We start from the raw sequence: 72,089 nt of genomic DNA on the forward strand, positions 1-72,089 counted from the left end.
ACAAGAATATAACTACTGTAATACTGCTCCTATGTACAATAATATAACTACTATAATACTGCCCCTTTGTTCTCGAATATAACTACTATAATACTGCTCCTATGTTCTGGAATATAAGTACTATTATACCGCCTGTATTGTTAAGTCTTTCACAGATGTGTGAATCTTCTTGTAGATGGGAGAAGTCATTCTGGCACCATGAAGTACAAGACAAACTACGGCACATGCGGATAAACCATAGAAAAGTTTATTTGTGTTTGCAGGCAGCTGGAGGCAGATCTCTGTTACTATCGATCGTGTAGAAAGGTTGCATCAATAAAAAACAAACAAAATATATTACAAACAGCCCTTATTTTAGGAAAAAAGTTCTTTACCCCCTCAGCTCCACCAGTCATGAGAAGGTGAGGGAGAAGTGACATCCTCCAGCCATGCTCACCCCACATGCCACAGGTCTGCCCCTCACAACACCAGGCGTCATGCAGCACATCCTTCACCCATCCACAGGTTGCCTCTGCGGGGGGCCATGTGAACCACAACACCACAGCAAGCGCTGGACATACAAAGCACCAAACCATCCGTATCTGATGGGGATGCAGAGGAAATAGATTGCACCAACACATCCAATCTGATGGGAGAGACTTCTCGTAGGGACGAGCACTCTCATGCCGTGAAATCAGAGTGATGTGGGCCATTATATTCTGCCCAGTTGGACAGAGTCATGGAGCTCATCATTCAGACCAGTGTGACAAGAGGCACTATATGATCTATTCCTAGATTTCTCCTGAGAAGCGATAGACACGTATAAGGCCATCATCTCAAGTAATGTTGTCATTGTATGCCTTGTGCTCCTCATCACATCTCATGAAAAACACGGGTCCTACCATGCAGTCCGAGGCACAAGAAAGACTACGAAACCTCACATTCAAGAGGCACAGAGCTCATCCCAGGCAGATGCCCAGAGAACACCTGGAGGAGAGTGGAGCAGTCAGGTTGTCCTAACGCCCAAGACTGAGAAATTAAAGCTGAAATCTCATCTACTACTCCACCATACATCACTCTGGGCACACATCGTGGACCAGGGACCAGCCAGTCTGATTGGGACCATTCTACTGCTACTAAGGCAGTACAAGGGGAGGCACAGGATATAATGACTACCTCTACACTCAGCCTGACAAGAGCAACAGGAAAGCGATCCCATCACAACAAGCAGCCTGACGAGGAACAGGAAAGCAATCCCATAACGACACTCAGCCTGACGAGAGGAACAGGAAAGTGATCCCATAACGACAGTCAGCCTGACGAGAGGAACAGGAAAGCGATCCCATAACGACACTCAGCCTGACGAGAGGAACAGGAAAGTGATCCCATAACGACAGTCAGCCTGACGAGAGGAACAGGAAAGCGATCCCATAACGACAGTCAGCCTGACGAGAGGAACAGGAAAGCGATCCCACAACGACACTGAGCCTGACAAGAAGAACAGGAAAGCGATCCCATAACGACACTGAGCCTGACAAGAAGAACAGGAAAGCGATCCCATAACGACACTGAGCCTGATGAGAGGAACAGGAAAACGATCCCATAACGACACTCAGCCTGACGAGAGGAACAGGAAAGTGATCCCATAACAGTCAGCCTGACGAGAGGAGCAGGAAAGCGATCCCACAACGACACTGAGCCTGACGAGAAGAACAGGAAAGCGATCCCATAACAACACTCAGCCTGACGAAAGGACCAGGAAAGCGATCCCATCACAACAAGCAGCCTGACGAGAGGAACAGAAAAGCAATCCCATAACGACATTGAGCCTGACGAGAGGAACAGGAAAGCGATCCCATAACGACAGTCAGCCTGACGAGAGGAACAGGAAAGCGATCCCATAACAACACGGAGTCTGACAAGAGGAACAGGAAAGCCATCCCATAACGACAGTCAGTCTGACGAGAGGAACAGGAAAGCGATCCCATAACGACACTCAGCCTGACGAGAGGAACAGGAAAGCGATCCCATAACGACACTGAGCCTGACGAGAGGAACAGGAAAGCGATCCCATAACGACACTGAGCCTGACGAGAGGAACAGGAAAGCGATCCCATAATGACACTGAGCCTGACGAGAGGAACAGGAAAGCGATCCCATAACAACACTCAGCCTGACGAAAGGACCAGGAAAGCGATCCCATCACAACAAGCAGCCTGATGAGAGGAACAGGAAAGCGATCCCATAACGACACTGAGCCTGACGAGAGGACCAGGAAAGCGATCCCATAACGACACTCAGCCTGACGAGAGGAACAGGAAAGCGATCCCATAACGACAAGCAGCCTGACGAGAGGAACAGGAAAGCGATCCCATAACGACACTCAGCCTGACGAGAGGAACAGGAAAGTGATCCCATAACGACACTCAGCCTGACGAAAGGACTAGGAAAGCGACCCCATAACAACACTCAGCCTGACGAAAGGACCAGGAAAGCGATCCCATCACAACAAGCAGCCTGACGAGAGGAACAGAAAAGCAATCCCATAACGACATTGAGCCTGACGAGAGGAACAGGAAAGCGATCCCATAACGACAGTCAGCCTGACGAGAGGAACAGGAAAGCGATCCCATAACAACACGGAGTCTGACAAGAGGAACAGGAAAGCCATCCCATAACGACAGTCAGTCTGACGAGAGGAACAGGAAAGCGATCCCATAACGACACTCAGCCTGACGAGAGGAACAGGAAAGCGATCCCATAACGACACTGAGCCTGACGAGAGGAACAGGAAAGCGATCCCATAACGACACTGAGCCTGACGAGAGGAACAGGAAAGCGATCCCATAATGACACTGAGCCTGACGAGAGGAACAGGAAAGCGATCCCATAACAACACTCAGCCTGACGAAAGGACCAGGAAAGCGATCCCATCACAACAAGCAGCCTGATGAGAGGAACAGGAAAGCGATCCCATAACGACACTGAGCCTGACGAGAGGACCAGGAAAGCGATCCCATAACGACACTCAGCCTGACGAGAGGAACAGGAAAGCGATCCCATAACGACAAGCAGCCTGACGAGAGGAACAGGAAAGCGATCCCATAACGACACTCAGCCTGACGAGAGGAACAGGAAAGTGATCCCATAACGACACTCAGCCTGACGAAAGGACTAGGAAAGCGACCCCATAACAACACTCAGCCTGACGAAAGGACCAGGAAAGCGATCCCATCACAACAAGCAGCCTGATGAGCGGAATAGGAAAGCGATCCCATAACGACACTCAGCCTGACGAGAGGACCAGGAAAGCGATCCCATAACGACACTCAGCCTGACGAGAGGACCAGGAAAGCGATCCATCCCATAACGACACTCAGCCTGACGAGAGGACCAGGAAAGCGATCCCATAACGACACTCAGCCTGACGAGAGGACCAGGAAAGCGATCCCATAACGACAAGCAGCCTGACGAGAGGAACAGGAAAGCGATCCCATAACGACACTCAGCCTGACGAGAGGACCAGGAAAGCGATCCCATAACGACACTCAGCCTGACGAGAGGAACAGGAAAGTGATCCCATAACGACACTCAGCCTGACGAGAGGAACAGGAAAGCGATCCCATCACAAGCAGCCAGATGAGAGGAAGAGTCCAACACTTACACAACAATCAGTTTGATTAAATGGAACAGCGTTCCAATATTTCTTTTACAGGTCAAGACCCCCAAAACTTGTGTTAGAGCTTAGCCCTGCTCAAATGGATACCAAACCCATCCCATGGCCAAGAGTGGTGCTACTTACTGAGAAAGGCAGACATTTTGTTTTCATAAACTCCAAGGTGGATCAAACTACCCCCACAATGCGATTGTTAGCACAGAGGTGGTGGGGGTCAGTGACATGCAGTCAGGATACACTAGCTGAGCAGAACTAGCAGACAGTGGACCATACCATTCATACAGTCAACAAAGGGTAGCATGTGAGATTGGTGGAGCTCGAGGGGTTGTTTTAACATCCTAGTCAGGAATACAACAGTGACAGGATACTACTTGTCCAGTTCCCATTGGGTTGGTAAAGGCACAAAGGTTGTGAAGCAGGTTAGTTTTTTTTGCAGGACAGGTTTTGTGCTGTAAACATGTGAGATTAGTCGTGAAGGAAGAGCCTCCCTACATGGCTCCCTTCACGACCAGGAGAAGGACCGTGGCTGCTGTTTTGGCATCTTGAGTGAAGGACTGAGGCAATTAGCATATAAAAGTCCAAACGACAATAATAGAAAAAAGTGTTTCATTTTCCTTCCGTGCTGGGAAGTCAGGCTTCTGGTGAGAGTTGTAGCACTGAGGTCGAAGTTTCCCAATGTGTGTGACAAATAGCGGTCGCAGGAACGGGAGTAAAGGCCGAGGCAACTTCTGAAAAAAATCCCACAGATCAAAGATGGTAAAAAAATAAGTTCACTGAAACGTCTCCATCTGATGTTCACAGCATGCTACAATGACACTGGAGTCAGGCCTCCATCACATGGCTGGAGGCCACAGTTGTGGAATCACTTATCATACACAGGACTGTCTTCTCTGTGCTCCAAGACTGGACCATCCAAAAAATACATGGTAATGGCAGGCTGGACCTCAAAGGAGATGTTCACTGGCTGGAGGTCACCATAGATTAGAATCTGATGTATGACTTTGACTAGCAGAATAAAGGCCGAGCAGTCCAGGAAATCTCTACCCTGTCCATGAGAGTCACTAGTGCATCACGTGACATTCTGGATGTAAGGCTGCACGGGGGAGAAGTAAACATTGTGTCGCCAATCTCCTCCACTTCCCACTAAGACCCCAATACAGAATGTGAGAGCTATCATGAAGGGTGCAGCATCATGAAGACAAGTGGTACAGCATCACGAAGAGGGTGGTAGGGCGTGCGGCATCACAAAGAGGGGTGTACGGCGTGCAGCATCACAAAGAGGGGTGGTATGGCAAGTAGCATCACGATGAGGGGTGGTAAGACGTGCAGCATCATGAAGACGAGCAGTACAGCATCACAAAGAGGGTGGTAGGGCATGCAGCATCACGACGAAGGGTGATACGGCATGTGGCATCACGAAGAGGGGTGGTCCAGCGCGTGGCATCACGAAGAGGGGAGGTACGGTGCGTGGCATCACGAAGAGGGGTGGTACAGCATGCGGCATCATAAAGAAGGATGGCATATGGCATGCCGCATCACAATGAGGGGTGGTACGGCGTGCGGCATCATGAGGAGGGGTGGTATGGCGTGCGGCATCATGACGAGGGGTGGTAAGGCGTGCCGCATCACGAAGAGGGGTGGTAAGGCGTGCCGCATCACGAAGAGGGGTGGTATGGCATCACGACGAGGGGTGGTACAGCATGCACCATTACGACCATCGAAGATATGGTGGGTGGCATCATGACAAAGGGTGGTATGACATGGTGTAATGACAAAGGTACAGCATGAGGCGCTACGCTACATTGTATTTGGATGGGTTAGTGTTCATGTCTAAGGTTTGGAATTTCATTATTTTAGCTATTCCCTCCTGTTCTGTAATATCCTATTATAATGTAATTACCACAATTATTGAGCAACACAGTGCAGATACTGAGTGTGCTCCTGAAACGCCACACTCCAGATCAACCCTCGGCATGACGCCACACACCAGACCACCCCTCTGCGTGACGCTATAGACAGGACCACTGCTTGGTAAAAAGTCATGTACTGTACCACCCGTCATTGTGATACCAGTATACTGTATCACCTGTCATCAAGACACCATAATGTGTGCCTATTCTCATAATCGTGGTACCAGTACAGCACGGTCATCACGTGGCCATTAGTGCCGGACACATCCTGCATTATTACAGCCTTGCCATAAGTCCTAGTGGGGCCTCTGCCCGCACAGCTTGAAATGTAAGACCACACTCATTAATACTGAAATCTCACCATACAAAAAAAACGCCAAGCGAGAAATCAATCTCGCAAGAGTACCATGTACCACAGCAAAACCTCCGGTAATGCTCCGAGGTGCCACCATGAGGCGAACCGAATACATGTAATTCATAAAAGATTCAGGAAATGTGGCACAATCCTAAAGTGCATGCACATGCATGTAACACCGCTGCATACATGCAGTAATGCATGTAATGGGGGAAATGTTCTGACCGTGCCAAGGACGTACATGTGAGGCTGTGTGTGGCATGTAACAAGGGAAAGGAGCCTGTTAAGACCATGTGATGGCTCGTGGCCAGGTCACGGCCCCAGGTCTACCCCATCCTCCACTACTGTATCCCCAATCATGGCTAATACTGACAGTGTAACAGGTGCCATCGCTCCAGGCCCCGCACTCCACCAGGGTGAAGGAAATCGCAACCCAACATCTAGAATCCTGGGCAGATGGTCAGTGGTTAGGATATTACTTGTGGTGTCTCCTGGTTTGGAAATTTCCGAGTTGCTAATATCGTCATGGTCTTGTGTGGTCCATGTAGTGCAACAGCAATTCAGAATAAACAAGCCTCAGAATGACAGGAACACGTTCATCTTCTCCACCATGGAAGGCACAGGAGCAGCTGGCCTCAGGAAACAGATGAAGAGGACGAGGGACGCCAGAAGCACCATTTACTCTTGCTGTGCTGCTTACGGATCATCTCCTCTTCACGCTCGCGCTCCTTCTTACAGCGCAGGTAGCGATCTTCCTCCTTCAGGTACCAAACAGGTGGCCAGCGACAGCGCTCAAAGTGGCTCTTGTTACCTGGTGGGGAGAGCAGAGAAAACGTCATTATAGAGCACCAGATGCCCGAACTATCGCTTCTGTACCGCAGTACAACAGTCACCTGGCGACATGTACTTCATGTCCCGGGGGAACTTCCGGCACACAGCATTGTAGTTGGTGCAGATGTAGTGCAGGCACCAGTCCGTTAGCTGCTTGGCGTTGTGAAACTAGAAAAGAAAAAGACAAGGCAGCCGTGAGTCATCCAGGAATGCCTCCATCCACAAGCAGCCGAGGACGGACAACCAAAACGGTTCACCGAAGAAGACGATCTACCATAGACTGCCTACTGAAGATGACCCACCAAGAAAGATGGCTTACTGAAGACGACCCAACAAGGAACAGCCATCTAAAGAAGACCTTCTAAGGAAGATGGCCCACCATAGATGACCGACCAAGGAAGACAGCCCACGAAAAACAGCCCACTGTAGAAGGCGACCTACCAGAGACGGGCACCTAAGATGACCAACCAAGGGAGACTGCCCACTGAAGAAGACCCATCATAGACGGTTCACCAAAGAAGTTGGCCCATCGAAGAAAACGACGACTCACTGAAAAACGGCCCACCGAAGACGACTCACCTGTGCTATGTCCAGATACACGAGAACTTGTCCATCGATATCTGCTCCCTGCACATAGGATTCCAGGAGCTCGTCCACAGCGTGTTGTTCTAGAACAGGACAAAAGTACGTGACAAGTAAAAGACTGCACAGAATAGACCTCCACCCCAGAGAAATTATACAGGGGGTGTATATGTTATATACATTGTGTCTGTGCATAACATTACATGTGTATTATATAGTGTACGTACCCCCACCACCACCATATTCACATCCGTAGACATTAATATGGAGAAAAGTATGTGCCCCCCATATCCACCTCCGGGGGCTTCTCCGTCTTCATCTACATCCATAAACATTCATATGAAGAAAAGTATGTGCCCCCCACATCCACCTCCGGGGGCTTCTCTCTCTCCTCTACATCCAAAAAGTATGTGCCCCCCACCTCCACGGGCTTCTCTCTCTCCTCTACATCCATGGACATTAATATGGAAAAAAGTATGACCCCTCACATCCAGTCATCCCTCTGCAGATATAATAGCTCTACTGTTCTGGGAAGGATTTTTACAAGATTTTTCAGGCAAAACCAAACAAATGAGTTGGAGCATAATACCGGTATATGTGCAATATGTAAGAGAACATTCACACGGTGTCCATTTCACAGAGAAAACCCAAGAACATTTTTTTTGGGGTGGAGGTGTCTGTGGGAATTTTCACCCGTTCAATCACAAAAGCATTTGTGAGATCGAACCCTGATGTTGGGGGGATGCCAGGCTCACAATCTCTGATCTTGGATGGGACTGGGGTCCGGGGTTCTGTGCAGCTGCTCATGTACTTTTTGAGCGGAGTGAGCGTCTGATGCGCTCCTGTCCCACAAAAGACTGCAGCAGGAACCATGTCTCCTCCTGTGATGTTTATGCCGCAGCTCCATTGTCTTCTCCTGTGATGTGCATACTCCAATCCAGGTTTCTTCTGTTGCAAACTCAGCAGTCTGTGTCTCCTGTGTGACGTATAGACAGCAGTCTTGGTGTCTCCTGTGTGCTGTATAGACAGCAGTCTCAGTGTCTCCTATGTCACATGTATATACAGCAGTCTCGTGTGTCTCCTATGTGGCATATACACAGCAGTCTCGTGTGTCTCCTATGTGGCATATACACAGCAGTCTCGGTGTCTCCTATGTGGCGTATACACAGCAATCTCGGTGTCCTATGTGACGTATATACAGAAGTCTCGGTGTCTCCTATATGACGTATAGACAGCAGTCTCGAGGTCTCCTATGTGACGTATATACAGCAGTCTCGGGGTCTCCTATGTGACGTATACACAGCAGTCTCGGTGTCCTATGTGACGTATATACAGAAGTCTCGGTGTCTCCTATGTGACGTATAGACAGTAGTCTCGAGGTCTCCTATGTGACGTATATACAGCAGTCTCGGGGTCTCCTATGTAACATTTAATCAGCAGTCTCAGGGTTTCCTATGTGACGTATATACAGCAGTCTCGGGGTCTATGTAACATTTATACAGCAGTCTCAGGGTCTCCTATGTAACATATATACAGCAGTCTCGGGGTCTCCAATGTGATGTATATACAGCAGTCTCGGGGTCTCCTATGTGACGTATACACAGCAGTCTTGAGGTCTCCTATGTGACATATATACAGCAGTCTCGGGGTCTCCTATGTGACGTATACACAGCAGTCTTGAGGTCTCCTATGTGACATATATACAGCAGTCTCGGGGTCTCCTATGTAACATTTATACAGCAGTCGCAGGGTCTCCTATGTAACATTTATACAGCAGTCTCAGGGTCTCCTATGTGACGTATATACAGCAGTCTCGGGGTCTCCTATGTGATATATACAGCGGTCTCGGGGTCTCCAATGTGATGTATATACAGCAGTGTCGGGGTCTCCTATGTGACGTATATACAGCAGTCTTGGTGTTTCCTGTGTGACATATATACAGCAGTCTCAGGATCTCCTGTGACGTATTTACAGCAGTCTCGAAGTCTCCTATGTGGCGTATATACAGCAGTCTCGGGTCTCCTATGTGATGTATATACAGCAGTTTCTAAGTCTCCTATGTGATGTATATACAGCAGTCTTGGCATTTCCTATGTGACGTATATACAGCAGTCTCTAGGTCTATGTGACGTATATACAGCAGTCTTGGCGTTTCCTGTGTGACGTATATACAGCAGTCTCGGGTCTCCTATGTGACATATATACAGCAGTCTTGGCTTTTCCTGTGTGACGTGTATACAGCAGTCTCTGTGTTTCTTATGTGGTGTATATTGAAGACCTCCCACTTGTTTTATAAATGTAAAGCGACCAGTGATGAGTTTCCCACTGTGAGGAGACCTCCTGGGTCATATACATGTGTTCGGTACACCTTACGGCTGCGAGTTCATTACAAAACTTATCACAAACAGTTGCCTGTGATCGAGGCCAGCGCAAATCTGGAAAAGCAGCTGTAACATCATCCATACCACCTAACATCATGCCTCACCAAGGAGAAGCAGCTACAGATGTCACATTAGGGGGAGTTAATTAAATGTTTCACCAAATAAAACGGGAATTTTCAACCTGATCGTACGACCCCCAAAGGATGCTCTAAATATCCAAATGGCCTCCTGCAGAAAAAAAGGTTCCCCATGATGGAGACTCATTGTAGAGCATGTGCTGCCAGGATGTTTGCATTGATCGTGATCTCATTCTGGAGGTCACATTGATAATCTATAGAGGACGGGGAGCAGCGCGTCCCTCACATGTCATCCCATGTGAAGAGCAAGGACACGGCTCGGTGCAGATGGGGGAGGAAACTCTGCGCCTGTCCTACACAAGACCTGAGGCTCATCCGACTGATCGCACAGCAGGCTGAGGGCGTTCACCACAACCGGCCCTTACTGTTTTTGGGAATTTGTCTTCTTCATTTTTCTTTCGGCTCACACACAAGGATAGTGTCGCGGGACTCGGGGTGGCCTCGCGGGACACTATTATCACAATTTAGTGTGACCCTCAGTAACTGGTGTGACCCAGTGTGTCTATAGTATGCGAACCCTCTTTTTGTCTTAGTCGTGCATGGTCAAGGGCGGCGTGACTGCTCACCGGTCAGGGCCTGCAGGTGAGGAAGACACAGCCGGTTGCTGAGGATCAGGAGGTCCATACAGTCCAGCTCAGGTTTTGGAGAGAAGTGACCCAGATACAAATACTCCAGGACCGCCCGCAGGCAGGAGGATGATGTGCCCGGCAGAGAGACCTGTGGGAGGACAGAGAGCTCCGTGATTATGTCATGGTGGACACTGCTGAATCAATAAGAGTCCACCTAAGTCTCAGATACAGAAGCCACCAGAAAACTCCCAGTGCCCCACAGAGACCACCGGCCACACTGAGAACGAAGAGCCGATTCATCAGAACTATTACGTCAGCATTCTACTCTAACATCTATAGGTCGCAAAATGTTGGCGCAACGCGAAGTTGTGCAAAACTATGCAACAATTGGTGTTTTCATGGAATTTTCACCCAACACCAACAGGGTGGGCAAAGCTGGGGTGGGACGGGGGCGCACACAGATGAGCATGCGGAGGCATGCAGAGGCACACAGGAGCATGCAGCGGCACACAGAGGAGCACGCAGGAGCACACAGATGAGCACACGGAGGCACACAGAGGAGCACATAGGAGTACGCAGGGGCACACAAGTAGGAGCATGCAGAGGCGCATGCAGAAGCACACAGGGGAGCACGCAGGGGCACACAAAGAAGCACATAGGAGTACGCAGGGGCACACAAGTAGGAGCATGCAGAGGCGCATGCAGAAGCACACAAAGGAGCAAGCAGGAGCACACAGAGGAGCACGCAGAAGCACACAGAGGAGCAAGCAGGGGCACACAGAGAAGCACATAGGAGTACGCAGGGGCACGCATAGGCGCATGCAGAAGCACACAAGAGGAGCACGCAGAAGCACACAGAGGAGCACGCAGAAGCACACAGAGGAGCACGCAGAGGCGCATGCAGAAGCACACAGAGGAGCACGCAGAAGCACACAGGAGCACGCAGAAGCACACAGAGCAAGCAGAAGCACACAGAGGAGTACGCAGGGGCACACAGAGGAGCTCACAGGCACACAGAGGAGCACACGAGGAGCACGCAGGGGCACACAAGGAGGAGCACACAGAGGAGCACACAAGGAGGATCACGCAGAAGCACAAGAGGAGCACGCGGTGGCACACGTAATAAAACTACCGGTCATGAATCTGCAGCAAATCTTTCAGCAGAACTCTGATCTCTGCTGCATGCCGCTCAGCTCTCAGGATATTAAGTCTGACTGTACTTTAGTGCTAGAGTGACCTCAGTGCTAAGGGATAAGACACGATGCAACAGAATAGTGAGTGCAGCTCTGGAGGTGACTGGAGGATGACACATAACAGCAGAATAGTGACAGCCGCTCTAGAGGTGACTGGAGGATAAGACACAATGCAACAGAATAGTGAGTGCAGCTCTGGAGGGGACTGGAAAATAAGACATGATTTAACAGCAGAATAGTGACTGCAGCTCTACAGGTGATTGGAGGATAAGACACTATGTAACAGCAGGAGTGTCTGCAGCTCTAGAGATGACTGGAGGGTAACACATGATGTAACAGCAGAATAGTGAGTGCAGCTCTGGAGGTGATAAGAGGATAAGACACGATGCAACAGCAGAATAGTGACTGCAGCTCTGGGGGTGACTGGAGGGTAAGACACGATGTAACAGCAGTATAATGAGTGCAGCTCTGGGGGTGACTGGAGGATAAGACATGATGTAACAAGAGAATAGTGACTGCAGCTCTGGAGGTGACTGGAGGATAAGACATGATGTAACAGCAGAATAGTGACTGCAGCTCTGGGGGTGACTCAGGATCAGACATGATATAACAGCAGAATAGTGAGTGCAGCTCTGGAGGTGACTGGAGCATAAGACACAATGTAACAAGAGAATAGTGACTGCAGCTCTGGAGGATAAGACAGATGTACCAGCAGAATAGTGACTGCCGCTCTGGGGGGTGACTCAGGATCAGATGTGTCTGTCTTCACTGTGTGGAGCTGCATGAATGAGGAGTCCTGAAGGCTGGAGTCATCATTCACATTACCAGACCCTCCCTCGTCTGACAGCAAACACATATCTTCCTAATAATACACACTAAAAGAACAAGATGTTACCCCTCGGGTGCAGCTCTCCCGGAATGAGCCCCGGAACATGGCCACCATCCAGTCACAGTTTGCAATCAGAAGCGGCTTGTGTGCCGGCACAGGCCCATCGTCCACTGTAAACACCACATCTGATGGGAGGACAGAGTCCTATTTAGTGGAGGAGACGACCGCCCCCCCACCCACAGGATTCAATCCAACGGTTCATTCCCCCGGGAATCCAATCTGCCGATCAACCCAATCCCCCCAGGAATCCAATCCCCCCCCTCTTCCCCCCGGGAATCCGATCTTCCGATACCCCCACCTCCCCCGGAACCCATCCCCTGGAAATCCAATAATGCAATCCACCACACATCCTCCAATCCACCCTTACTCCCAGAATCCAATCTTCTGATCCACCCGACGGGAATCCAATCCTCCGATGCACACCCTACCCCCCCAGGAATCCAATCGTCCCCCAGCAACCCAATTCTCCAATCCTACCTCCTTCACCCTGGACTCCGATCCACCCCACATTCCACCTGGAAATCCACCCCATACTTCCCTCTGGAAATCCAATAATCTAATATTGCGATGCACCTTACCCCCCCAGGAACCCAGTCCTCCAATCCACCCCCAAGAACCCAATCCTCCGATCAACCCATTCCCCCCTAAAAATCCAAATCCTCCAATCTACCCCATTGGAACCCACCTGAAAATCCAAAATCCCCCCTCCCCCGAGACTCCAATCCTCCCAAGCAACCCCCTCGGAACCCAATCTTTCTATCCATCCCCGGGAAATGCAATACTCCCTCGCCCTGGGATTAAATCCTCCAATCCACTCCCCTCTTCCATGATGAAGTCCATACCAGAGAAGAGACCTCGATTCAGACACTCCCGGATCCGGTTCGATCTCCTGACATGAAAGGCTTTTGTGATCTCCTGATTCATGAAGCCTTCTTTATTCAGCAGGTTGGAGACCATCATACGAAGATCAAAGACCTCTAGGGCCTCTGCTATGGTGGCGATCTGCATGAGCTCTGCCCTGCTCTGGTCCAGGTGTCCTGTATACAAGTACTCCAGTACTGCCCGCAGCGGCTGCTCCTGAATCAAAGCATCCATCCGGACAACCATCATTGGCCTCCTGCGATGCGTTAGTGGATCGTCTACAATATCTATCTGTACGCCAATGAAGCCTCTGCCCCAATCTGATAACTTCCTACCCCAACCAAGAGGCGTACTTTCCCCACTGTCCACATCAATACCACTATCATCATCCTTGCCTGGAGTCCTAACAGAAAACAGATGCCCAATTAAGGCCTCATGATTCTCATCCTCAATGATGTTCCTGGTCCATAAAGGTTCAGTCACCCTTGAACTCCGACATGTTGCTGTCACATCAATCATCTCTGCAGGAAGCAATTCCAACGTGAAGAGGTCGTAAAATTTGGAGCAGGCAGTGGCCAGATAAACCTTATGGGCAAAGATCTTCTGTCCACTCAGCAGCAGGAACACCACATCAGCACATAGTGGAGTGGAGAACAAGGCCGCCAGGCCTTGGCCATTACACTGTGGGGTATCTGGGAAGTGAATGATGGGTGGTGGCGGCTTTGGAGGTAAGAACGGGGCTTGGAGCAATGGATGTTGAACTTTCTTCAGATGAGACTTCCAAAACTGCAAGTGTCTTCTGGAAATGAGGGCAGCTCGGATGGCACTGTCGAAGACGTCCTTCACCCCAAACTGTGCCACCACGCTGGTTTCATAGTAGGGAATGCCCAGCTCCTTGGCCACCTCGTGACCCTTCTCTGGAGACAGGATATCAGTCGGCTTTATAGGTCTAAGACAAAACGCACAAGTAAAAAGTGTTAAGATTTGGACAGTGGGTAATGGATGTCAGGTAATGGATGTCAGCCAAATCACTCACTTGGCTAGGGGGCGACGGGCTCTATTCACAGCATCCAAATCAGCATATCTCAGGTCCAGCTGACATCCCACAAGAACCACGGGTGTCCGGGGGCAAAAGTGTTTGATTTCCGGAAGCCACATGCTCTGGACGTGATGCAGAGAATGAGGGTTAGCCAACGAGAAGCAAAGCACCACCACATCTGACCTGCGAGGAGACAACTGACCATCAGGGCAAGAAATGTCCGAGTATCAATGTGAATACCACTCCTCACACGTAAACAAATCTCCATCCATTCCCATCCGCCCTCTCAAATTCACATGTAGCTCATCCACAAGTTCTCCCCGCAAAAGTCTCCCTTTTGTGACCTCCCTGCGCGACAAGACAACCTAAGATATTCAGGCCAAGAAACAACGCCTGAATATCAACGTGTGGAAACCACCCTTCACAAGTCTCCATCTGTACTCAACCATCTTCTCACATGTACCTCCTCCACATGCCTCCCAGTAGGAGATGGTAATATCCTACCATGGCCAATACACAGTATGCAATGCTGTACAGTGGAGTAGTCTGGTTTGTAATCACAACAGTCCTCAATACAGCAGATATCCGCAGAGGAGGCTATGACCCAAGTCAGAATGTGACTGAGAAAGCCACCATGTCATGTGCAGTACAGAAGCCAGGACAGCATTGTGTGGGGCCCATGCAGTATGACGAACCAGAGGTGGCGGTGGCAGGAGCTTTGTACATGGATGGGTCCCGAGAGGAGTCATGTCAGAAAAGCACCTCCTAACAAAAAAACTTCAAGCACTTCACAAAACGTCAGAGCTTTATAGATACTCACAAGAGAGGGTGGATTTTCATGGTGTGAAAAAGTATTTGCCCCCTTCCTGATTTCCTATTCTTTTGCATGTTTGTCACACTTAAATGTTTCCGACCATCAAATGTAAATATTAGACAAAGATAGCACAAGTAATCACAGAATGCAGTTAATAAATGAAGGTCTACAACCAAAATTGGCTCTAAGGGATGTAGACTTTTCCATCACGGAGATCCGGTTACGTAGATATTATTGTGTTCTATTAGAGATCTTCTTGCTCGTCAGTTCATCCTCAGGAATCAATGTTACATTCAGAGACAGTAAGCAGAGGAAGACGAACAGGCTGGATCTTATGTATACCGTACATAAGGCCAAACCCAAGATTAGAAATCAAGGAACTCGATCATTGTTCTTCCAGCCAATAGTCCCATTGTGTGGATAGGGATAGTAGACCCAATGGAACCATCACCACAGGGGGTCTCACATGCAGTCTCAGCTGAGGGGCTTCTGGAATATTCTTCATTCCTTGAGCTAAAAGCAAATGTTTAAGGAGAGGGAGGAAAAGAAGCCACACAGTCAGTTAGGGAGTTGGTGCAGTGACGTTGAGGGGAGATCTAGGCTGAGGTCCTGGAGCTATGGATGGATGGCCTATGGAAATCAGTTGCCGACTGTGCTGGATCCTCCTGCTACGGTTGAGGGATCTGCAGTCTGGTTTTCACAAACGTTAATGATTTTTTTTTCCCCGGGTACATGGAAGTCGGTTCTGTTGTTATCTGGAGGAGCCTGGACTGTGACTACAGACTATACTGGCGAGAGATATGAAATCTGTGGGCCAACCAAAAGTTGGAAGACAGCGAGTATCACCTGGTACGTGGGCAGTGGGACTACCGGCCCTAGGGAGGGGATCTTTTAGACTGGGGACATTGTATTTTGGCCATATACCTGAATTTGTTGTAAAACCATGGAAGTAAAAAAAAAATAAATAAATAAATACACTGATCAAAAAAATAAAGGAAACACTAAAATCCCACATCCTAGATATCACTGAAAGAAATATTCCACTTGTAAATCTTTATTCATTACATAGTGGAATGTGTTGCAAACAATAAAACCTAAAAATGACCAACGTAAATCACAACTAATATCCCACGGATGTCTGGAGTTGGAATGATGCTCAAAATCAAAGTGGAAAGTAGGAATTAGTCCTACCGGTAATAGTGTTTCCAGGAGTCCATCATGACAGCACCACCAGGAGGTTGTCCTTCTTATCCTTGATAGGGAGAGGAAACACAGAAGAGGTTAAATAGCCCCTCCCCACCTCCACCCCTCAGTGATTTTTTTCAAGTACCACACCAGGATGGATGCAACTCTTTTATTGAAATTCCTCTCTACACATGTTTACATCACATATCAGACAGGAACTCAAGGGAGGGTATATAAGGGGTGCTGTCATGATGGACTCCTGGAAACACTATTACCGGTAGGACTAATTTCTACTTTCCAGGACGTCCCTCCTGACAGCACCACCAGGAGAAATACCAAATAACTATTTTTTTAGGGCGGGATTACAGCTTGGAGGACTTTCCTCCCAAATGTAGTTTGTTGGTTTACTGTTACGTCTAACTTATAATGTCTACAAAAGGTATTTGATCTCGACCATGTTGCAGCTTTGCATATTTGGTCCATAGAAGCCCCAGCGCTTTCTGCCCATGAGGCTGAGATTGCTCTCAGCGAATGTGCCTTGAGGCTTTCTGGAGGGGTTCTTCCTGCCGAGATGTAGGCTGCCGTGATGGTAGATTTAATCCATCTTGCTAGAGTAGCTTTGGATGCTTTCTTCCCTTTATTCTTTCCGGCCATCTGGATGAAGAGGTTGGAGTCAATTCTCCAACCATTTGTGATCTCCAAGTAGTGTAGAATTGTCCTTTTTACATCTGGAGCGTGAAGAGAACGCTCTTTGGCATTACTGAAGTTTTGGCAAATTTAGGCAGAACAATTTCTTGACTTCTGTGGAAGTCAGAGACTACTTTAGGAAGGAACCCGGGATCTAGTTTAAGGATGATAGTGTCATCCTGGACCTTTAAGTATGAATCTTTAATAAAGATTGGATCTCACCAATACGTCGCGCTGACGTTATTGCCACTAGGAAGAGAGCTTTAAAAGTTACAGCTCTCAAGTCTGCTTGAGCTAGTGGCTCATATGGTTCCTTACAGAGTTCATTCAAGACCAGGTTTACATCCCAGGGAGGCACTGAACTGCGAATTGTAGGTCTAAAGGTACCTTCACACGAAGCGACGCTGCAGCGATAGCGACAACGATGCCGATCGCTGCAGCGTCGCTGTTTGATCGCTGGAGAGCTGTCACACAGACCGCTCTCCAGCGACCAACGATGCCGAGGTCCCCGGGTAACCAGGGTAAACATCGGGTTGCTAAGCGCAGGGCCGCACTTAGTAACCCGATGTTTACCCTGGTTACCAGCGTAAAAGTAAAAAAAACAAACAGTACATGCTCACCTGCGCGTCCCCCAGCGTCTGCTTCCTGACACTGACTGAGCTCCGGCCCTAACAGCAGAGCGGTGACGTCACCGCTGTGCTTTCACTTTCACTTTAGGGCCGGTGCTCAGTAAGTCTCAGGAAGCAGATGCTGGGGGACGCGCATGTGAGCATGTACTGTTTGTTTTTTTTACTTTTACGCTGGTAACCAGGGTAAACATCGGGTTACTAAGCGCAGCCCTGCGCTTGGTAACCCGATGTTTACCCTGGTTACCAGTGTAAAACATCGCTGGTATCGTTGCTTTTGCTTTCAAACACAACGATACACAGCGATCGGACGACCAAATAAAGTTCTGGACTTTATTCAGCGACCAGCGACATCACAGCAGGATCCTGATCGCTGCTGCGTGTCAAACGAAACGATATCGCTAGCCAGGACGCTGCAACGTCACGGATCGCTAGCGATGTCGTTTCGTGTGAAGGTACCTTAAGTCTCTGAATGGCCTTGACAAACCTCATTATCCATGGATGAGAGGCTAGCTGGAAGTCATAGAAGGAGCTGAGGGCTGAGATCTGTACCTTCAATGTACTAGGCCTTAGTCCTTTATCAAACCCCGACTGGAGAAAGTCTAGAATTTTTGGAATATCTGGACCCTGAGAGACCGATACAGGAACTGTACTCTGAGAGCAGAACTTCTTCCATATCTTCCTGTATATTGCAGCAGTTACAGGTTTCCTACTATTTGGATAGTGGCAATGACTGGCTCCGAGAGGCCTTTTGATCTTAGGATCTCTTTCTCAGGATCCATGCTGTTAGTTGTAGTAGACCCGGGTTTTGATGGACTAGGGGGCCTTGAGATAAAAGGTCCGGTACTGCTGGTAGATGGATTGGATCCTCCAAGGACATCCATTTCAGTAGAGGAAACCAGCTCTTTTGGGCCAGTATGGGACTATCAAGATAACTGATGTCTGGCTCTCCTGAATCTTCCTCAATACCCTTGGTATTAGGGACAACGGAGGAAAGGCGTAAGCCAACTTCATGTCCCAGTTTTGAGCCAGTGCATCTATTCCTGATGGTCTGTCTCGTGGGTTTAGCAAAAAGAATCTTTCTGTCTTTGCATTCTTCCTTGAGGCGAATAAATCTACTTCTGGGAAGCCCCAACGTTGGGTTATTTGGAGGAAGATTTCCTCATTTAAGGACCATTCTGTGGGACATAATCTCTGTCTGCTTAGGAAGTCAGCTACCTGGTTTTTGGTGCCTTTCAGGTGAACTGCCGTTATTGATCTGTCTGTTCTGCCCAGGAGAATATTGTATCTGATAGGTCCTGTAAGTGACGATGTTTTGGATCTCCTTGGTGAAGTAGAAAGGCTACTGTCGAGTTGTCTGAAAAGACACGGATGTGGTCTTTTAATTTTTTCTGGAATGTCCTTAAGGCTTCCCAGACTGCCCTGAGTTCCCTGTAATTTGAAGACCTGCTTTGTATTGATGCAGGCCAAGTCCCCTGAGAGTAGTTCTCTTCTATGTGGGCTCCCCAGCCGCTGCGGCTTGCATCCGTAGTGATGCTTATACACAGAGATGTTCTCCAAGGCCTTCCTTTCTCGAGATTTTTTGTTATGGTCCACCATGACAGTGAACTTTTTGTATCTAGGGATAAGCGCACTTTGTTGTCCAGGGTTACATCCCTGCTGTCCCAAAGTGAGAGAATTTCTTGCTGCAGGGGTCTTGAGTGATATTGACTCCACTGAACGCTGGAAATGCAAGATGTCATTAAGCCCAGTACCCGCATGGCCTTTCTTATGGATGTCCGCTTCTGCTTCTATAATGTTAGGATTTCTTTTTTTAATGATTCCTGCTTGTGATGCGGGAGGTACGTATGTTCCTGGACTGAGTCTAGGATTACTTCGAGAAATAATTTTCTTGTTTCGGGTCTGAGGTTTGACTTCTTGAAGTTTATAAGCCATCCTAGCCTTCCCTCTGTTGTGGAGAGTCTGCTATGAGTAGGATGTCGTCCAGATAAGGGACGATGAGTATCCCTTTTTCTCTCAAGAAAGCCATCACCTCTGCCATAAGTTTGGTGAATATTCTGGGAGCAGACGAGAGGCCGAATGGCAGACACGTGAACTGATAATGTAGAATCTGACCTTGGTTTCTTATGGCAAATCTGAGATACTGTTGGTGTGCGGCAAAGATGGGAACCTGGTAATAGGCACTTATTAGATCTAATGTGCTCATTACTGATCCTCTCTGGATCAGAGGTATTACAGATTTGAGGGATTCCATTTTGAACTGCTTGTAAGCAACTGACAGATTTAAAGGTTTCAAGTTTATAATCGTACGGTATTCTCCGCTTGGTTTTTTTTATGGAGAACAGACTCGAATAGTGTCCTTTGAACCTCTGGGCATGGGGTACTGGAATGATATGTTTTATTTGGATAAGTTCCTGAATATCCTTTAGAAGGTCTCTGATGAACCGATAATGACTGGGTTTGAGTTAGACAAAATCTTTTGGGAGGTGTTTGGCTGAATTCTATTTTGCACCCCCGTTCTATCAAACTTAAGATCCATGAGTTTTGAGTGATGTTTTCCCAACCGTGTAGGAAGTACTGAAGCCTTCCACCCACTAAGTTGGCGTCATTGTTTGTTAGTTCTTGATTTCTGGTCCTGAAAGTTACCCTTGCCTCTACCCCCTTTCAGGTAGCTCCATCTTCCACCTTTCCCTCTATAGTCTTGCCTGGGATGGGATCGAGTCCTACGAAAGGACGGCGTATTCTTTGGTTTTTCTTCAGGAAAACCCTTTTTCTTATCTGCTGCTATTTCAAGCAATTCGTCCAATACTGGACCGAAGACATGAAGGCCAGAGAAGGGTATTGAAGACAGTTTGTTTTTTGACTGCGTATCACCAGACCATGATCTGTGCCATAGAGCTCTTCTTTTCTTCATTAGATAAAGCGTTGTTTCTCGCAGCGAACAGCACCGATTCTGCCGAAGCATCGGCCATAAAGTCTGTTGCCATCCTCAGGAGTGGTAAAGACTTCAGGATTTCCTCTCTGGGAGTTTTATTGTTAATCTGGGTCTCTAATTTTTCTACCCACAGCGACATTGATCTGGCAACTGAGGTGGCCGCAATATTTGTCTTCATGATGGCGGCTGAAGATTCCCAGGCCTTTTTGAGATCTTCTGATCTTTTGTCCATAGGGTCTTTGAGACCCGAGGAATCCTCAAATGGAATGGCGGTCTTTTTTGAGACTTTGGCTACAGGTATATCCACTTTAGGCACGGATTCCCAAACTTTGGTCTCATCTGGATCAAAAGGCAGACGATATTTAAAATCTCTTGGGACTACCAATTACTTTCCTAGAAAACTACTTCCCGAAGGAAAAACGATGTACTCGTCCATTAGTAAAAATTACAAAACTTTATTCAAGATATAAAATTACATGAAAAGATATTCACCAGGTGTTAGTCAGTTATTAATCTATAACAATTTCTTTCCTACATCGCCCCATTCTTCCAAGATCATTTCTTGAATATGGTGATTCACGGGAAACACTCTGTTTCTGCGAGCTCGGAGCCCAACAAACATTTCATCTTGGACCGTAAGGGGTTCCGTGGCCTCTTCTACCTTCATTGTATTTCTGACGGCCTGTAGTAGTGTATCTGTGTGCTCAGAAGAGAATAGATATCTCTTTCTTTCTTCTGGGAGGATATTTGAAGAGCATTCTCCCTCCATGGAGTCAGATACGGAGTAAGCTGAAAGCTCACCCTCTTCTGAAGTAAGATCCTGTTCCCACCTAGGTTTCTTAGGGCGGGGAGATTCGACTGGCATCAATGCTGATACTGTGGACTGTATTTCCTCTCTGATCATAGTTTTTATACTATCCAGTTCTTTAAGCAGTCCTGCCATACAGCCATCACACACTTTCTTCGTATGCCCCTCTGGTAGTCTATTAGAGCATAGAGGGCATTTACTCGTCTTGTGTCTTTGGGCTGTTGCTGGACGCCTCCTTATCCTGAAATAGATACGGAGAAGCCCTATAGCTCGTGTGTGATTTGTAAATGTGAGACAATCCCCTTATGTATAACTTACATGATCAGGGGCGAGCTCTGAGGACTGGATCTGTAGATGATTTGCACCCTCCATCTCTCTAGGACCAGTGTGCTGTCAGATGTGTGAGGTTAAATAGATTATCTTACCTGTCTTCAAATCATCTGACTCGTCCTCCTTCCGAGCTCAGCTGCAGGTGATCACTGCGGGTTCCTGGAACGCCCACTAACTCATGGGCGGGAATCCCATCCCCCGGCTGCATAGCACAGCCCGAGGCTTGTCTCTCGGCGTCCCTGTCGATAGCCGCGAGGTTCAGGCCGCCCAGGAACGCCACCGGAAGTCAGCGCCATAGTTGATGAGGCACGCTTGGTGCAGCGCGCCCGACGCGGCGCACCCGGATGACGCGGCGCACCCCGATGATGCAGCACGCCCCGATGACTCGGTGCGACAGAGGCATTACCCGCAGGGAAACGCGGCGCGCTCACTGGCGCGCTTAGGTACGATCACCGCCAGCATCCAGGTGCAGCTAGAGGCGCAGAGCCCTCTGGAGAGGGATGCACCGAAGACAGGAGCACAGAGCTCAACCAGTGCTGAGGGACCTCCCTCGGTATCAGCGCTATCATGCGGAGTTACCGTTCTCCGCTCACTCAGAGCCCTCAAGAGAGGGATGAGGCCGCTCCGGGAGCCCTGCTCGACCGGCTATTGGAATCTTCAGCACGGTAAGCCGTGCCAACGCTCCTCTGCGTCTGTCTCTGATAGGGACAGGAAAAACACTGAGGGGTGGAGGTGGGGAGGGGCTATTTAACCTCTTCTGTGTTTCCTGTGTTTCAAGGATAAGGACAACCTCCTGGTGGTGCTGTCAGGAGGGACGTCCTGGAAAATGAAGTTACAGGCTGATCCAACTTCAGTGGAAATGCCTCAAGACAAGGAAATGATGCTCAGTAGTGTGTGGCCTCCACGTGCCTGTATGACCTCCCTACAACGCCTGGGCATGCTCCTGATGAGGCGGCGGATGGTTTCCTGAGGGATCTCCTCCCAGACCTGGACTAAAGCATCCAACTCCTGGACAGTGTGGTGCAACGTGACGTTGGTGGATGGTGCGAGACATGATGTCCCAGATGTGCTCAATCGGATTCAGGTCTGGGGAACGGGCGGGCCAGTCCATAGCTTCAATGTCTTCATTGTGCAGGAACTGCTGACACACTCCAACCACATGAGGTCTGGATTTGTCCTGCATTAGGAGGAACCCAGGGCCAACCGCACCAGCATATGGTCTCACAAGGGGTCTGAGGATCTCATTTCGGTACCCAATGGCAGTCAGGCTACCCAAGGCGAGCACATGGAGGGCTGTGTGGCCCTCCAAAGAAATGCCACCCCTCACCATTACTGACCCACTGCCAAACTGGTCATGCTGAAGGATGTTGCAGGCAGCAGATCACTGTGTCACATGTGCTCAGTGTGAACCTGCTTTCATCTGTGAAGAGCACAGGGCGCCAGTGGCAAATTTGCCAATCCTGGTGTTCTGTGGCAAATGCGAAGCATCCTGCACGGTGTTGGGCTGTGAGCACAGGCCCCATCTGTGGATGTCGGGCACTCAGACCATCCTCATGGAGTCAGTTTCTAACCGTTTGTGCAGACACATGCACATTTGTGGCCTGCTGGAGGTCATTTTGCAGGGCTCAGGCAGTGCTCCTCCTGTTCCTCCTTGCACAAAGGCTGAGGTAGCGGTCCTGCTGCTGGGTTGTTGCCCTCCTACGGCCCCCTCCATGTCTCCTGGTGTACTGGCCTGTCTCCTGGTAGTATCTCCAGCCTCTGGACACTACGCTGACAGACACAGCAAACCTTCTTGCCACAGCTCGCATTGATGTGCCATCTTGGATGAGCTGCACTACCTGAGCCACCTGTGTGGGATGTAGAGTCCGTCTCATGCTACCACGAGTGTGAATGCACAACCAACATTCAAAAGTGACAAAAACATAAGCCAGAAAGCATTGGTACTGAGATGTGGTCCCCATCTGCAGAACCACTCCTTTATTGAGGGGATCTTGATAATTGCCAATAATTTCCATGTGTTGTCTATTCCATTTGCACAACAGCATGTGAAATTGATTGTCAATGCTCTATTAATTGGCCTCCCCGTTACTCGACTTTCTCCTCTCCAGTCCATCCTTAATGCAGCAGCCAGGGTTGTCTATATAGCTAATCGTTACTCAGATGCATCCGCTCTTCACCAGTCGTTACACTGGCTGCCCATTCATTACAGGATACAATTCAAAGTACTTGTTCTCACCCACAAAGCTCTCCACAGTGCGGCCCCCCTTACATCTCCTCCCTTATTTCTGTCTATCGGCCTAACCGACCGCTGCGCTCTGCAAATGACTTTGGACTAACCTCGGCATTAATCCGTACCTCCACTCCAAGACTTCTCCCGTGCTGCGCCAATCCTCTGGAATGCCAATCCTCTGGAATGCTCTACCCCAAGATATTAGGACCATCCACAATTTGCATAGTTTTAGGCTCTCCCTCAAAACACATTTGTTCAGAGCTGCCTACCACATTAACTAATCAAGGTCATTTTATGTTTGTGTGTGTGTAGCCCATTCACTATCTCCATCTACCCCCACCCCCTGAAGATGGCTGGACCATCATTGTAAATACACACCTGTACTTTGTATCTCCCCACCTCATTGTAGATTGTAAGCTCTCACGAGCAGGGGCGGCTTAATTTTGCTTTATTATTGTATTGCTAACATTGTTACCTATGATTGTTGTTTGAAACTGTTAAATTGTAATGCGCTGCGGAATATGTTGGCGCTATATAAAGATTATTATTATTGTCAATCAGTGTTGCTTCCTATGTGGACAGTTTGATTTCACAGAAGTTTGATTTACTTGGAGTTATATTCTTAAGTGTTCCCTTTATTTTTTTGAGCAGTGTAGTTGTATCATTAACCTGCCTAGGTGATTATTACAACCCACAACCTCAGATCTTCACATCACCTTTCACAAAGATTTAAGTTCTCAGGCATAGAAAAAGTGTCCTCACAATCAGCATGCCTAACAAATGGCCTCATGAGTCTGAGCTATATCTTAGTTATCTCATAATAGAATGCCTTCATCCAGACCAGAAGACAGCACGACCCTTCTTTCCTCAATATTAGTGATGAGCACGCTCGGGTGGTCTCCGAGTATTTGTAAGTGCTTGGAGATTTAGTGTTCGTTGCCTCAGCTACATGATTTACAGCTGCTAGCCAGCCTGAGTACATGTGGGGTTTGCCTAGTTGCCAGGGAATCTCTACACGTAATCAAGCTGGATAGTAGCTGTAAATCATGCAGCTGAGGCGAAGAAAACTAAATCTCTGAGCAGTTACAAATACTCGGAGATCACCCGAGCAATGAGTACACTCGCTCATCACTACTCAATATCCATCATCCATACTTACACCAGTAACTCACCACCACTCTGATCTCCACATGACCGAACCTTCCAGTAAATATTGGCGCCATGCCTTCATCTAGGTTTACATTATATACGATACGCTTTATTATTATCTAGGGAAATTATGGTACATGGATAGAATATATATATATATATATATATATATATATATATATATATATATATATAAACACACACACACACACACAGTGATTCTAGCCGCAGTTCTTTGCTCCTACAATGTTATTTTGCCTTGATTTTTCTCATTTTCTGATCTTGCTCTTTATTACTTTTTATATTTTTGTTTTTGATAATTACTGTGTAACTGATGAAGCTCCAATGACGAGACGCTTTGTACACTATCTTCACGCTGTAAATAAATCCACTGAACTGAGCGCCGGATTCTCGAACTTTTTATGTATAACGGGTTGGGACCCTACCCGTGCACCAAGTAATAATACAGGAGTGCCGTCCGTCTTCCTTAAAGTGCCCCTGTGATCAGGATTGTGCTCAGTGACTACAGACAGTGTCAGGTCAGCTCCGTTATACTGATTACACTGATACCTGTGATCAGGATTGTGCTCAGTGACTACAGACAGTGTCAGGTCGGTGCCGTTATACTGATTACACTGATACCTGTGATCAGGATTGTGCTCAGTGACTACAGACAGTGTCAGGTCGGTGCTGTTATACTGATTACACTGATACCTGTGATCAGGATTGTGCTCAGTGACTACAGACAGTGTCAGGTCGGTGCCGTTATACTGATTACACTGATACCTGTGATCAGGATTGTGCTCAGTGACTACAGACAGTGTCAGGTCGGTGCCGTTATACTGATTACACTGATACCTGTGATCAGGATTGTGCTCAGTGACTACAGACAGTGTCAGGTCGGTGCCGTTATACTGATTACACTGATACCTGTGATCAGGATTGTGCTCAGTGACTACAGACAGTGTCAGGTCCGTGCTGTTATACTCATACCTGTGATCAGGATTGTGCTCAGTGACTACAGACAGTGTCAGGTCGGTGCTGTTATACTGATTACACTGATACCTGTGATCAGGATTGTGCTCAATGACTACAGACAGTGTCAGGTCGGTGCTGTTATACTGATTACACTGATACCTGTGATCAGGATTGTGCTCAGTGACTACAGTGTCAGGTCGGTGCCGTTATACTGATTACACTGATACCTGTGATCAGGATTGTGCTCAGTGACTACAGACAGTGTCAGGTCGGTGCCGTTATACTGATTACAATGACACCTGGGGATGAAATCCGTCTTGTGGTTGTTGTGTAATCTTTATTTTCAGTTTTGAGTTACTGATATGCCCTTGCTCCGGGGCGGGTGCCATAACAAACCTGCTAAGAGATGGCCGCCCACCAAAACTGTCAGCCCGGGCAAGGAGGACATTAATCAGAGAGGTAACAGAGACCAAAGGTAAGCCTGAACGAGCTGCAGAGTTCCCAAGTAGAGACTGGAATATCTATCTGTACGACCACAGTAAGACTCCATAAAGACAAGTGGAAGACTCCCCACATGTATGGAGGAAAGTGCTTGAGTCAGGTAAGACAAAAACTGAACTTTTTCTGCATCAAAGTAAACGTCATGTCTGGCGCCAAACCAACACAGCTCATCATCAGAGATGAGAGAATTTGTTTGGGTCCCTCCTTAGTCAGCAAGCTAAAACGCTTACCAAATAAGCTGCAGAGGGAACCCGGATACGTGGAGCATGCCGGCTGATCAGCTGTTCGGCTCTGTAGCTGCAATTGTTGCGGCTGTGCAACAGGCACAACACATCAATGGAGAGCCCAACACACAGGCTCTCCATGCATGTTTTGAGACAGTGTAACAGCCACAACACATGCAGCTGCGGAGCCGAAAAGTCAGCGCGCTCCACGTATCCGGGTTCCCTAAGGCTACGTTCACATTTGCGTTGTTGGGCGCAGCGTCGTCGATGGATACCGACGCATGCGTCATGCGCCCCTATCTAACATGGGGGCGCATGGACATGCGCCGGTATGCGTTGTAATGCGTTTTACGACGCATGCATCATATTGACGCACAAGACAGGGCGCAGAGGACGCTACTTGTAGCGCTTTCCCTGCGCCGAAATTCCTGATCTTTACTATCTTATGACAACGCATGCGTCGCAAAACGCTTCGTTGTGTACATGCGTTGTTGGTTGCATCGCCGACGCTGCGCCCAACAACGCAAATATGAACGTAGCCTAAGCGCTTATAGCTTGCCGAATAGGCAGTGACCTGATCAAATTTGCTCATCTCTACACGTCATCTCAAGAACACCATCCCCACAGTGAAACATGTTGGTGGCAGCATCATGCCATGAGGATGTTTTACAGCAGCAGGGACAGGGAAAATGGTCCAAGTCGAGAAGATGGATGATGTGAAATACAGGAATATTCTTGAGCAAAACCTTTCAGTCGGTCAGTGATGTGAGGATGGGATGGAGGTTCACCTTCCAACAAGACAATCACCCAAAGCATACTGCTAAAGCAACACTGGAGAGGTGTAAGGAGAAATGTGTAAATGTTCCAGAGCGGCCGAGTCACAGCCCAGACCTTCATCCAATGGTCGATGTGAAGATTGATGTTCACCAGAGGGAAACCATTGAGCCTGAAGCAGTTTTGCCTTAAGGAATGGACAAAAATCCCAGTGGCCAGATGTGTAAAGCTCATAGAGCCTTATCCAAAGCGACCGCAGCTGTAACTGCCACAAAAGGAGGCTCTACAAAGTACCGTGTTGTGATCCGCTTTTTGGGCTCCCCTGGTGGTGGCTGGTGGTACTGGAGACTTGTGTGTGCTTTTCTGCCTCAGCTCACCTGCTTCCATCAGTTTTAGGAGTTCCCTATTTAGCCTTGCTCTCCAGTCACTTCCTTGCCGGTCATCATTGTAACCTGAGTCATTCAGTTGCATGTTCCTGCTACTAGTCTGCTGATCAGCTAAGTGGACTCTTGTCCTTATTGTTTTGTATTTCTTGTCCAGTTTACAGTTTTGTCATTTCCTGTTACTGGAAGCTCTTGTGGACTGAAATTGCCACTCCTGTGTCATGAGTTGACACAGGAGTCTTAAAGTAATTTCAGGATGGGTTTTTGAAAGGGTTTTTCAGCTGACCGTGAAGTCCTCTTTTGTATCCTTCCTCTATCTAGTAAGTGGACCTCGCTTTGCTAAATCTACCTTCATACTGTGTATGTCTTTTCCTCTGAACTCACCGTTAATATATGTGGGGGCTACTATCATCTTTGGGGAATTTCTCTAGAGGTAAGCCAGGTCTGTTCCTTCCTCTTCCAGGCGTAGTTAGTTCTCTGGCTGGCGCGTGGCATTTAGGCAGCCGTAGGAATGCTCCCTGGCTACTGTTAGTTGTGTGGTAGATTTAGGTCACGGTCAGCTTGAGTTTCCATCACCCGAGAGCTAGTCTGTTATTTTTGTGTTTCTGATGTTCCCATGCCATTGGGGAATCATGACAGTATGACCGGCCACTGTTAAAGTAATTGGCAGAAGGAGAGTAAAAGAAGTCTGTAGATTTTTTTTTTTTTTTTTTTTCCCTCTCATGTTTGCCACTTAGTTGGCTCAGTTGTATTTCTGCTCTATTTACAGCCTTGCTTTTCTCTCCTTCTAATCCTTGAATGGCTCTGATCTCTCCGGTTTAAGGATGGACCCTCAGAGTTTGGCTGCAGGTTTAAATAATCTTGCTACGAAGGTTCAGAATTTACAAGATTATGTTATACGTACTCCTATTTCTGAACCTAAGATTCCTACACCAGAGGTATTTTCCGGAGATAGATCTCGGTTTCTGAATTTCAAATGTAATTGTAAATTATTCCTTTCACTCAGACCTCACTCCTCTGGAGATCCTGTTCAGCAGGTTAAGATTGTGATTTCTTTGCTGCGAGGTGACCCTCAAAATTGGGCATTTTCATTGACACCAGGGGATCCTGCGTTGCTCAATGTGGATGCGTTTTTTCTGGCTTTAGGGTTGCTGTATGAGGAACCTAATTTGGAGATTCAAGCTGAAAAAGCTTTAATAGCCCTGTCTCAAGGGCAAGATGAAGCTGAGATATACTGCCAAAAATTTCGTAAATGGTCTGTGCTTACTCAGTGGAATGAGTGTGCCCTAGCGGCAATTTTCAGAGAGGGCCTTTCTGATGCCGTTAAGGATGTCATGGTGGGGTTTCCTACGCCCACAGGTCTGAATGAGTCCATGACAATGGCGATTCAGATTGATCGGCGTTTGCGGGAGCGCAAACCCGTGCACCATTTGGCGGTATCTTCTGAAGGGACGCCAGAGAAAATGCAATGTGACAGAATTCTGTCAAGAAGCGAGCGGCAGAATTATAGGCGCAAAAATGGCTTGTGCTTCTACTGTGGCGATTCCGCGCATGTTATATCAGCATGCTCTAAACGTACTAGGAAGGTTGACAAGTCTGTTTCTATTGGCACTTTACAGTCTAAATTTCTTCTGTCTGTAACTCTGATTTGTTCATTATCAGTTATTACCGTGGATGCCTATGTGGACTCTGGCGCCGCTCTGAGTCTCATGGATTGGTCCTTCGCCAGGCGCTGTGGGTTTGATTTGGAGCCTCTGGAAGTTCCTATACCTCTGAAGGGTATTGATTCTACACCTCTGGCTTGTAATAGACCACAGTTCTGGACGCAAGTGACTATGCGTATGACTCCAGACCATCAGGAGATGATTCGCTTCCTCGTGCTGCATAATTTACATGATGTTTTAGTGCTTGGATTACCATGGTTACAATCTCATAACCCAGTACTGGACTGGAAAACTATGTCTGTGTTAAGCTGGGGATGTCGGGGGGCTCATGGGGACATACCTTTGGTTCCTATCTCGTCATCTATTCCCTCTGAGATTCCGGCATTTTTGTCGGATTTTGGGGATATTTTTGAAGAGCCTAAAATTGGTTCTCTCCCTCCCCACAGAGAGTGTGATTGCGCCATAGATCTGATTCCAGGCAGTAAATTTCCAAAGGGTCGTTTGTTTAACCTATCTGTACCTGAGCATGCTGCCATGCGAGAGTATGTTAAGGAGTCCCTGGAAAAGGGACATATTCGTCCTTCATCATCACCTTTAGGAGCTGGGTTTTTCTTTGTCTCTAAAAAGGATGGCTCGCTGAGGCCTTGTATTGATTATCGACTCCTGAATAAAATTACTGTCAAATATCAGTATCCGTTGCCGCTGCTTACTGATTGGTTTGCTCGCATAAGGGGGGCTAAGTGGTTCTCCAAGATTGATCTCCGTGGGGCGTATAATTTGGTGCGAATTAAGCAAGGGGATGAGTGGAAAACCGCATTTAATACGCCTGAGGGCCACTTTGAGTATTTAGTAATGCCTTTCTAATGCACCTTCAGTTTTTCAGTCCTTTATGCATGATATTTTCCGTGAATATCTGGATAAATTTATGATTGTGTATTTGGACGATATTTTGATTTTTTCTGAGGACTGGGAGTCTCATGTTCAGCAGGTCAGGAGGGTTTTTCAGGTCTTGCGGGAGAATTCTCTGTGTGTAAAGGGTTCTAAGTGTGTTTTTGGGGTTCAGAAAATTTCCTTTTTGGGGTACATTTTTTCCCCTTCTTCTGTTGAGATGGACCCTGTCAAGGTTCGGGCTATTTGTGACTGGACGCAGCCTACTTCTCTAAAGGGTCTTCAGAAGTTCTTGGGCTTTGCTAATTTTTATCGTCGATTTATAACTGGTTTTTCTGGTGTTGCTAAGCCTCTTACGGATTTGACTAAGAAGGGTGCTGATGTTGCCAATTGGTCCTCTGCCGCTGTGGAGGCCTTTCGGGAACTTAAGCGCCGCTTTTCGTCTGCCCCTGTGTTGCGCCAGCCCGATGTCTCTCTCCCCTTTCAGGTTGAGGTCGATGCTTCCGAGATCGGAGCGGGGGCGGTTTTGTCGCAGAAAAGTTCCGATTGCTCAGTGATGAGACCTTGTGCGTTCTTTTCTCGAAAATTTTCTGCCGCCGAAAGAAATTATGATGTCGGTAATCGGGAGCTTTTGGCCATGAAGTGGGCATTTGAGGAGTGGCGTCATTGGCTTGAGGGTGCTAGACATCAGGTGGTGGTTTTGACCGATCACAAGAATTTGATTTATCTTGAGTCTGCCAGGCGCCTGAATCCTAGACAGGCGCGCTGGTCGTTGTTTTTCTCTCGGTTTAATTTTGTGGTCTCATATCTACCAGGTTCTAAGAATGTGAAGGCGGATGCCCTTTCTAGGAGTTTTGAGCCCGATTCCCCTGGTGATTCGGAACCTACAGGTATCCTTAAGGATGGGGTGATATTATCCGCTATTTCCCCAGATCTGCGACGTGCTTTGCAAGAGTTTCAGGCGGATAGACCTGATCGCTGTCCACCTGGTAGACTGTTTGTTCCTGATGATTGGACCAGTAGAGTCATCTCGGAGGTTCATTCTTCTACGCTGGCGGGTCATCCTGGAATTTTTGGTACCAGGGATTTGGTGGCTAGATCCTTCTGGTGGCCATCTCTGTCTCGAGATGTGCGTGTTTTTGTGCAGTCTTGTGATGTGTGTGCTCGGGCCAAGCCTTGTTGTTCTAGGGCTAGCGGGTTGTTGTTGCCCTTGCCTATTCCGAAGAGGCCTTGGACGCACATCTCGATGGACTTTATTTCTGATCTTCCTGTCTCTCAGAGGATGTCTGTTATCTGGGTGGTGTGTGACCGTTTTTCTAAGATGGTTCATTTGGTGCCATTGCCTAAGTTGCCTTCCTCGTCTGAGTTGGTTCCTTTGTTTTTTCAAAATGTGGTTCGCTTGCATGGTATTCCTGAAAATATCGTTTCTGATAGGGGTACCCAGTTCGTTTCTAGATTTTGGCGGGCATTCTGTGCCAGGTTGGGCATTGATATGTCTTTTTCGTCTGCCTTCCATCCTCAGACTAATGGCCAGACGGAGCGAACTAATCAAACTTTGGAGACGTATTTGAGGTGTTTTGTGTCTGCGGATCAGGATGATTGGGTTGCCTTTTTGCCGTTGGCGGAGTTTGCTCTTAATAATCGGGCTAGTTCGGCCACTTTGGTTTCCCCTTTCTTTTGCAATTCGGGGTTTCATCCCCGTTTTTCTTCTGGTCAGGTGGAGTCTTCGGATTGTCCTGGAGTAGATGCTGTGGTAGATCGGTTGTATCGGATTTGGGAACAAGTGGTGGACAATTTGAATTTGTCCCAGGAGAGGACTCAGCGGTTTGCTAACCGCCAGCATCGGGTTGGTCCTCGCCTTCGTGTTGGGGACTTGGTGTGGTTGTCTTCCCGTTTTGTCCCAATGAGGGTTTCTTCTCCTAAATTTAAGCCTCGGTTCATCGGTCCCTATAGGATTTTGGAGATTATTAACCCTGTTTCCTTTCGTTTGGACCTTCCGGCATCTTTCGCTATCCATAATGTGTTCCATCGGTCGTTGTTGCGGAGATACGAGGTGCCGGTGGTTCCTTCTGCTGAGCCTCCTGCTCCTGTGCTGGTTGAGGGTGAATTGGAGTACGTTATAGAGAAGATCTTGGACTCCCGTATTTCCAGGCGGAGACTCCAGTATCTGGTTAAATGGAAGGGCTATGGTCAGGAAGATAATTCTTGGGTAACTGCCTCTGATGTTCATGCCTCGGATTTGGTTCGTGCCTTTCATAGGGCTCATCCAGGTCGCCCTGGCGGTTCTTGTGAGGGTTCGGTGCCCCCTCCTTAAGGGGGGGGTACTGTTGTGATCCGCTTTTTGGGCTCCCCTGGTGGTGGCTGGTGGTACTGGAGACTTGTGTGTGCTTTTCTGCCTCAGCTCACCTGCTTCCATCAGTTTTAGGAGTTCCCTATTTAGCCTTGCTCTCCAGTCACTTCCTTGCCGGTCATCATTGTAACCTGAGTCATTCAGTTGCATGTTCCTGCTACTAGTCTGCTGATCAGCTAAGTGGACTCTTGTCCTTATTGTTTTGTATTTCTTGTCCAGTTTACAGTTTTGTCATTTCCTGTTACTGGAAGCTCTTGTGGACTGAAATTGCCACTCCTGTGTCATGAGTTGACACAGGAGTCTTAAAGTAATTTCAGGATGGGTTTTTGAAAGGGTTTTTCAGCTGACCGTGAAGTCCTCTTTTGTATCCTTCCTCTATCTAGTAAGTGGACCTCGCTTTGCTAAATCTACCTTCATACTGTGTATGTCTTTTCCTCTGAACTCACCGTTAATATATGTGGGGGCTACTATCATCTTTGGGGAATTTCACTAGAGGTAAGCCAGGTCTGTTCCTTCCTCTTCCAGGCGTAGTTAGTTCTCCGGCTGGCGCGTGGCATTTAGGCAGCCGTAGGAATGCTTCCTGGCTACTGTTAGTTGTGTGGTAGATTTAGGTCACGGTCAGCTTGAGTTTCCATCACCCGAGAGCTAGTCTGTTATTTTTGTGTTTCTGATGTTCCCATGCCATTGGGGAATCATGACAGTACCGACTTTAAGGGGGTGAATAGTTATGCATAATGAAGGTTTCAGTTATTTTGTTCTATTTGTTATTTGCTTCACAATAAAAACAAAAGTTCACAGTTGTTGGCATGTTCTCTACATGAACTGATGCAAGCCCTCAAAAAAAAATAGTGAAATTCCAGGTTGTGAGGTAGAAAACACAAAAAATGCCAAGGGGTGAATACTTACGCAAGCCACTGTATATATATTTTACATAGCTGCCGTCACTAGAGAAGACCCATCTTTTCCGCAAGCTGCTCACCCATCTCACCATGCTCTCTTCACCCACCAGGCCTCCATCTTCTTTCTTCTCCCTTGTCGGACCATGCTCCCCCACATTCTCCTCCCACTCTTCAGTTTCCTGAACCCAAGCATAAGAGTGTGAGCGCATAAAAGCTTCTCACCTTCCATAGGCAAAGCGTCGGTCCTTGTGGTGGTCTCCGAATGTGTCCCACAGGCGTAGGGAGACACTGACCTCGTCCACCACATCACGGGAACGCTCCAGAACCTGCAGGCGATAGAACGGGACTATCTGATGACCCCTATCATTAACCACTTGCAAGGATCTCATAGGATCCACCACTAGTTTATGCAACCCCCCAGTCTTCCACCGCTGCCACCTACTTCTTGGCAAACTCTGTACTGGTCAATAGCCCACACCGTGGGGACATGGGTGGCGAGGAGCTGGTACTGGGTGAGCGTAGCGTTGCAGGCTCGAGCACAGATCAGTCTGGTCTTCCCCACGGCGTTGTCTCCCACTACCACACATTTAATAGTTTCCACATTAGGCCGCTCATAATCCAGGTCAGTATCCATGAAGATGAGTCTGTGGAGAGATGAAAAGTTACATCCAGGAGGAAAAGGACCCACTAACCTGCAGAAAAGGGGGCCCACAAGAGTGACCAAGTCTTCTTCTAGATGAAAGGGGGGGGGGGGGGAGGAAGTGACCCGACACCCTTTAGATGAAAGGGGTGGTAGTAGGCGACTGGACGCCCTCTGGAAGAGTGCAGGGAGAGGAGGAACGAGCAGGCGACTGGACGCCCTCTGGAAGAGTGCAGGGAGAGGAGGAACGAGCAGGCGACTGGACGCCCTCTGGAAGAGTGCAGGGAGAGGAGGAACGAGCAGGCGACTGGACGCCCTCTGGAAGAGTGCAGGGAGAGGAGGAACGAGCAGGCGACTGGACGCCCTCTGGAAGAGTGCAGGGAGAGGAGGAACGAGCAGGCGACTGGACGCCCTCTGGAAGAGTGCAGGGAGAGGAGGAACGAGCAGGCGACTGGACGCCCTCTGGAAGAGTGCAGGGAGAGGAGGAACGAGCAGGCGACTGGACGCCCTCTGGAAGAGTGGAGGGAGAGGAGGAACGAGCAGGTGACTGGACGCCCTCTGGAAGAGTGGAGGGAGAGGAGGAACGAGCAGGCGACTGGACGCCCTCTGGAAGAGTGCAGGGAGAGGAGGAACGAGCAGGCGACTGGACGCCCTCTGGAAGAGTGGAGGGAGAGGAGGAACGAGCAGGCGACTGGACGCCCTCTGGAAGAGTGGAGGGAGAGGAGGAACGAGCAGGCGACTGGACGCCCTCTGGAAGAGTGGAGGGAGAGGAGGAACGAGCAGGCGACTGGACGCCCTCTGGAAGAGTGGAGGGAGAGGAGGAACGAGCAGGCGACTGGACGCCCTCTGGAAGAGTGGAGGGAGAGGAGGAACGAGCAGGCGACTGGACGCCCTCTGGAAGAGTGGAGGGAGAGGAGGAACGAGCAGGCGACTGGACGCCCTCTGGAACAGTGGAGGGAGAGGAGGAACGAGCAGGCGACTGGACGCCCTCTGGAACAGTGGAGGGAGAGGAGGAACGAGCAGGCGACTGGACGCCCTCTGGAAGAGTGGAGGGAGAGGAGGAACGAGCAGGCGACTGGACGCCCTCTGGAAGAGTGCAGGGAGAGGAGGAACGAGCAGGCGACTGGACGCCCTCTGGAAGAGTGCAGGGAGAGGAGGAACGAGCAGGCGACTGGACGCCCTCTGGAAGAGTGGAGGGAGAGTGTTGTGGATTCTGTTTTTGGGCTCCCTCTGGTGGTTACAACTGGTACTGGGTGACTTTGGTGGGTTGCGGTCTCTGGGTTCCACCTGTCCATCAGTGGCTGGGTGTTTCCTATTTAACCTGGCTTTCCTGTCATTCCATTGCCGGCTATCAATGTATCAGTGTGTGTCTCTGTTACCTGCTCCTAGGCCTTCAAGACAAGCTAAGTCTGTATTTCCCTGTTTCATGATTGCTTTCATGTTTTTTAGTCCAGCTTGCAGATATGTAATTCTCTGCTGCTGGTTGCTCTAGTGGGCTGAAATTACCACTCATGTACCATGAGTTGGCACATGAGTTCAAGTAATTTCAGGATGGTATTTTGAATGGTTTTTCAGCTGACCGCGCAGTTCCCCTTTTGTATCCTCTGCTATCTAGCTTTAGCGGGCCTCATTTTGCTGAATCTGTTTTCATAACTACGTTTGTGCCTTCCTCTCATTTCACCGTCATTATATGTGGGGGGCTGCTATTTCTGTGGAAATATTTCTCTGGAGGCAAGTGAGGTCTGTTATTCTTCTGATAGGGGAAGCTAGATCTCCGGCTGGCGCGAGACGTCTAGGGGCCCCCCAGGAACGTCCCCCGGTTACTGTTAGTTGAGTGTTGAGGTTCAGGATCGCGGTCAGCTCAGGTTCCATCACCCTAGAGCTCGTCCTGTTTTTGCCCGTGTTATGTTTACAAATTCCCTGCCATTGGGATCATGACAGGAGAGGAGGAACGAGCAGGCGACTGGACGCCCCCTGGTAGAGTGGAGGGAGAGGAGGAACGAGCAGGTGACTGGACGCCCTCTGGAAGAGTGGAGGGAGAGGAGGAACGAGCAGGCGACTGGACGCCCTCTGGAAGAGTGGAGGGAGAGGAGGAACGAGCAGGCGACTGGACGCCCTCTGGAAGAGTGCAGGGAGAGGAGGAACGAGCAGGCGACTGGACGCCCCCTGGTAGAGTGGAGGGAGAGGAGGAACGAGCAGGCGACTGGACGCCCCCTGGTAGAGTGGAGGAACGAGCAGGTAACTGGACGCCCTCTGGTAGAGTGGAGGGAGAGGAGGAACGAGCAGGTGACTGGACGACCCCTGGAAGAGTGGAGGGAGAGGAGGAACGACCAGGCGACTGGACGCCCTCTGGAAGAGTGGAGGGAGAGGAGGAACGAGCAGGCGACTGGACGCCCCCTGGTAGAGTGGAGGGAGAGGAGGAACGAGCAGGTGACTGGACGCCCTCTGGAAGAGAGCAGGGAGAGGAGGAACGAGCAGGAGACTGGACGACCCCCGGAAGAGTGGAGGGAGAAGAGGAACGAGCAGGTGACTGGACGCCCTCTGGAAGAGTGGAGGAACGAGCAGGTGACTGGATGCCCTCTGGAAGAGTGGAGGGAGAGGAGGAACGAGCAGGTGACTGGACGCCCTCTGGATAAACGGGAGAAGTAGAGATGACCGGATGGCTCCTGGATGATCAACCATCTTGCAATAGTCATCCGGACCCTAAGGGGACCTGGCCGAGGAGGAGCAGGCCACCCCCTCCCCCCCCCCCATCCCAAGGAGACCGGGCCGAGGATGAGCAGGCCACCCCCCAAGGGTGACCGGGCCAATGAGGTGCAGGTCACCCCCCAAGGGGACCGAGAGGAGCAGGCCACCCCCTTCCCCCCCCCCATCCCAAGGAGACCGGGCCGAGGATGAGCAGGCCACCCAAGGGTGACCGGGCCGAGGAGGAGCAGGCCACCCCCTTCCCCCCCCCCCCCAAGGGGACCAGGCTGAGGATGAGCGCAAGCCACCCCTTTCCCTCCAAGGGTATCGGGCCGATGAGAAGCAGGGGACCCAACAAGGGGACTGAGCCGAGGAGTAGCAGGCCACCCCCTGAGGCCCCTGTGCACATATCTGGTTCCTTCCCCCTAGGCCCCTATACTATCAGCCACCTGGCTCCTCCTCCAGGGGACCACAATTGCACTGGACAGTCGGCATCTTGCCTGTATCAGTGCAGCATCGTCCTCCTCCCCCCCGGGGCCCCTGCACACATGTCCGGCTCCTCCTCCTCGGGGCCCCTGTACACATGTCCGGCTCCTCCCCCGGGGCCCCTGTACACATGTCCGGCTCCTCCTCCCCCGGGGCCCCTGTACACATGTCCGGCTCCTCCTCCCCGGGGCCCCTGTACACATGTCCGGCTCCTCCTCCCCGGGGCCCCTGTACACATGTCCGGCTCCTCCTCCCCGGGGCCCCTGTACACATGTCCGGCTCCTCCTCCCCGGGGCCCCTGTACACATGTCCGGCTCCTCCTCCCCGGGGCCCCTGTACACATGTCCGGCTCCTCCTCCCCGGGGCCCCTGTACACATGTCCGGCTCCTCCTCCCCGGGGCCCCTGTACACATGTCCGGCTCCTCCTCCCCGGGGCCCCTGTACACATGTCCGGCTCCTCCTCCCCGGGGCCCCTGTACACATGTCCGGCTCCTCCTCCCCGGGGCCCCTGTACACATGTCCGGCTCCTCCTCCCCGGGGCCCCTGTACACATGTCCGGCTCCTCCTCCCCGGGGCCCCTGTACACATGTCCGGCTCCTCCTCCCCGGGGCCCCTGTACACATGTCCGGCTCCTCCTCCCCGGGGCCCCTGTACACATGTCCGGCTCCTCCTCCCCGGGGCCCCTGTACACATGTCCGGCTCCTCCTCCCCGGGGCCCCTGTACACATGTCCGGCTCCTCCTCCCCGGGGCCCCTGTACACATGTCCGGCTCCTCCTCCCCGGGGCCCCTGTACACATGTCCGGCTCCTCCTCCCCGGGGCCCCTGTACACATGTCCGGCTCCTCCTCCCCGGGGCCCCTGTACACATGTCCGGCTCCTCCTCCCCGGGGCCCCTGTACACATGTCCGGCTCCTCCTCCCCGGGGCCCCTGTACACATGTCCGGCTCCTCCTCCCCGGGGCCCCTGTACACATGTCCGGCTCCTCCTCCCCGGGGCCCCTGTACACATGTCCGGCTCCTCCTCCCCGGGGCCCCTGTACACATGTCCGGCTCCTCCTCCCCGGGGCCCCTGTACACATGTCCGGCTCCTCCTCCCCGGGGCCCCTGTACACATGTCCGGCTCCTCCTCCCCGGGGCCCCTGTACACATGTCCGGCTCCTCCTCCCCGGGGCCCCTGTACACATGTCCGGCTCCTCCTCCCCGGGGCCCCTGTACACATGTCCGGCTCCTCCTCCCCGGGGCCCCTGTACACATGTCCGGCTCCTCCTCCCCGGGGCCCCTGTACACATGTCCGGCTCCTCCTCCCCGGGGCCCCTGTACACATGTCCGGCTCCTCCTCCCCGGGGCCCCTGTACACATGTCCGGCTCCTCCTCCCCGGGGCCCCTGTACACATGTCCGGCTCCTCCTCCCCGGGGCCCCTGTACACATGTCCGGCTCCTCCTCCCCGGGGCCCCTGTACACATGTCCGGCTCCTCCTCCCCGGGGCCCCTGTACACATGTCCGGCTCCTCCTCCCCGGGGCCCCTGTACACATGTCCGGCTCCTCCTCCCCGGGGCCCCTGTACACATGTCCGGCTCCTCCTCCCCGGGGCCCCTGTACACATGTCCGGCTCCTCCTCCCCGGGGCCCCTGTACACATGTCCGGCTCCTCCTCCCCGGGGCCCCTGTACACATGTCCGGCTCCTCCTCCCCGGGGCCCCTGTACACATGTCCGGCTCCTCCTTCCCGGGGCCCCTGTACACATGTCCGGCTCCTCCTCCCCGGGGCCCCTGTACACATGTCCGGCTCCTCCTCCCCGGGGCCCCTGTACACATGTCCGGCTCCTCCTCCCACGGGGCCCCTGTACACATGTCCGGCTCCTCCTCCCCCGGGGCCCCTGTACACATGTCCGGCTCCTCCTCCCCGGGGCCCCTGTACACATGTCCGGCTCCTCCTCCCCGGGGCCCCTGTACACATGTCCGGCTCCTCCTCCCCCGGGGCCCCTGTACACATGTCCGGCTCCTCCTCCCCGGGGCCCCTGTACACATGTCCGGCTCCTCCTCCCACGGGGCCCCTGTACACATGTCCGGCTCCTCCTCCCCCGGGGCCCCTGTACACATGTCCGGCTCCTCCTCCCCGGGGCCCCTGTACACATGTCCGGCTCCTCCTCCCCCGGGGCCCCTGTACACATGTCCGGCTCCTCCTCCCCGGGGCCCCTGTACACATGTCCGGCTCCTCACCCGGGGCCCCTGTACACATGTCCGGCTCCTCCTCCCCCGGGGCCCCTGTACACATGTCCGGCTCCTCCTCCCCCGGGGCCCCTGCGCACATGTCCGGCTCCTCCCCCGGGGCCCCTGTACACATGTCCGGCTCCTCCCCGGGGCCCCTGTGCACACGTCCGGCTCCTCCCCCAGGGCCCCTGCGCACATGTCCGGCTCCTCCTCCCCCGGGGCCCCTGTACACATGTCCGGCTCCTCCTCCCCGGGGCCCCTGTACACATGTCCGGCTCCTCCTCCCACGGGGCCCCTGTACACATGTCCGGCTCCTCCTCCCCGGGGCCCCTGTACACATGTCCGGCTCCTCCTCCCACGGGGCCCCTGTACACATGTCCGGCTCCTCCTCCCCCGGGGCCCCTGTACACATGTCCGGCTCCTCCTCCCCGGGGCCCCTGTACACATGTCCGGCTCCTCCTCCCCCGGGGCCCCTGTACACATGTCCGGCTCCTCCTCCCCGGGGCCCCTGTACACATGTCCGGCTCCTCACCCGGGGCCCCTGTACACATGTCCGGCTCCTCCTCCCCCGGGGCCCCTGTACACATGTCCGGCTCCTCCTCCCCCGGGGCCCCTGCGCACATGTCCGGCTCCTCCCCCGGGGCCCCTGTACACATGTCCGGCTCCTCCCCGGGGCCCCTGTGCACACGTCCGGCTCCTCCCCCAGGGCCCCTGCGCACATGTCCGGCTCCTCCCCCGGGGCCCCTGTACACATGTCCGGCTCCTCCCCCGGGGCCCCTGTACACATGTCCGGCTCCTCCTCCCCCGGGGCCCCTGTACACATGTCCGGCTCCTCCCCGGGGCCCCTGTGCACACGTCCGGCTCCTCCTCCCCCGGGGCCCCTGTACACATGTCCGGCTCCTCCTCCCCGGGGCCCCTGTACACATGTCCGGCTCCTCCTCCCCGGGGCCCCTGTACACATGTCCGGCTCCTCCTCCCCGGGGCCCCTGTACACATGTCCGGCTCCCCCCGGGGGCCACACTTGCACAGGACAGTCGGTATCTCGCCTGTATCGGTGCGGCGTCCTCCCCCCTGGGCTCCTGCAGGCTCTTCCGCCGCCTTCCTGTCCGGCCGCTCGCTCGCATCGTCCCCGGGCTCCGGGCTGTGTGTGTAGCATCCAGCAGCCGCAGCCCCGTTACAATCGACGGCCAGCCAATCATAGCGCTCCTTTCACCCAGGACACACCTCCAGCCAATCTTAAGCCGACCACATGACTTAAACCCCGCCTTCCAGCTGCGGATACGCCCTCAAATAGAAAGCTGAGGAAAAGCTCCGCCTACCTTTGACGGAAGCCAATCGGCCAACGGTATCTGACAGGTTGCCCGGGAGTCCCTGACTCCACCCCCTCCCGACACAACTCACATTCCGCCGCTGATGTTTAACCACGCCCACTCACGTGACCGCTCCTCTTAAAGGGCACGCGTCCCCTCTTACATGTGTACATTGTGTGCAGGCTTTGCTGTGTCGCATTGTACGGAGCGCTCGTCCGAGCGGACGGAGTATGGGGGGAGGGGGAGGGCCGCTGCTGGGTGCTTGTCTCCTAGTTACCATAGTTACCCGCGCGTTATGTAAACATCCTGAGGCTCGGAGCGACCCGGACAGAGAGGAACATGGCTGCCGCACCATAGTCACCGCCTGCCGCCACACCGCGAGGAGAGAGACGTCACCGCCCTCCGCCACACCGCAAGGAGAGAGACGTCACCGCCCTCCGCCACACCGCAAGGAGAGAGACGTCACCGCCCTCCGCCACACCGCGAGGAGAGAGACGTCACCGCCCTCCGCCACACCGCGAGGAGAGAGACGTCACCGCCCTCCACCACACCGCGAGGAGAGAGACGTCACCGCCCGCCACCACACCGCGAGGAGAGACGTCACTGCCCACTGCCACACCGCGAGGAGAGAGACGTCACCGCCTGCCACCACACCGCGAGGAGAGAGACGTCACCACCTGCCACCACACCGCGAGGAGATAGACGTCACCGCCCTCCGCCACACCGCGAGGAGAGAGACGTCACTGCCCTCCGCCACACCGCGAGGAGAGACATCACTGCCCTCCGCCACACCGCGAGGAGAGACATCACTGCCCACTGCCACACCGCGAGGAGAGAGACGTCACCACCCTCCGCCACACCGCGAGGAGAGAGACGTCACCGCCCGCCACCACACCGCAAGGAGAGAGACGTCACCGCCCGCCACCACACCGCGAGGAGAGAGATGTCACCGCCCGCCACCACACCGCGAGGAGAGAGACGTCACCGCCTGCCACCACACCGCGAGGAGAGAGACGTCACCGCCCTCCGCCACACCGCGAGGAGAGAGACGTCACCGCCCGCCACCACACCGCGAGGAGAGAGACGTCACCGCCTGCCACCACACCGCGAGGAGAGAGACGTCACCGCCCTCCGCCACACCGCGAGGAGAGAGACGTCACCGCCCTCCGCCACACCGCGAGGAGAGACATCACTGCCCACTGCCACACCGCGAGGAGAGAGACGTCACCGCCCTCCGCCACACCGCGAGGAGAGAGACGTCACCGCCCGCCACCACACCGCGAGGAGAGAGACGTCACCGCCCTCCGCCACACCGCGAGGAGAGAGACGTCACCGCCCTCCGCCACACCGCGTGGAGAGAGACGTCACCGCCTGCCACCACACCGCGAGGAGAGAGACGTCACCGCCCTCCGCCACACCGCGAGGAGAGAGACGTCACCGCCCGCCACCACACCGCGAGGAGAGACATCACTGCCCACTGCCACACCGCGAGGAGAGAGACGTCACCGCCCTCCGCCACACCGCGAGGAGAGAGACGTCACTGCCCTCCGCCACACCGCGAGGAGAGACATCACTGCCCACTGCCACACCGCGAGGAGAGAGACGTCACCGCCCTCCGCCACACCGCGAGGAGAGAGACGTCACCGCCCTCCGCCACACCGCGAGGAGAGAGACGTCACCGCCCTCCGCCACACCGCGAGGAGAGAGACGTCACCGCCCGCCACCACACCGCAAGGAGAGAGACGTCACCGCCCGCCACCACACCGCGAGGAGAGAGACGTCACCGCCCGCCACCACACCGCGAGGAGAGAGACGTCACCGCCTGCCACCACACCGCGAGGAGAGAGACGTCACCGCCCTCCGCCACACCGCGAGGAGAGAGACGTCACCGCCCGCCACCACACCGCGAGGAGAGAGACGTCACCGCCTGCCACCACACCGCGAGGAGAGAGACGTCACCGCCCTCCGCCACACCGCGAGGAGAGAGACGTCACCGCCCTCCGCCACACCGCGAGGAGAGACATCACTGCCCACTGCCACACCGCGAGGAGAGAGACGTCACCGCCCTCCGCCACACCGCGAGGAGAGAGACGCCACCACACCGCGAGGAGAGAGACGTCACCGCCCTCCGCCACACCGCGAGGAGAGAGACGTCACCGCCCTCCGCCACACCGCGTGGAGAGAGACGTCACCGCCTGCCACCACACCGCGAGGAGAGAGACGTCACCGCCCTCCGCCACACCGCGAGGAGAGAGACGTCACCGCCCGCCACCACACCGCGAGGAGAGACATCACTGCCCACTGCCACACCGCGAGGAGAGAGACGTCACCGCCCTCCGCCACACCGCGAGGAGAGAGAAGTCACCGCCCTCCACCACACCGCGAGGAGAGAGACGTCACCGCCCGCCACCACACCGCGAGGAGAGAGACGTCACCGCCTGCCACCACACCGCGAGGAGACAGACGTCACCACCTGCCACCACACCGCGAGGAGATAGACGTCACCGCCCTCCGCCACACCGCGAGGAGAGAGACGTCACTGCCCTCCGCCACACCGCGAGGAGAGACATCACTGCCCTCCGCCACACCGCGAGGAGAGACATCACTGCCCACTGCCACACCGCGAGGAGAGAGACGTCACCGCCCTCCGCCACACCGCGAGGAGAGAGACGTCACCGCCCTCCACCACACCGCGAGGAGAGAGACGTCACCGCCCTCCGCCACACCGCGAGGAGAGAGACGTCACCGCCTGCCACCACACCGCGAGGAGAGAGACGTCACCACCTGCCACCACACCGCGAGGAGATAGACGTCACCGCCCTCCGCCACACCGCGAGGAGAGAGACGTCACTGCCCTCCGCCACACCGCGAGGAGAGACATCACTGCCCTCCGCCACACCGCGAGGAGAGACATCACTGCCCACTGCCACACCGCGAGGAGAGAGACGTCACCACCCTCCGCCACACCGCGAGGAGAGAGACGTCACCGCCCTCCGCCACACCGCGAGGAGAGAGACGTCACCGCCCGCCACCACACCGCGAGGAGAGAGACGTCACCGCCCGCCACCACACCGCGAGGAGAGAGATGTCACCGCCCGCCACCACACCGCGAGGAGAGAGACGTCACCGCCTGCCACCACACCGCGAGGAGAGAGACGTCACCGCCCTCCGCCACACCGCGAGGAGAGAGACGTCACCGCCCGCCACCACACCGCGAGGAGAGAGACGTCACCGCCTGCCACCACACCGCGAGGAGAGAGACGTCACCGCCCTCCGCCACACCGCGAGGAGAGAGACGTCACCGCCCTCCGCCACACCGCGAGGAGAGACATCACTGCCCACTGCCACACCGCGAGGAGAGAGACGTCACCGCCCTCCGCCACACCGCGAGGAGAGAGACGTCACCGCCCGCCACCACACCGCGAGGAGAGAGAAGTCACCGCCCTCCGCCACACCGCGAGGAGAGAGACGTCACCGCCCTCCGCCACACCGCGTGGAGAGAGACGTCACCGCCTGCCACCACACCGCGAGGAGAGAGACGTCACCGCCCTCCGCCACACCGCGAGGAGAGAGACGTCACCGCCCGCCACCACACCGCGAGGAGAGACATCACTGCCACACCGCGAGGAGAGAGACGTCACCGCCCTCCGCCACACCGCGAGGAGAGAGACGTCACTGCCCTCCGCCACACCGCGAGGAGAGACATCACTGCCCACTGCCACACCGCGAGGAGAGAGACGTCACCGCCCTCCGCCACACCGCGAGGAGAGAGACGTCACCGCCCTCCGCCACACCGCGAGGAGAGAGACGTCACCGCCCGCCACCACACCGCGAGGAGAGAGACGTCACCGCCCGCCACCACACCGCAAGGAGAGAGACGTCACCGCCCGCCACCACACCGCGAGGAGAGAGACGTCACCGCCCGCCACCACACCGCGAGGAGAGAGACGTCACCGCCTGCCACCACACCGCGAGGAGAGAGACGTCACCGCCCTCCGCCACACCGCGAGGAGAGAGACGTCACCGCCCGCCACCACACCGCGAGGAGAGAGACGTCACCGCCTGCCACCACACCGCGAGGAGAGAGACGTCACCGCCCTCCGCCACACCGCGAGGAGAGAGACGTCACCGCCCTCCGCCACACCGCGAGGAGAGACATCACTGCCCACTGCCACACCGCGAGGAGAGAGACGTCACCGCCCTCCGCCACACCGCGAGGAGAGAGACGTCACCGCCCGCCACCACACCGCGAGGAGAGAGACGTCACCGCCCTCCGCCACACCGCGAGGAGAGAGACGTCACCGCCCTCCGCCACACCGCGTGGAGAGAGACGTCACCGCCTGCCACCACACCGCGAGGAGAGAGACGTCACCGCCCTCCGCCACACCGCGAGGAGAGAGACGTCACCGCCCGCCACCACACCGCGAGGAGAGACATCACTGCCCACTGCCACACCGCGAGGAGAGAGACGTCACCGCCCTCCGCCACACCGCGAGGAGAGAGACGTCACCGCCCTCCACCACACCGCGAGGAGAGAGACGTCACCGCCCGCCACCACACCGCGAGGAGAGAGACGTCACCGCCCGCCACCACACCGCGAGGAGAGAGACGTCACCGCCTGCCACCACACCGCGAGGAGAGAGACGTCACCGCCCTCCGCCACACCGCGAGGAGAGAGACGTCACCGCCCACCACCACACCGCGAGGAGAGAGACGTCACCGCCTGCCACCACACCGCGAGGAGAGAGACGTCACCGCCCTCCGCCACACCGCGAGGAGAGAGACGTCACCGCCCTCCGCCACACCGCGAGGAGAGACATCACTGCCCACTGCCACACCGCGAGGAGAGAGACGTCACCGCCCTCCGCCACACCGCGAGGAGAGAGACGTCACCGCCCGCCACCACACCGCGAGGAGAGAGACGTCACCGCCCTCCGCCACACCGCGAGGAGAGAGACGTCACCGCCCTCCGCCACACCGCGTGGAGAGAGACGTCACCGCCTGCCACCACACCGCGAGGAGAGAGACGTCACCGCCCTCCGCCACACCGCGAGGAGAGAGACGTCACCGCCCGCCACCACACCGCGAGGAGAGAGACGTCACCGCCCTCCGCCACACCGCGAGGAGAGAGACGTCACCGCCCTCCGCCACACCGCGAGGAGAGAGACGTCACCGCCCTCCGCCACACCGCGTGGAGAGAGACGTCACCACCCGCCCCCACACCGCGAGGAGAGAGACGTCACCGCCCGCCCCCACACCGCGAGGAGAGACGTCACCACCCTCCGCCACACCGCGAGGAGAGAGACGTCACTGCCCTCCGCCACACCGCGAGGAGAGACGTCACTGCCCACTGCCACACCGCGAGAAGAGAGACGTCACCGCCCTCCGCCACACCGCGAGGAGAGAGACGTCACCGCCCTCCGCCACACCGCGAGGAGAGAGACGTCACCGCCCTCCGCCACACCGCGAGGAGAGAGACGTCACCGCCCTCCGCCACACCGCGAGGAGAGAGACGTCACCGCCCTCCGCCACACCGCGAGGAGAGAGACGTCACCATCCTCCGCCACACCGCGAGGAGAGAGACGTCACCGCCCGCCGCCACACCGCGAGGAGAGAGACGTCACCGCCCTCCACCACACCATGAGGAGAGAGACGTCACCGCCCGCCGCCACACCGCGAGGAGAGAGACGTTAACCTGAGCCGCCACACCGCGAGGAGAGACGTCACCGCCCGCCGACACACTGCGAGGAGAGAGACGTCACCAAAACAAGAACACAGACGTCACCGCCCACCACCACACCATGAGGAGAGAGACGTCACCGCCACACCGCGAGGAGAGAGACGTCACCGCCCTCCGCCACACCGCGAGGAGAGAGACGTCACCGCCCTCCGCCACACCGCGAGGAGAGACGTCACCGCCCTCCGCCACACCGCGAGGAGAGAGACGTCACCATCCTCCGCCACACCGCGAGGAGAGAGACGTCACCGCCCGCCGCCACACCGCGAGGAGAGAGACGTCACTGCCCTCCACCACACCATGAGGAGAGAGACGTCACCGCCCGCCGCCACACCGCGAGGAGAGAGACGTTAACCTGAGCCGCCACACCGCGAGGAGAGACGTCATCGCCCGCTGCCACACCGCGAGGAGAGAGACGTCACCGCCCGCCGACACACTGCGAGGAGAGAGACGTCACCAAAACAAGAACACAGACGTCACCGCCCACCACCACACCGCAAGAACAGAGACGCTAACCTGAGCCTCCACACCGCGAGGAGAGACGTTAACCTGAGCCGCCACACCATGAGGAGAGAGACGTTAACCTGAGCCGCCACACCGCGAGGACAGAGATGCTAACCTGAGCCGCCACACCGTGAGAAGAGACGTTAACCTGAGCCGCCACACCATGAGGAGAGAGACGTTAACCTGAGCCGCCACACCGCGAGGACAGAGACGCTAACCTGAGCCGCCACACCATGAGAAGAGAGACGTTAAGCTAAGCCACCACATCGTGCCAAAGAAGGATCGGACCAGCTGGTTCTGCGTGACCTACAAGGGGCTCAACGCCATCACAGCCTCGTGCGCGCATCAAGGAGCTGCTTGAGCGGTTAGCTGGCGCAAAATATCTGTCCATAATGGACTTGAGTAAGGGATGCTAGGAGATTCCCCAGAGCCCCGAGGCGCAGAAGTCCGCCTTTATCACACCCCTCTGATTGTACGAGTCCACGGTCATGCCCTTCGGCATAGAGAAAGCCCCTGCCACCTTTCAGCGGAGGGTCAACCGCCTGCTTCAGGGACTGGAGGAGTACGCGGTGATATACTTGGATGACATTTGCCATCTTCAGTTCCTCCTGGGATGAACACCAGCATCTTCAGGAGGTGTTCAGGCGAATTCACCAAGCCCGTCTGACCATCCAGCCGGGAAAGTGCCAGATGGGAATGAGAGAGGTCCACTACCTGTGGCTTTGGGTTGGCGGGAACTCCATAAGGCCAGAGCCTGGGAAAGTGGATACGATCGCGTCCTGGCTCACCCCCAGTACCAAGAAGCAGGTGATGTCCTTCCTGGGCACTGCAGGGTACTATAGGCGCTTTGTACAAAACTATAGTAGCATGGCAAAACCCTTGACAGACCTCACCAGGAAGAAGCTACCCCAAAAAGTCGACTAGATCTACGGCTGTAAGGGGGCCTTCAAGGCTTTTAAAACAACCCTGTGCAACTCTCCCATGTTAAAAGCAGTCGGCCGTTCCTGGTGCAGACTGATGCCAGCGATTTTGGCCTCAGTGCTGTGCTCAGCCAGGTCGACTCGGGGAAACAAGAGCACCCCATTTTGTACCTGAGCCAGAAGCTTCTGCCAAGGGAAGTGGCCTATTCCACCACCGAGAAGGAGTGCCTGGCCATGGTTTGGGCCCTGCAATGTTTGCAGCCCTACCTACGGTCGCACCTTCACTGTGGTGACAGTACAAGCCATGGGTTGAAATAACGGAAGGTTGCTACGCTGGAGCCTTGCCCTCCAACAGTACGGCTTTACCGTGAAACACAAAAAGGGCCGTGAGCATGGCAATGCAGATGGGTTGTCCCACCGCAGTAATCCTGCTGAGGTGCGCATGGAGGAGTACCGCGATGTTCTGCCTCCGTAGCGCAGTCCAAAAGGGGAGGTGTCAGGAAATAGAAATACAGTTAGATCCATATATATTTGAACAGAGACGACATTTTTCTAATTTTGGTTATAGACATTTCCACAATGAATTTTAAACAAAACAATTTAGATGCAGTTGAAGTTCAGACTTTCAGCTTTCATTTGAGGGAATCCACATTATAATTGGATGAAGGGTTTAGGAGTTTCAGCTCCTTAACCTGTGCCACCCTGTTTTTAAAGGGACCAAAAGTAATTGGACAATTGACTCCAAGGCTATTTCATGGACAGGTGTGGGCAGTCCCTTCATTATGTCATTCTGAATTAAGCAGATAAAAGGCCTGGAGTTGATTTGAGGTGTGGTGCTTGCATTTGGAAGGTTTTGCTGTAAAGTAAACATGCGGTCAAAGGAGCTCTCCATGCAGGTGAAACAAGCCATCTTTAAGCTGCGAAAACAGAAAAAAAACATCCGAGAAATTGCTACAATATTAGGAGTGGCAAAATCAACAGTTTGGTGCATCCTGAGAAAGAAAGAAAGCACTGGTGATCTCATCAATGCAAAAAGACCTGGGCGCCCACGGAAGACAACAGTGGTGGATGATCGCAGAATAATCTCCATGGTGAAGAGAAACTTCTTCACAACAGCTAACCAAGTGACCAACACTCTCCCGGAGGTCGGCGGATCAATATCTAAATCTATCATATAGAGAAAACTGCATGAAAGTAAATGCAGAAGGTTCACTGCACGGTGCAGCCACTCATAAGCATCAAGAATAAAAAGGCTAGACTGGACTTTGCTAAAAAAACATCTAAAAAAGCCAGCACAGTTCTGGAAGAACATTCTTTGGACAGATGAAACCAAGATCAACCTCTACCAGAATGATGGAAAGAGAAAAGTATGGCGAAGGCGTGGTCCTGCTCATGATCCAAAGCATACCACATCATCTGTAAAACCCGGCGGAGGCAGTGTGATGGCTTGGGCATGCATGGCTGCCAGTGGCACTGGGTCACTAGTGTTTATTGATGATGTGACACAGGACAGAAGCAGCCGAATGAATTCTGAGGTCTTCAGAGCCGCCATACTGTGTGCTCAGATCCAGCCAAATGCAGCAAAACTGATTGGTCGTCGTTTCATACTACAGATGGACAATGACCCAAAACATAAAGCCAAAGCAACCCAGGAGTCTATTAAAGCAAAGAAGTGGAATATTCTTGAATGGCCAAGTCAGTCACCTGATCTCAACCCAATTGAGCAGCATTTCACTTGTTAAAGACTAAACTTCAGACAGAAAGGCCACAAACAAACAGCAACTGAAAACCACCGCAGTGAAGGCCTGGCAGAGCATCAAAAAGGAGGAAACACAGCGTCTGGTGATGTCCATGAGTTCAAGACTTCAGGCAGTCATTGCCAACAAAGGGTTTTCAACCAAGTACTAGGAATGAACATTTTATTTAAAATTATTTAATCTGTCCAATTACTTTTGGTCCCTTTAAAAACAGGGAGGCACATATTAAGGAGCTGAAACTCCTAAACCCTTCATCCAATTTTAATGTGGATACCCTCAAATGAAAGCTGAAAGTCTGAACTTCAACTGCATCTGAATTGTTTTGTTTAAAATTCATTGTGGTAATGTCTATAACCAAAATGAGAAAAATGTTGTCTGTGTCCAAATATATATGGACCTAACTGTAAGTTCTGATTACTTCAATTACACATACAGAGCTCTCAGCTGCAGTTTCCTCTGCCTGCTATCTCGCTGTAATGTGAGACCAGCCAGTACAGTCACTGAGGAATTTTTATTGCTCTGTGCTGCGAAAGCCAATCTGTCTAAACCCCTCATTTCCCCCCCCATCTAATACCGGCCAAAACTGGTATAGTCACTTCCCAAACTGCATGGGACTCTTTTTTGTTCTTTTAAAATTATGTATACTGGCATCGATCAGAGCTAGAAATATAAGGATTATATATTCCGGATGTCTATTGAGAGATCTATAGCTTACTGAAATCACTAGGAGCTAAACCCAACGAGTTGCAAGGAGCGGATTTCTCCATAAGCGGGTCATGTATCTACACCGTGTTTATACTTAAAAGAACCCCCCTGACGTGGTGAACATAGTGATCATTGTGTCATTCTTATACGAGGTTCATACAGCGAGTTATGTATAGAAATGGTTTCTCATAACTCTAAGAAAGGGGAGTATTCAGCCTCTGAGTGAGGTCACCAAAGGGGCAGTGCTTTGGTTTTGCGCTGGGAGATAAGTGAGACATCAGTCTTTACTAGTCTTTTGTCCCAGGTCTAGCTGCGAGACAGATCTGTGATGCATCTAGATGTGTGCCCATCCCCCACAGCACACGGACAGCCATGAGATGAAATGATATGAATGAACTGTAAGTGTTTTTTCAACTTTAAGCCCAATTTATTTGTAATTGTACTGTACATACAATACTTGTCTACTTTTATAATACCTTTTTATACTTCTGTAAACACTGCCTACCTTTTTGGAGTAAAATATATAAAATTACTAGTTTTGTTTCTCCTTGCTGTATAACGTACTGTCACGTCCTCTGAGGTGAATTACGCTACTAATCTGGGTTGGCTCCTGACCCGTTATTAATTAAGAAATCGGAGCTGGTGGCAGCGGATTTGTCCTGTGTGTTTAGGAGGCTTTGTAGCGTCAGATGGCGTTGATAATTATTGTTCCCGCCTGAGTGGGAGTAGTTATATCGCCCTCGCTGCAGTGTGACCATTAACCAGTACAAAGTAGTGCAGACTTTTTGGCGACTAATTATCCTAGATGCAGTATCCTGTCTGACCTGTAGGTAAGGGGGGCGCCAGAGAGCTGCAAGTTCCAAACAGGAAGTGGGATATAGATAAATCCCCTTCAGAAAAGAACTGGGCAACCAAACAACCCCGGGTCATGACAAATTGGTGTGAGTGGTGGGGATGATAAAGGTATCCTCCCCGTGAACCATGACAAGAGGTTTATAAATTGGACAGGTAATTAAGACAGGATACCTATTGTCTTTCCAGAAAGTTTATCCTGAGAAGCTTTGTGTTACACCTAGTTCAGTTCCTATACCTCCGCGGGGTCCCCATCGGGACTCTCACTCTGTGCTGGTTCCACGCTGTTCGGACGGGACCTCTGCTTCTCCCTTCTCTGCTTCCTGGTGTGCAGCCAGCAGGTCCTCGCGCTGTGTGCTTAGGTCATGCGCTCGCTCCCGGTCTCTTAAAGAGACAGCACGCATTTTCCAAAAGGTGCTTCTGACCAATGGCGTGTGAATGATTGCTATTTCTAGTCCCTCCACCATAGGAAGAGTGCCCGAGCAACAAGTATCCTCAGTTGCTAACTTACGGTTCCTGCTATCATGTGCTTCTGTTCTGAAGTCTCTGTCAGTGCTTCGCTTACAAAGTTTGTCTCCACAGACTATCTGCTACCCGTTGCCTGGCTTTTCTGGACGATCTCCAACCTGCTTACTCCAGTTCCGTCTCATCCCGCCATTCAGTCACCTGAATCTCAGGACAACGTCTGTACCGCTGGAACCAGCTTCTACCCGTACCCCTGGTATCCACCGGTTAGCTCTGTCACCTGCTAACCCTGTATGTCCATCTGTCCCGCTGGGTCAGCTACCTCAAGTCCGGGGTCTAACTGGAGGTAGCACCCGTGTCCCCCAGATTGCATAATTGCCCTGGTGACTGGAGGCAGCAGAGTTACCTTCCCCTGACAAACTGGTGGCAACAGTCAAAACTGTGTGATCTCTCCAGTGTCATCTGTGACAAAGTGGTAACAGTGGTGGGAAGTGTATGACCACCCTGGTTGTTATCCTTGGCAGCCAGTATAAAGAGTGGATCAGATGCAGACCCGAAGCTGCATCAGAGGAGGGTAGATCACCAGTAAGGGATCAGAGAAGAGCAGATCATTATCAAGAAAACTGAAAGGAGAAGACCACCGTCAAAGGATCGAAGAGCAGCAGAATGCTATCGAGTGATCAGAGAGGAAAAGATGTCAAGCAAGAAAATTGAGAGGAGCAGATCACCAGCAAGGGAATTGATTGGAGCAGCACCCCAGCAAGGGATCAGAGCGGAACTGAACACCAGGAAAGGATTGGAGCAAAGCAGCGATCCAGCAAGCAATTGGAGAGGAGCAGATCACCAGCATGAGAATTTAGAGAAACAGAGTATCAGGAAGGGATCAGTGAGGAGCAGATAGAACAGAAGGGATTGGATCAGAGTGCAGCAACAGCAAAGAATCAGAGCAGAGCACCAGCAAGCGATCAGAGCAGATCACATTGACTGCAAGGGATCGGAGCAGAGCACCAACAAGATATTGGAGCAGAACAAACTGATTGCAAGGCATCAGACATGGCAGATCTCATATTTGGATATCATAAGAATTGGTGTCCAGCTCTGAATCTAAAGGGAAAAAAATGTTCATCGTTGGATCTGGTTGGAGCAGATCCTTAGCAAGTGACCGTCTTGTAGGATGGATCACTGGTATTGGTTCTTCAAGGGTAAGAGATTACCACTCAGGATTATGTGTTATGTTCATCTGTACCACTCAAAGTAAAAAGAGAGAAAAATAATCACTATCATATGAGAGAAGAGTAGATCACCAGCAAGGGCTAGGTGAGGAGCTACTACTGGCTGTCAACAGAAGAACAGAGGAAACATTGATTAGGAAATCTCACAAGTGGAGCTTTTGGTCCGTGATCTCTGGTATCACATCACAGCAGAGTGATACATACGTAGTGGAAAAATAGATCTCTGTCAGGAAAGGGTGATCTTCAACATTGGATCAGAGAATAGATCTCTGGCAGATGTACACAAGTAGATTCACCCTGATAGAAGACCTCCAGCCAGTAGACAGTGCGGATGGTCGTGGGAATCACAGAAAGGCAGCGCACTCAGCAGGTTGTAATGCTGAACATCTGGACTTGGGCTACAATGAAGGCTACATGCTGCATGACTGTGGCCTGTTAACAGGACACTTACTAGTGTTTAGCGAGTATACTCTTTGCTCTGGTTTTCTCAAGCACGCTCCGGTGATCTCCGAGTATTTGTAAGTGCTCGGAGATTTAGTTTTCATTGTCTCAGCTGCATGATTTACGGCTGCTAGCCAGCATAAGTACATGTGGGGGTTGCCTGGTTGCTAGGGAATCCCCACATGTAATCAAGCTGTCTATCAGCCATAAATCATGCAGCTGAGGCAACGAAAACTAAATCTCCGAGCACTTACAAATACTCGGAGATCACCGGAGCGTGCTCAGGAAAACCCGAGCAACGAGTACACTCGCTCATCTCTAACACTTACTGGTGGTAGACAACAGGCTTTCAATGGGGCAGTTACCTGGCCATGGATGATGGCTCATACATGGAGCATTTACCTGGTTGCGGACGTTGGTCTATACATAAGACAACTACCTGGTGGTGAATGATGGACAATACATTTTTTTTTACCTGGTGGTGGACATTGGATTGTAGACGTGGCAGTTGGTGGTGGACTTTGGTCTGCAAATGGGGCAATTACCTGGTGGTGGATCTTGGCCTGTAAATGGCGCGGTTATTGGTTCTGGGTTTTGGTCTGTACATGGGGCAGTTAACTGTTGGTGGACGTTGGTCACTAGATGTGGACGTCACCTGGTGGTGGATGTTGGTCTGTAAATGAGGCAGTTGTTTGGTATTGGACTATGGACTGTACATAGGGCAATTACCTTGGTTGTCGACGTTGACCTGCAGATGGGACAATTACCTTCTGATGAACATTTAACTATAGATTGGGTAGTTACTTGTGGTAGACTATGTGCTTTCGATGTGGCAGTTATCTAGTACTGGACGTTAGCATATTAATGGGGCGGTTACCTGGTGGAAAACATTGGATTGTAGATATGTCTGTTACCTGGTGGTAGAGGATGGCCCATAGATGGGGCAATTACCTGGCAGTGGATGATGGACTGTGCTGTCCGAGTGACTCCGGGCAGACATGGCCGTGGCTTATGATGTCTGTCTCCTGCAGATCCCCTCATTTATAGCAGTCGGCTGATGACGAGATCATGTCGTATGATTCCCTGTCCCAGGTCCAGAACTTAATCCACCTACACAAGGGAAGCGTGTGCTCAGCATATGCCAGGGCTCACATGCAGGCGCAAGAAAAAAAATACCTGTGTAGAATAGAGTGGACACAGCGAGCTCTACAGCTCTGCTAAATCAGCAGCTCCTATTATATGCCAGTGCTACGCATTCATTATATTAACCCTTTCTAAATCAGACTCTATAAGGATTCAGTGAATATTCTGCAGCCAGGAAGCAGATATAGGATGAAGCCAGATATCTGGGCATTACAGGATGTAGGATATAGAATGAGGCCGGATATCTGGACATTATAGGATGTAGGATATATAATGAGGCCAGAGATCTGGGCATTATAGGATGTAGGATATAGAATGAGGCCGGATATCAGGACATTATAGGATGTAGGATATATAATGAGGCCAGAGATCTGGACATTATAGGATGTAGGATATAGAATGAGGCCGGATATCTGAACATTATAGGATGTAGGATATATAATGAGGCCAGAGATCTGGGCATTATAGGATGTAGGATATAGAATGAGGCCGGATATCAGGACATTATAGGATGTAGGATATATAATGAGGCCAGAGATCTGGACATTATAGGATGTAGGATATAGAATGAGGCCGGATATCTGGGCATTATAGGATGTAGGATATAGAATGAGGCCGGATATCTGGGCATTATAGGATGTAGGATATAGAATGAGGCCGGATATCTGGGCATTATAGGATGTAGGATATATAATGAGGCCGGATATCTGGGCATTATAGGATGTAGGATATAGAATGAGGCCGGATATCTGGGCATTATAGGATGTAGGATATAGAATGAGGCCGGATATCTGGGCATTATAGGATGTAGGATATATAATGAGGCCAGAGATCTGGAGATTATAGGATGTAGGATATAGAATGAGGCCGGATATCTGGGCATTATAGGATGTAGGATATAGAATGAGGCCGGATATCTGGGCATTATAGGATGTAGGATATATAATGAGGCCAGAGATCTGGAGATAATAGGATGTAGGATATAGAATGAGGCCGGATATCTGGGCATTATAGGATGTAGGATATAGAATGAGGCCGGATATCTGGACATTATAGGATGTAGGATACAGAATGAGGCCTGATATCTGGACATTATAGGATGTAGGATATAGAATGAGGCCGGATATCTGGGCATTATAGGATGTAGGATATAGAATGAGGCCGGATATCTGGACATTATAGGATGTAGGATATAGAATGAGGCCGGATATCTGGGCATTATAGGATGTAGGATATAGAATGAGGCCGGATATCTGGACATTATAGGATGTAGGATATAGAATGAGGCCGGATATCTGGGCATTATAGGATGTAGGATATAGAATGGGGCCGGATATCTGGACATTATAGGATGTAGGATATACACTCACCGGCCACTTTATTAGGTACACCTGTCCAACTTCTTGTTAACACTTAATTTCTAATCAGCCAATCACATGGCGGCAACTCAGTGCATTTAGGCATGTAGACATGGTCAAGACAATCTCCTGCAGTTCAAACCGAGCATCAGTATGGGGAAGAAAGGTGATTTGAGTGCCTTTGAACGTGGCATGGTTGTTGGTGCCAGAAGGGCTGGTCTGAGTATTTCAGAAACTGCTGATCTACTGGGATTTTCACGCACAACCATCTCTAGGGTTTACAGAGAATGGTCCGAAAAAGAAAAAAAATCCAGTGAGCGGCAGTTCTGTGGGCGGAAATGCCTTGTTGATGCCAGAGGTCAGAGGAGATTGGGCAGACTGGTTCGAGCTGATAGAAAGGCAACAGTGACTCAAATCGCCACCCGTTACAACCAAGGTAGGCCTAAGAGCATCTCTGAACGCACAGTGCGTCGAACTTTGAGGCAGATGGGCTACAGCAGCAGAAGACCACACCGGGTACCACTCCTTTCAGCTAAGAACAGGAAACTGAGGCTACAATTTGTACAAGCTCATCGAAATTGGACAGTAGAAGATTGGAAAAACGTTGCTTGGTCTGATGAGTCTCGATTTCTGCTGCGACATTCGGATGGTAGGGTCAGAATTTGGCGTAAACAACATGAAAGCATGGATCCATCCTGCCTTGTATGGAGCATCTTTGGGATGTGCAGCCGACAAATCTGCGGCAACTGTGTGATGCCATCATGTCAATATGGACCAAAATCTCTGAGGAATGCTTCCAGCACCTTGTTGAATCTATGCCACGAAGAATTGAGGCAGTTCTGAAGGCAAAAGGGGGTCCAACCCGTTACTAGCATGGTGTACCTAATAAAGTGGCCGGTGAGTGTAGAATGAGGCCGGATATCTGGACATTATAGGATGTAGGATATAGAATGAGGCCGGATATCTGGACATTATAGGATGTAGGATATAGAATGAGGCCGGATATCTGGGCATTATAGGATGTAGGGTATAGAATGAGGCCGGATATCTGGGCATTATAGGATGTAGGATATAGAATGAGGCCGGATATCTGGACATTATAGGATGTAGGATATAGAATGAGGCCGAATATCTGGACATTATAGGATGTAGGATATATAATGAGGCCGGATATCTGGGCATTATAGGATGTAGGATATAGAATGAGGCCTGATATCTGGACATTATAGGATGTAGGATATAGAATGAGGCCAGAGACCTGGACATTATAGGATGTAGGATATAGAATGAGGCTGGATATCTGGGCATTATAGGATGTAGGATATAGAATGAGGCCGGATATCTGGGCATTATAGGATGTAGGATATAGAATGAGGCCGGATATCTGGGCATTATAGGATGTAGGATATAGAATGAGGCCTGATATCTGGGCATTATAGGCTGTAGGATATAGAATGAGGCCGGATATCTGGGCATTATAGGATGTAGGATATAGAATGAGGCCGGATATCTGGACATTATAGGATGTAGGATATAGAATGAGGCCGGATATCTGGACATTATAGGATGTAGGATATAGAATGAGGCCGGATATCTGGGCATTATAGGATGTAGGATATAGAATGAGGCCGGATATCTGGGCATTATAGGATGTAGGATATAGAATGAGGCCGGATATCTGGGCATTATAGGATGTAGGATATAGAATGAGGCCGGATATCTGGGCATTATAGGATGTAGGGTATAGAATGAGGCCGGATATCTGGACATTATAGGATGTAGGATATATAATGAGGCCGGATATCTGGGCATTATAGGATGTAGGATATAGAATGAGGCCGGATATCTGGGCATTATAGGATGTAGAATATAGAATGAGGCCGGATATCTGGACATTATAGGATGTAGGATATAGAATGAGGCCTGATATCTGGACATTATAGGATGTAGGATATAGAATGAGGCCTGATATCTGGACATTATAGGATGTAGGATATAGAATGAGGCCGGATATCTGGGCATTATAGGATGTAGGATATAGAATGAGGCCGGATATCTGGACATTATAGGATGTAGGATATAGAATGAGGCCTGATATCTGGGCATTATAGGATGTAGGATATAGAATGAGGCCGGATATCTGGACATTATAGGATGTAGGATATAGAATGAGGCCTGATATCTGGACATTATAGGATGTAGGATATAGAATGAGGCCGGATATCTGGGCATTATAGGATGTAGGATATAGAATGAGGCCGGATATCTGGACATTATAGGATGTAGGATATAGAATGAGGCCTGATATCTGGGCATTATAGGATGTAGGATATAGAATGAGGCCGGATATCTGGACATTATAGGATGTAGGATATAGAATGAGGCCGGATATCTGGGCATTATAGGATGTAGGATATAGAATGACGCCGGATATCTGGACATTATAGGATGTAGGATATAGAATGAGGCCGGATATCTGGGCATTATAGGATGTAGGATATAGAATGAGGCCTGATATCTGGACATTATAGGATGTAGGATATAGAATTAGGCCGGATATCTGGGCATTATAGGCTGTAGGATATAGAATGAGGCCGGATATCTGGACATTATAGGATGTAGGATATAGAATGAGGCCTGATATCTGGACATTATAGGATGTAGGATATAGAATGAGGCCGGATATCTGGGCATTATAGGATGTAGGATATAGAATGAGGCCGGATATCTGGACATTATAGGATGTAGGATATAGAATTAGGCCGGATATCTGGGCATTATAGGCTGTAGGATATAGAATGAGGCCGGATATCTGGACATTATAGGATGTAGGATATAGAATGAGGCCTGATATCTGGACATTATAGGATGTAGGATATAGAATGAGGCCGGATATCTGGGCATTATAGGATGTAGGATATAGAATGAGGCCGGATATGTGGACATTATAGGATGTAGGATATATAATGAGGCCGGATATCTGGGCATTATAGGATGTAGGATATATAATGAGGCCGGATATCTGGACATTATAGGATGTAGGATATAGAATGAGGCCGGATATCTGGGCATTATAGGATGTAGGATACAGAATGAGGCCGGATATCTGGACATTATAGGATGTAGGATATAGAATGAGGCCGGATATCTGGACATTATAGGATGTAGGATATAGAATGAGGCCGGATATCTGGGCATTATAGGATGTAGGATATAGAATGAGGCCGGATATCTGGGCATTATAGGATGTAGGATACAGAATGAGGCCGGATATCTGGACATTATAGGATGTAGGATACAGAATGAGGCCGGATATCTGGACATTATAGGATGTGGGATATAGAATGAGGCCGGATATCTGGACATTATAGGATGTAGTATATAGAATGAGGCCGGATATCTGGACATTATAGGATGTAGGATACAGAATGAGGCCGGATATCTGGGCATTATAGGATGTAGGATATAGAATGAGGCCTGATATCTGGACATTATAGGATGTAGGATATAGAATGAGGCCGGATATCTGGGCATTATAGGATGTAGGATATAGAATGAGGCCGGATATCTGGACATTATAGGATGTAGGATATAGAATGAGGCCGGATATGTGGACATTATAGGATGTAGGATATAGAATGAGGCCGGATATCTGGACATTATAGGATGTAGGATATAGAATGGGGCCGAATATCTGGGCATTATAGGATGTAGGATATAGAATGAGGCCGGATATCTGGACATTATAGGATGTAGGATCTAGAATGAGGCCGGATATCTGGGCATTATAGGATGTAGGATATAGAATGAGGCCAGATATCTGGACATTATAGCATGTAGGATATAGAATGAGGCCTGATATCTGGACATTATAGCATGTAGGATATAGAATGAGGCCGGATATCTGGGCATTATAGGATGTAGGATATAGAATGAGGCCGGATATCTGGACATTATAGGATGTAGGATATAGAATGAGGCCGGATATGTGGACATTATAGGATGTAGGATATAGAATGAGGCCGGATATCTGGACATTATAGGATGTAGGATATAGAATGGGGCCGAATATCTGGGCATTATAGGATGTAGGATATAGAATGAGGCCGGATATCTGGGCATTATAGGATGTAGGATCTAGAATGAGGCCGGATATCTGGGCATTATAGGATGTAGGATATAGAATGAGGCCAGATATCTGGACATTATAGCATGTAGGATATAGAATGAGGCCGGATATCTGGACATTATAGGATGTAGGATATAGAATGAGGCCGGATATCTGGGCATTATAGGATGTAGGATATAGAATTAGGCCGGATATGTGGACATTATAGAATGTAGGATATAGAATGAGGCAGGATATCTGGACATTATAGGATGTAGGATATAGAATGAGGCCGGATATCTGGGCATTATAGGATGTAGGATATAGAATGAGGCCGGATATGTGGACATTATAGAATGTAGGATATAGAATGAGGCAGGATATCTGGACATTATAGGATGTAGGATATAGAATGAGGCCGGATATCTGGACATTATAGGATGTAGGATATAGACTGAGTCCGGATATCTGGGCATTATAGGATGTAGGATATAGAATGAGGCCGGATATCTGGGCATTATAGAATGTAGGATCTAGAATGAGGCCGGATATCTGGACATTATAGGATGTAGGATATAGAATGAGGCCGGATATCTGGGCATTATAGGATGTAGGATATAGAATGAGGCTGGATATGTGGACATTATAGGATGTAGGATATAGAATGAGGCCGGATATCTGGGCATTATAGGATGTAGGATATAGAATGAGGCTGGATATGTGGACATTATAGGATGTAGGATATAGAATGAGGCCGGATATGTGGACATTATAGGATGTAGGATATAGAATGAGGCCGGATATCTGGGCATTATAGGATGTAGGATATAGAATGAGGCCGGATATCTGGACATTATAGGATGTAGGATATAGAATGAGGCCGGATATCTGGGCATCATAGCATGTAGGATATAGAATTAGGCCGGATATCTGGGCATTATAGAATGTAGGATATAGAATGAGGCCGGATATCTGGGCATTATAGGATATAGGATATAGAATGAGGCCGGATATCTGGACATTATAGGATGTAGGATATAGAATGAGGCCAGATATCTGGACATTATAGCATGTAGGATATAGAATGAGGCCGGATATGTGGACATTATAGGATGTAGGATATAGAATGAGGCCTGATATCTGGACATTATAGGATGTAGGATATAGAATGAGGCCGGATATCTGGGCATTATAGGATGTAGGATATAGAATGAGGCCGGATATGTGGACATTATAGGATGTAGGATATAGAATGAGGCCTGATATCTGGACATTATAGGATGTAGGATATAGAATGAGGCCGGATATGTGGACATTATAGAATGTAGGATATAGAATGAGGCCGGATATCTGGACATTATAGGATGCAGGATCTAGAGTGAGTCCGGATATCTGGATATTATAGAATGTAGGATATAGAATGAGGCCGGATATCTGGACATTATAGCATGTAGGATATAGAGTGAGTCCGGATATCTGGACATTATAGGATGTAGGATATAGAATGAGGCCGGATATCTGGACATTATAGGATGTAGGATATAGAATTAGGCCGGATATGTGGGCATTATAGGATGTAGGATATAGAATGAGGCCGGATATCTGGACATTATAGGATGTTGGATATAGAATGAGGCCGGATATCTGGGCATTATAGGATGTAGGATATAGAATGAGGCCGGATATCTGGACATTATAGGATGTTGGATATAGAATGAGGCCGGATATCTGGACATTATAGGATGTAGGATATAGAATGAGGCCGGATATCTGGACATTATAGGATGTAGGATATAGAATGAGGCCGGATATCTGGGCATTATAGGATGTAGGATATAGAATGAGGCCGGATATCTGGACATTATAGGATGTAGGATCTAGAATGAGGCTGGATATCTGGGCATTATAGGATGTAGGATATAGAATGAGGCCGGATATCTGGGCATTATAGGATGTAGGATATAGAATGAGGCCGGATATGTGGGCATTATAGGATGTAGGATATAGAATGAGGCCGGATATCTGGGCATTATAGGATGTAGGATATATAATGAGGCCGGATATCTGGGCATTATAGGATGTAGGATATAGAATGAGGCCTGATATGTGGACATTATAGGATGTAGGATATAGAATGAGGCCGGATATCTGGGCATTATAGGATGTAGGATATAGAATGAGGCCGGATATCTGGACATTATAGGATGTAGGATATAGAATGAGGCCTGATATCTGGGCATCATAGCATGTAGGATATAGAATGAGGCCGGATATGTGGACATTGTAGGATGTAGGATATAGAATGAGGCCGGATATCTGGACATTATAGGATGTAGGATATAGAATGAGGCCAGATATCTGGACATTATAGGATATAGGATATAGAATGAGGCCGGATATCTGGACATTATAGGATGTAGGATATAGAATGAGGCCGGATATCTGGACATAGGATGTAGGATATAGAATGAGGCCGGATATCTGGACATTATAGGATGTAGGATATAGAATGAGGCCGGATATCTGGGCATTATAGGATGTAGGATATAGAATGAGGCCGGATATCTGGACATTATAGGATGTAGGATATAGAATGAGGCTGGATATCTGGACATTATAGGATGTAGGATATAGAATGAGGCCGGATATCTGGACATTATAGGATGTAGGAAATAGAATGAGGCCGGATATCTGGACATTATAGGATGTAGGATATAGAATGAGGCCGGATATGTGGGCATTATAGGATGTAGGATATAGAATTAGGCCGGATATGTGGACATTATAGGATGTAGGATATAGAATGAGGCCGGATATCTGGGCATTATAGGATGTAGGATATATAATGAGGCCGGATATCTGGACATTATAGGATGTAGGATATAGAATGAGGCCTGATATCTGGACATTATAGGATGCAGGATATAGAATGAGGCCGGATATCTGGATATTATAGAATGTAGGATAGATAATGAGGCCGGATATCTGGACATTATAGGATGCAGGATATAGAGTGAGTCCGGATATCTGGACATTATAGGATGTAGGATATAGAATGAGGCCTGATATCTGGACATTATAGGATGTAGGATATAGAATGAGGCCTGATATCTGGACATTATAGGATGTAGGATAGATAATGAGGCCGGATATCTGGACATTATAGGATGTAGGATATAGAATGAGGCCTGATATCTGGACATTATAGGATGTAGGATATAGAATGAGGCCGGATATCTGGACATTATAGGATGTAGGATATAGAATGAGGCCGGATATCTGGACATTATAGGATGTAGGATATAGAATGAGGCCGGATATCTGGACATTATAGGATGTAGGATATAGAATGAGGCCGGATATCTGGACATTATAGGATGTAGGATATAGAATGAGGCCGGATATCTGGACATTATAGGATGTAGGATATAGAATGAGGCCTGATATCTGGGCATTATAGGATGTAGGATATAGAATGAGGCCGGATATCTGGACATTATAGGATGTAGGATATAGAATGAGGCCGGATATGTGGACATTATAGGATGTAGGATATAGAATGAGGCAGGATATCTGGACATTATAGGATGTAGGATATAGAATGAGGCCGGATATCTGGACATTATAGGATGTAGGATATAGAATGAGGCCGGATATCTGGACATTATAGGATGTAGGAAATAGAATGAGGCCGGATATCTGGACATTATAGGATGTAGGATACAGAATGAGGCCGGATATCTGGGCATTATAGGATGTAGGATATAGAATGAGGCCGGATATCTGGGCATTATAGGATGTAGGATATATAATGAGGCCGGATATGTGGACATTATAGAATGTAGGATACAGAATGAGGCCGGATATCTGGACATTATAGGATGTAGGATATAGAATGAGGCCGGATATCTGGACATTATAGGATGTAGGATATAGAATGAGGCCGGATATCTGGACATTATAGAATGTAGGATATAGAATGAGGCCGGATATCTGGACATTATAGGATGTAGGATATAGAATGAGGCCGGATATCTGGACATTATAGGATGTAGGATATAGAATGAGGCCGGATATCTGGGCATTATAGGATGTAGGATATAGAATGAGGCCGGATATGTGGACATTATAGGATGTAGGATATAGAATGAGGCCGGATATCTGGACATTATAGGATGTAGGATATAGAATGAGGCCGGATATCTGGACATTATAGGATGTAGGATATAGAATGAGGCCTGATATCTGGACATTATAGGATGTAGGATATAGAATGAGGCCGGATATCTGGACATTATAGGATGTAGGATATAGAATGAGGCCGGATATCTGGACATTATAGGATGTAGGATATAGAATGAGGCCGGATATCTGGGCATTATAGGATGTAGGATATAGAATGAGGCCGGATATCTGGGCATTATAGGATGTAGGATATAGAATGAGGCCTGATATCTGGACATTATAAGATGTAGGATAGATAATGAGTCCGGATATCTGGACATTATAGAATGTAGGATATAGAATGAGGCCGGATATCTGGACATTATAGGATGTAGGATATAGAATGAGGCCGGATATCTGGACATTATAGCATGTAGGATATAGAATGAGGCCGGATATCTGGACATTATAGAATGTAGGATATAGAATGAGGCCGGATATCTGGACATTATAGGATGTAGGATATAGAATGAGGCCGGATATCTGGACATTATAGGATGTAGGATATAGAATGAGGCCGGATATCTGGGCATTATAGGATGTAGGATATAGAATGAGGCCGGATATCTGGACATTATAGGATGTAGGATATAGAATGAGGCCGGATATCTGGACATTATAGCATGTAGGATATAGAATGAGGCCGGATATCTGGGCATTATAGGATGTAGGATATAGAATGAGGCCGGATATCTGGACATTGTAGGATGTAGGATATAGAATGAGGCCGGATATCTGGACATTATAGGATGTAGGATATAGAATGAGGCCGGATATCTGGACATTATAGGATATAGGATATAGAATGAGGCCGGATATCTGGACATTATAGGATGTAGGATATAGAATGAGGCAGGATATCTGGATATTATAGGATGTAGGATATAGAATGAGGCCGGATATCTGGACATTATAGGATATAGGATATAGAATGAGGCCGGATATCTGGACATTATAGGATGTAGGATATAGAATGAGGCAGGATATCTGGATATTATAGGATGTAGGATATAGAATGAGGCCGGATATCTGGGCATTGTAGGATGTAGGATATAGAATGAGGCCGGATATCTGGGCATTATAGGATGTAGGATATAGAATGAGGCCGGATATCTGGACATTGTAGGATGTAGGATATATAATGAGTCCGGATATCTGGACATTATAGGATATAGGATATAGAATGAGGCCGGATATCTGGGCATTATAGGATGTAGGATATAGAATGAGGCCGGATATCTGGACATTATAGCATGTAGGATATAGAATGAGGCCGGATATCTGGACATTATAGAATATAGGATATAGAATGAGGCCGGATATCTGGACATTATAGGATGTAGGATATAGAATGAGGCCGGATATCTGGACATTATAGGATGTAGGATATAGAATGAGGCCGGATATCTGGGCATTATAGGATGTAGGATATAGAATGAGGCCGGATATCTGGACATTATAGGATGTAGGATATAGAATGAGGCCGGATATCTGGACATTGTAGCATGTAGGATATAGAATGAGGCCGGATATCTGGACATTATAGAATGTAGGATATAGAATGAGGCCGGATATCTGGACATTGTAGGATGTAGGATATAGAATGAGGCCGGATATCTGGACATTATAGGATGTAGGATATAGAATGAGGCCGGATATCTGGACATTATAGGATGTAGGATATAGAATGAGGCCGGATATCTGGACATTATAGGATGTAGGATATAGAATGAGGCAGGATATCTGGATATTATAGGATGTAGGATATAGAATGAGGCCGGATATCTGGACATTGTAGGATGTAGGATATAGAATGAGGCCGGATATCTGGACATTATAGGATGTAGGATATAGAATGAGGCCGGATATCTGGACATTATAGAATGTAGGATATAGAATGAGGCCTGATATCTGGACATTGTAGGATGTAGGATATAGAATGAGGCCGGATATCTGGGCATTATAGGATATAGGATATAGAATGAGGCCGGATATCTGGGCATTATAGGATGTAGGATATAGAATGAGTCCGGATATCTTGGCATTATAGGATGTAGGATATAGAATGAGGAAGTTGTAAAGTTGAACGAAATTTATTGGTTATTTTAAATTTTTGTGGAAATTCAAAAACTGAAAAGGGGGCGTGCAATATTATTCGGCCACTTTAACTTAATACCTTGCTGCGCCACCTTCTGCTGCGATTACAGCTGCAAGTCGCTTGGGGTATGTCTCTATCAGTTTTGTACATCTAGAGTGTCACGGTTCACACCGTCCTGCCAACATTAGGTCACGGATCCCAGCAGTATGTCAGGGATCCTGGGGAGGATATCTTTATCGTTCCCACCACTCACACTAATATGTCATGAACCGGGGCTGTTTGGTTGCCCCAGTTTTTTTTCTGAAGGGGATTTATCTATATCCCACTTCCCAGTTCCGGTTTGGAACTTGCAGCTCTCTGGCGCCCCCTTACCCTCAGGTCAGATTAGGTACTGCACCTAGGGTAATTAGTCACCAGAAAGGCTGCCTGCTATGTACTGGCTATTGGGCTCACTGCCGCGAGGGCGATTTTACTACTCCCACTCAGGCGGGAAAAATAACAATTAATGCCACCGTCGCTAGAAAGCTTCCCAGTCCCACAGAGCAAAGTATGCTGCCACCAGCTCCGATTTTCACCAAAAGTTAACGGGTCCGGAGCCAACCCAAATCAGTAGCGTAATTCACTTCAGAGGTCACACAGTTCGTTATAGAGCAGAGAGAGGCAAGCTAGCAATTATATATTTTACTCCATAAAAAATTAGGCAGTGTTTACAAGGTATAAAAAGATATTATAAAGGAGACAATCATATGTACATTGCAACTACAAATAAAAGAGGATTAAAACAGAAATGAACACTCACATTTTGCTTACATCATTCTGGGCTAACCATGCTGGTGGGAGGAGACAGACATTGCAATGCACTACAGAGGGTCTTGTTGCAGCAAGGTCACAGGCAAGAATGAAGGCTGGGCTTGTGACATCACTAAAGGGGCTGGTTTACCTGTACTCTCCCCTAGCTGCCAGGGTGCACATTTTGGTAAGAATATTTATAATACTCATAACTGGGCTTGAAAACCTAGCAGAATAACGGCACCTACATCACTCCTCTTATATTGAAATTAGCTTTCTAATGATTCCAAACTCGGACTAGCTATTCCTCTCTGTTCAGGAGAAATCAATTTCTTGGGTTCTGTTGGTGCTAGAATTTAGCAAAAGGTGATTTAGTAAAGCTCTGTCAAAGCACATTCCAAATATGTAACCGTCATATCTCTATCATACACTGGTGTCGCATTATGGCTTCGTTAATATCTCCCACATATACAGCAAGCACATGGATTTAGGCAAAGGATTCGTACACACATTCCTAGCTTGGAGAAGGAGGAGGGGGGCCAGAGCCCCACACTGGAGTTTCAAGTTACACAGTGTCTCTGTCATAGGGCTTTGTGTCCATACCAGCAAATGCAGTGGGGGTGGAAGGGAAGGGGGGTTGAAGCTGCAGCATGTTTCTAGGACCATGGTCACATGTGCAAAAATCCCTCAGACCATGGTATTTTACATTATCGTGACATAGAGCATTAGTGATCTGGTTTGAGCAATCATTCCTCTTACTAAAAACTTGCACAGTTCTTGCGAGGAATCTGCACAAATACGTTTGGAGAGCAAGCTCAGTGTTTACTAGTCCTGAGAAGATACCGTGTGTACTTGCAATTACCCCCTCTCCTTCTCTTTGTTTTTCTATCCTATCTTTTATTTGGCAACCATGGTTGTGCTAGGAGAAACCTTTTATAAGAAGCAGACCAGAGACACCCTTGTTGCCTTGTGCATGCCACAGCACATTGACTTTGCAGGCAAAAACAAAAACGCGGATCTGGTGCGATGGGAAGCCGCTCTAGACCTGTAATGATTATAAGGGATAACTCAGGAGACTCTTTGCATGGAACAACACAACTACAGGACACAGTTTTATAAGTGGTAAAGTCTATATTATCACACGGTGATTCAAACAGGTGCAGAGAGAAACTCAAGTCCACAACACTTGGAGTAAATATTAAACGCAGCTTAGCAGTCTATAGGGAACTTCAGAGGAAAATGCAATCACGCAGAAATTCTATGAAGCACAGTTATTCTTGAGGATACTTGACGTGTATCTTAGCACAACCAGGTAGGCCTGGGTAAAAGTCTCAGGTTTAAGCAGATCAGCAACAGCTTACATGTCCAGCAAATGCAGATGGAAACAAACACAAGCAGCCAGATGGAGGATTACTGGAAAACGATGTATGCAGCAGAAATTCTTTGTCCTTGACGCTGAGACACATTAAAGGTGCCAGCCACCTCTGCAGTGGATCTGGTCTTCAGCCTCTTCAAAATCAAGGCTTAGGTCGTAGGGTGGATTTTTGGCATGTTGTCAGAGCTCAAGTTGCAGTTCAAGTGAAGGTCCTGGGGTGCTGGGTTTCTTTTTATACATACACACACACACACTAATTTACAGATCATTTACTGAGCACAGGTGAGGATGTAAACTAGGATTGGGTGCATTATATGACCAGGCGACAAAACTTTTGTCTTGCCAAAATCTGACCATTCTGTGTCCATTAACTGATTAATATTTCTGCATTGATGCCAATTTATTTTCTTAACCGAAACCACATTTCGGAGGGTTTCAGCTTTCAAAAGAATAATTTATACAACCAATGGATGAATTTAACGTCAGGTTATAAGCTTTTATTTACATAACATGGATAAGCGACATAACTTCTGTCAGGGAATGTATGCATGTTTTACCTGATAACCATTTGTTTCCTAGGAATGATGTGTTCACAGGTGCAGGAGTGCTCAGCCACATCACTCTGCGGGGTGAGATGGCTGGGGAACCCCTAACAGGAGCAAGAGATGGCGCTCAGGGAAATGGGGAGATGCATGGGAACCATGAGGAAGGTAATGCTGTGCAACTGATCAGTGCCACCGAGGAAGGTAACTGCCCCATAAGTAGCACCGCTCCTGAGGTAATGATGGTGGATGGGGAGGTAGTACCAATATCAGTGCCGGCTGATGGGTCTGTAGAAATCCACAGGGAGACAGCATACGTAGGCGCTGTCACCCACAGTCAGAGTGCCCGGATCGCAGGTAGCACCCTGCCTTCTGGACCCTCCTCTGCTACATGAGCGACTGAACCAGAGGTGAACCCAGAGCAGGTTCCGAGGGTCCCAGTGAGGAGGGGACCCTGACGTCACTTCTGGCTGCCTCAAGCCAGGAGTTCCAGTCCGCTCGGCGCTCACATGCGAGCCTAGAGAATTTTCCCACTTCCGTGTCTGATAAGGAGAGGGTGTTCTGGGAAGGAGGAAGGTTGTACCGGGAGACAGTACCCAGAAAATCCCAAAAGGAGTTGTTGAGGGAAAGACAGCTGGTCGTCCCATACCAATTCAGGAGTGAGTAGTTGCGGATTGCCCATGAGATCCCGCACGCTGGACACTTGGGAATCAGCAAAACTAAGGCCCGGTTGTCTCAACACTTCTATTGGCCCAAGATGGGGACAGATGTGTCAAACTACTGCCGCTCCTGTGTCACCTGTCAAGGAGTGGGGGAGGCGGGACCTGCTCTTAAGGCTCCCCTGATCCCTTTGCCAGTGATAGAGGAGCCTTTCCAGAGGATCGCGGTGGACATTGTGGGCCCGCTGGCCGTCCCCAGCAGCTCTGGAGAGCAATACATCCTTACTGTGGGAGACTTCGCTACCCGGTACCCAGAGGCAGTGGCTCTGTCTTCAACTTGGGCAGATAAGGTGGCAGATGCACTGTTAGCTATCTTTTCATGGGTAGGATTTCCCAGGGAGATGCTTACCGATCAAGGGACCCAATTCATGTCTCGTCTAATGGAGGCTCTCTGTAAGAGAATGCAGGTGAAGCACCTGGTATCGAGTGCGTATCACCCACAGACCAATGGCTTGTGTGAGCGCTTCAATGGTACCCTCAAACAGATGCTACGCATGCTGGTTGAGACCCAAGGACACAACTGGGAGCGGTACCTCCCACACCAGCTATTCGCTTACCGAGAGGTTCTGCAGGCCTCAACGGGGTTCTCCCCCTTCGAGCTCCTGTACGGCAGGTGAGTCCGGGGACCCCTTGGATTGGTAAGGGAATCCTGGGAAGAGGAGCTGAACCATTCTGAAGTGTCCATAGTGGAGTATGTCATGCGCTTCCGTGACAAGATGCAGACCTTGACGCAGTTGGTGCATGACAGCATGACGCAGGCTCAGGCTGATTAGAAGCACTGGTACGACCAGAACGCCCGGGAGCGGACCTACCACTAAAGGTAGGGTCAAAAGGTGTGGGTGCTAGTCCCCGTACCAAAGGATAAGCTTCAGGCAGCCTGGGAAGGCCCGTACGTCATCCACCAACAGCTCAACCCGGTCACCTATGTGGTCACACTTGACCACATAGGCGAAAGGCCTTTCACGTCAACATGATGAAGGCTTATCATGAACGTGAACCTTACGTCCAACCGTTCTGCAGCTTGCCTGAGGACGGGGAGGAAGACCCCCTCCTGGACATGCTGGCCCATGCCAGGGCCGGTGGGTCCATTGAGGACGTGGAGGTAAGCGCCTCGCTAACCGAACCCCAGTGGTCGCAGAAGGAGTGCCTGGCCATAGTCTGGGCTCTGCAACGCTTGCAGCCCTACTTGTACGGTCGCACCTTCACTGTGGTGACCAACCACAACCCTCTGTGCTGGCTACACACCATGTGTGGAACCAACGGAAGGTTGCTATGCTGGAGCCTTGCCCTCCAGCAGTACAACTTTACCATTGAACACAAAATGGGCAGGGAACCTTGCCATGAAGATGGGTTGTCCCGCCAGGGTGATCCTGCTGAGGTGCGCATTGAGGAGGACCTAGAAGTTCTGCCTCCATAGCACAGTCTGAAAAGGGGGAGGTGTCACGGTAATGTAAAAATGTCATAATGTGAGTTTAGTTTTTGAATGTACCATGGCATAGACATACCCTGCAGATTCGACCCCCCTTTCTTCCCTACTGCATTCGCTGATACAAAAGCAAAGCCCTATGGCAGAAACACTCTGTGCAACTTGATACCATTGTGTCGCAGCCCACTGAAAATTTTTTGGGCTTTACGCTGCAAATTCCAGTCTCCCTACATTACCCATTCCCTCCTCACAACCAAATCAGCCAAAACTGGTATAGCCACTTCTAAACTGCATGGAGATTCTATTGTTCTATGAAAGTGATATATATGGGCACCAATCTGGGCTAGAGATATAAGAATTATACAGTGCCTACAAGTAGTATTCTACCCCCTGCAGATTTAGCAGGTTTACACATTTGGAATTAACTTGGCATTGTGACATTTGGACTGTAGATCAGCCTGGAAGTGTGAAATGCACTGCAGCAAAAAAGAATGTTATTTCTTTGTTTATTTATTTTTTTTTAAATTGTGAAAAGTT

The 72,089-nt window shown here is 50.2% G+C and overlaps 1 protein-coding gene across 3 annotated transcripts; it reads right to left on the reverse strand.

The window, feature by feature from the left end:
• Positions 1-220: 220 nt before the first annotated feature.
• Positions 221-41,559, reverse strand: LOC143793456 (rho-related BTB domain-containing protein 2-like). Of its 3 annotated transcripts, none has more exons than XM_077280442.1 (10): positions 41,444-41,559; positions 34,270-34,471; positions 34,050-34,153; positions 14,400-14,585; positions 13,345-14,312; positions 12,509-12,627; positions 10,418-10,568; positions 7,331-7,419; positions 6,814-6,919; positions 221-6,731 (listed from the first exon to the last, which is right to left on the reverse strand). In XM_077280442.1, exons 2-10 carry the CDS (start codon positions 34,459-34,461, stop codon positions 6,556-6,558), a joined length of 2,091 nt encoding a protein of 696 aa, XP_077136557.1. In that variant the 5' UTR covers positions 34,462-34,471; positions 41,444-41,559; the 3' UTR covers positions 221-6,555. The 3 variants fall into 3 exon arrangements, with proteins under 3 accessions (XP_077136557.1, XP_077136558.1, XP_077136556.1); XM_077280443.1 differs by lacking the exon at positions 41,444-41,559 and adding an exon at positions 41,167-41,260; XM_077280441.1 differs by lacking the exon at positions 41,444-41,559 and adding an exon at positions 40,894-41,051.
• Positions 41,560-72,089: the final 30,530 nt, after the last annotated feature.

Source organism: Ranitomeya variabilis, chromosome 1 (assembly GCF_051348905.1).
Source record: "Ranitomeya variabilis isolate aRanVar5 chromosome 1, aRanVar5.hap1, whole genome shotgun sequence".
Classification (NCBI taxonomy): domain Eukaryota; kingdom Metazoa; phylum Chordata; class Amphibia; order Anura; family Dendrobatidae; genus Ranitomeya; species Ranitomeya variabilis.

What these genes read in the sequence shown, in the direction of transcription:
- LOC143793456 (XM_077280441.1), bottom strand. Translation starts at nt 41,003, where the DNA reads ATGCTACACACACAGCCCGGAGCCCGGGGACGATGCGAGCGAGCGGCC. An exon ending in TCACCTGCAGGCCCTGACCG is followed by an intron (nt 7,420 to 10,417) that starts GTGAGCAGTCAC and finishes GTCCTGTTCTAG; the next exon opens with AACAACACGCTGTGGACGAG. An exon ending in CATGAAGTACATGTCGCCAG is followed by an intron (nt 6,732 to 6,813) that starts GTGACTGTTGTA and finishes TCTCCCCACCAG; the next exon opens with GTAACAAGAGCCACTTTGAG.